Genomic DNA, 72,089 nt, shown 5'->3' with positions numbered 1-72,089 from the left:
TCCTTGCAGTGGAATAAAATGTAGCAGGAAGCTTTTAGACAACTGGATTCTTATGCTGCAAACCTGTTGGACCTAACATGTGCTTTCTGGCAGTTTCTCAGGGTCATCTTGCTGCATTTTTGGAGTACACTGAAACTTAAAATTAGAGACAATGTTAGATAATGCTTTGTGCAACATGCATGGAAGCAACTTCACATTTTTTTGCCGTGGCTGCAATCATAGCAGGATGACCTAGAGCATGAACTGACACATGCTGACGTTTCAGTTTAGGTTCCCTGTTGGGCTTTCTAGAAACTATATTCTTGCTGCATGAAGACGAGGGTTGCACGGAAACCTGTCTGATCGGGGCTGTACGTGGAGAAGGCAGAACACCGAGCAAAATAAAATGAACTCCTAAGTGACGTTTCAGCTCCCACACGGGAGCCTTGTTCACTAACAGGTGCAGACGTGTAAGGCTGGATATTTAAGCTTGAAAATGTGCCCTAGGCAGCGGGCGTATGCACTAGGAAGTGCTCCGTCAGTGCGATTAAGAGTGTGTTTGGTTGTCTGGATCATTAAGGATTCTAGATATAGACAGCTCTGGAGATTCTTTTCTGTTTTCAAAATGCACACGTAGCTCAATCTATATGATGCTGCTTGCTTTCAGAATTTTCGAAGAGTGCATTTGACGAAGCTTTCTTGTTTGCAACATCATACTGGTGTTGTTTCAACCTTTGAACGAAGTTTCCACTTTCACCCACATGCACATGGTTTTACAGTCTCTGCACGGTATACTGTACACTACGCCCGGAAATTTTTTTTTGGTGCGGACAGCTCTATACCTGGCTTGAAAAGCGATGATATTCTAGAGTTTCGTTTTTATTCATTATTCTCAGCAATCACTGTCTGCAACTCTCTACTAACAATCATCACATCATCTAGTACAGAAGCATCATTCCATAAAAGGTTGAAAAAGTGTGCGCTTTTTAATTATCTTCATTTGCCATGCCAATGAACCCTGTATTTATTGTGTATGGCTTTTATTGCTTGAGTGCTTTTGTATAGTACTGTGTTCTCTTTTTGCCATGTTCCTTAATGAGTTTGTAAAATTGAGCATGCTTAATCTATTTTTTGTTGTGATTGTTAATTCCTGCTGTACCTGTTTTCCGATATGTAGTTGCTATCTGCCATATGTTTAATATGTGTCATATATACAATTAATAACAGGAGGTCCCCCTGACAGTTTCTACTCGGGGCCTCCTCCTCTACTAATTTATTTACCTCATGCCTGCACTAGTTTTTGAATTAACAATAATGTATCTCAAACAAAACTTTGCAGTGGTTATTCGTCATCTACATGCCGCATTGCTCACATACTGTTAGATTCACACCGCCTGCTAAGCTAGACCGCATGCTGAAGGTCAGATTTTGAGTTAATGGGATTGGTATATTGTTACGGGGATGTTACGGCGGTAAGTCTATATTGACGGCTGCTCTGAGATGGCCAGCACTCAGCTCAGAACCGAGCGCCCAGCTACCAACTGTCAACGTCGTCGTCGTTCAGCGCACCGCCACTTCTTCGTTCATGATTCGTCCACTTGTAACACTATCCCCCTCGACTGAAGGCAACGTCCCGGTGCGTGTTAGGCGTGCGATGTCGATGGTGGGTGATAGGGCTTGAGGCGAGCTACATGAACGACTTCGGACTTCAGTGGAGCGGACGTCGACTTTGGGTGCAGCGGCGTGATTTCATACGTTACGTCGGTCACTGCCCGTAATACACGATAAGGACCTGTGTAGCGCGGCAGAAGTTTTTCACATAACCCCACACGACGGGATGGGAGCCACAGCAAGACGAGAGATCCGGCAGGGTATCGCACATCACGGTGCAGGCCATCGTAGTGGTGTTTTTGAGCCTCTTGGGAGGCGGAGAGCTTGTGTCGAGCAACCTGGCGGGCGGCGTCTGCTCGGGCGATAGCGTCACGCGCATATGTAGTGACAGGGCCAGCTGTGGGCAGCAGAGTGTCGAAGGGCAGTAAGGGGTCTCGTCCAAAGAGAAGATAGAAGGGCGAGTAACCAGCGGTATCATGGCGCGAAGAGTTGTAGGCGAAGGTGACAAAAGGCAAGCTTATGTCCCAGTCCCGGTGGTCGTCGGATACGTACATGGCGAGCATGTCTGTCAGCGTGCGGTTGAGACGCTCCGTAAGGCCGTTCGTCTGAGGATGATAAGCAGTGGTGAACTTGTGACGAACGGAGCACGAACGAAGGATTTCGTCAACAACTCGGGAAAGGAAGCAGCGGCCACGGTCGGTAAGGAGTTGACGGGGAGCGCCATGGTGTAATATGACGTCGTGCAGAAGGAAGTCAGCGACGTCAGTGGCGCAGCTGGTTGGAATGGCGCGAGTGATCACGTACCGCGTGGCATAATCGGTGGCGACGGCAATCCGCTTGTTCCCCGTGAAGGACTCCGGGAAGGGCCCAAGTAAATCTAGCCCAACACGAGAAAACGGGTCGGTCGGGATGGGGATCGGCTGCAGGTGTCCAGACGGCAGGACAGCGGGCTTCTTTCGGCGCTGACAGACGTCGCAAGCGGCGACGTAGCGTTGGACGGAGCGGTACAGACCAGGCCAGAAGAAACGCCGGCGCACGCGGTCGTACGTACGGGAGACACCAAGATGACCAGCCGTAGGTGCGTCATGCAGTTGTTCGAGGATAGTGGACCGTAGGTGGCGGGGAACAACGAGCAAGTGCTCAGCGCCATCAGGTCGCATGTTGCGGCGGTACAGCGTGTTCCCGTCCAGCAAAAACCGGGCCAGAGAAGTGTCGCGGCGGTCGGTGCTGAGGCGGTCGATGAGAGAGGTGAGGGTGGGATCCAAGCGCTGTTCGTCGGCAATGTGGGAGAGGTCGGAGATGGAGAGGACACAGGCATCCGACTCACAGTCTGTAGAAGGAGGATCGACGGGATAGCGGGACAGGCAGTCTGCATCTTGATGGAGGCGACCGGACTTGTGAACCACGGAAAAGGTGTATTCTTGCAATCGCAATGCCCACCGGCCAAGACGGCCAGTAGGGTCCTTGAGAGATGAGAGCCAACACAGGGCGTGGTGGTCGGTTATAACAGTGAATGGGCGGCCGAACAAGTATGTGCGGAATTTTCCAATGGCCCAAACAAGAGCCAGGCACTCGCGTTCTGTGATGGAGTAATTCTTCTCGGCGGAAGAAAGAATACGGCTGGCGTACGCAATCACGCAGTGCTGGCCGCGTTGTCGCTGAGCAAGGATGGCGCCAATTTCGTGACCACTGGCATCGGTGCGAAGTTCAGTCGGGGCAGACGGGTTGAAATGGGCCAATACAGGAGGGTTGGTGAGGACGGCGATAAGGCTGCAGAATGCAGTAGCCTGCTCTGGGCCCCAGGAAAAAGGAACGCCTTTCTGCAACAGATTGGTGAGAGGGCGAGCGACGGCTGCGAAGTTCGGGACGAACCGGCGAAAGTAGGAACAGAGACCGATGAAGCTGCGGACATCACTGGGCGAGCGGGGACAGGGAAAAGCACTGACGGCACGAACTTTACCACGGTCAGGTTGTATGCCACTCGCATTCACCAAATGGCCGAGGACTTTGAGTTCGCGGCGGCCGAAAGTACATTTTTTTGAGTTGAGTTGAAGACCTGCGCGGCGGAAAAGTGCCAAGATGGACGAAAGGCGAAGCAGGTTGGTTTCAAAAGAGGGCGAGAAAACAATTACATCATCTAAGTAACAAAGGCAGGTCATCCACTTGAAGCCCCGGAGTAACGAGTCCATCATCCGTTCAAATGTGGCAGGGGCGTTACAAAGGCCGAAGGGCATGACCTTAAAATGGTAAAGGCCATCAGGGGTGACGAAAGCTGTTTTCTCGCGGTCTCTTGCGTCAACAGAGATTTGCCAATACCCGCTACGAAGGTCGATGGAAGAAAAGTAGCGGGCGCCATGTAAACAGCCCAGGCCATCATCTATGCGCGGAAGGGGATAGACGTCTTTCTTCGTGACCTTGTTGAGATGACGATAGTCGACGCAAAACCGCCAAGTTTGGTCTTTCTTTTTCACGAGCACGACAGGAGATGCCCAAGGGCTGTTTGAAGGCTCGATGATATCGTTGGCCAACATCTTGTCTACCTCCCGCTGGATGATCTGGCGCTCTGGTAGCGACACACGATAAGGCCTCCGGTGTATAGGTCTGGCATCGCCGGTGTCAATGCGGTGAGTCACTACCGATGTTTGACCCAGAGGAGCAGAAGCGAAGTCAAAAATGTCGGAGTAGGACACCAAAAGGTTGTGAAGATCCTGTGCATGCTCGGGGCTCAGGTCAGAAGCAATCATCGCAGAAATGGATTGCGGAACGTTGGCCGGGATGTCGGCCGCTTGAGAGACAGTAGAAGGCGGTCCAGGTGAGAGAGCAGTGACGGTACAGTCGGTGAGAGAAGACAAAGTAGCAAGCGATATGCCTGCAGGAAGAACTTGTGGTGACAAGCTGAAGTTGAGGACAGGAAGGGAGGTGCTATTCTTGGTGACGGTCACGATGAGGTGCGGAAGAACAACATTGCGAGAGAGAACGACATCGGCGAGTGGACAGGCAAGATAATCCCCATCAGGAACCGCAGGAAATGGGGACATAGGCAGATAAACGGCAGAGTCGGGGGGCAGGCGAGCGTACTCGGTGGAGCGAAGGCGGGGCGTGGAGCTTGAGGGTGTGTCGGCTGAGCTGAGAGGCAGGTCCAATCGTAGAAGGCCGCTGGAGCAGTCGATAAGGGCAGAGTGAGCGGTTAGAAAGTCTAGACCAAGGATCACATTGTGAGGGCAGTGTTCGAGGACGGTGAGCAAAACTGGGTTGTGACGATCGGCAAGAGTGACGCGGGCAGTGCACAGGCCAGTGACGGCAGCAGTGCTGCCATCGGCAACGCGAACGGTGGGCGAAGCGGCAGGGGTCTGAACTTTTTTGAGGCGACGGCAAAAGGATGAGCTAAGAACCGAGACTTGGGCACCCGTGTCAATGAGGGCAGAAACAGGAACACCGTCCACAAAAACGTCGAGCAGATTACAGGGCGAAGGCTGGGTCAGTAGAGGATTTTCAGGTCGGGGCACCAATGCAGCATCACCTCCGGGAGCTGCACTGGCTAGTTTCCCGCGAAGCGGCCTGCAGAGGACGGTGAGTAACTGCGGTGCGGAAGAGGTGAGCGGGAACGGTGGGCTGTCGGGGAGGGAGAGCGGCTGGTTCTACGAGGAGGCGGTGTGGACTCGGCGCTGGGTGGGTCATTCCGAGCGTGAAGCGACGGGGTCCATAGTCATAACGGCGGTCGACGTAGGGCAAAGGTCGGGGAGGTGCGGACCAACGGCTGCGGTAGTGGCGGGAGATGTGGCCTACGCGCGAGCACGTAAAGCAGATCGGCCGGTCGTCAGGGGTACGCCACTCATCCGGATTGCGATACCTTGTGTAACTTGGGACGAAGGTGTTGCGGGCCGTAGCAGTAGCGACCACGGGAGAGATGGGGCTCGCACTCCGAGGTTCGACGGGACGATGGCTGGAGGGCATGCCCAAGTTGGCGACCTCCTGGCGGACGACAGCTTGAATAAGGGATATTGTGGCCAGGGTGTTGTCCGACAAGGGCGCGTTGGGCGTAACAGGAGCCAGCGCCTCCAGTTCACGGCGCACGATGCGAGTCACGTTGTTGGGGTTGGAAGGCTGCCTTAGTGTCGGCAGATCCTCGCACGTGGAACTGGCAGCTGTGTTAGGCAGGCGGTCGAAGCGGTGTGCAATGCGCCGGTGCTTGGCCTGCTCGAAGCGTCGACACACCTGCAGAACGGAGTCAACCGTAGAGCAGTCCCGGCATAGAAGAAGGTGGAAGGCATCGTCGGCAATGCCTTTAAGAATGTGGCCTACCTTATCGTCTTCGGTCATGTTGGGATCGACCTTTCGGCACAATGCCAAGACGTCTTGAATGTATGTAATTTATGATTCAGTGGCCGTTTGGGCGCGAGCTGCAAGTTCTTTTTTGGCAGCAAGCTGACGGCCAACTGGTTTCCCAAACAGGCCGCGGAGCTTTTGCTTGCAGGCATCCCACGTGGCAATCTCTTCTTCGTGAGTTTCGAACCAGACGCGTGCGGTGCCGGCAAGATAAAATATTACATTGGCCAGCATCAGCGTGGCGTCCCACCTGTTGTGCTGGCTAACACGCCCATAAAGCGAGAGCCAGTCCTCGACGTCCACGCCATCTGTACCGCAGAATGTGCCCGGGTCGCGAGGGTGGGCTACGACGACAGTTGGCGTGGCAGGCGCAGACGGAGGGGCCGGGTCGGTAGTCATCTCGCCGGTTCGGCCCGTCGTCTCGTCGGCTCGTCGGGTCGTCGGCATGTCGGCTCGAACCCGCGACCTCCACCAAAAGATGTTACGGGGATGTTACGGCGGTAAATCTATATTGACGGCTGCTCTGAGATGGCCAGCACTCAGCTCAGAACCGAGCGCCCAGCTGTTGTTGTTGTTGTTAGCCTATCAAAAGATGGCACATACCCACACTGGGGGATCGGCCAAGAATCGGGTGGCTATTCACCTGAACGCAGTTAACAAAAAGGAAAAGCACGTGGGAGCGCAACACCGGTGAATTTTTCGTCATGAACAGGAAAGGGATGAGTGTTTTGATTTTAAAATTTTAAGAATAATATTAAAGAGAGGGATTAAATATTAATGATTTAGTCAAAATGTAATAATTGATAGAAAAGAAAAGGATGGAACACTTAGCAAGGCAGTCGGTGAGATTCTATCAGGAAATTTTGAACAGCGGTGCAAACAGATCTGTGGCTGAACCCAAATGTGGTGGCGCCAAATGATAGCAAGAGCGGGCTGCTCAAACTAAGGCCAAGATGCTGCAAGGGCTCCTCCAGCAACCTTTTTCTCAGTGAGTTGAATCGGCGACAATACAGCCAAGAATGTTCAATAGATTCTGGCTCACGGCAAAATGCACAAAGGGGAGAGATCGCCAAACCCAACCTGTGTAAATAGAAATTTAGAGGGGGGATGCGGCAGCGCAGCCTCGTCAGTGATACTTCAAGCTGCCGAGAGCAACAAATTTTCCTGTTCCAATAATATTTAAGGTGCTCATAATCCGCCGATGTTAAAAGTGATGTGTCTTGCGTGCTTAAAAACGCACGTCGCCGAAATCTAGATGCTGTAATGTAGGCTGTAGCCGGGATGATTGGCAACACGGGGCCGCTGAGGGAAGCCTTTGCGAGATTATCAGCAATCTCATTTACTGTCACACTGCTGTGGCCGGGAACCCATACTAAATGAACAAGGCTCAAATGCGGAGGAAGTAGGGAGAAGAAAGTTGATAAAATGGGACCGTCAACCTGTGCAGCGAGGGACGAACACAAAGATAAAGAATCAGTAATTACTGCAACTGCTGTAATAGAGGGGCCTAGCTTGCGTAGAGCAAGTACAACTGCTAGAAACTCTGCTTGAAAAATAGGGGTGAAATCTGGAAGGCGCAGAGAAAAGGACCAGTCTAAATGCGAGCAAAATATTCCCACACCTGCTTTTTCATTGCATTGCGATGCATCAGTGGCTATTGCTATATCTGTAGGTAGGGTCCTCAGATGATCTTCTAGAGGACCATTTAGAATACTCGGTGGCAAAAGTTTTGCATTTTTTGGGAATATGTCGTCGAAAACAATGTGGATAGTGGGCCCATTCTGAAGCGCAGGAAGGATATTATAAATGTTTACATCTAAAGGCTGAAGTAATCTTTGCACAAACACTACCTGAGGGGAATTGAAACGAGACCAGGGGACACCAAAAAAAGAGGTCGGCTGAGAACAGGAAATGCTTTGGGAACGGTGGAAATGGGATTCATAGATCCTGAGGTAAGTTTGCACAGTTAAAAATTGAAGTCGTGATAAGAGAGACGGAATGCGGGCTTCAAGGTACAGCACATTGATAGCCACAAATTTTGGAAGGCCGAGGCACATGCGAAGTGCTTCCCTCTCTAAAAGGACGAGAGGGCGAAGTTTATATGTAGCCGAGCCTGAAAACAACACTGACCCAAATTCTAAAATTGGCCTGACATACATTATGTATATCATTAATAGCGCATCTCTGCGCATGCCGTACCGGTGATGACATAATCTCCGTAACATGCCCACGGCACGAGCCCCTTTCGCCGCGACATGGTCAATGTGACGTCGCCAGGTGAGTTTGTTGTCATAAATGGCCCCTAGGTATTTTAGGGATTGAACCTGCGGTATTATTTTTAACTGGAAAGTGAGAGAGACCACTACAGGAGTGAATAGAGGGAAAACAAGAGTAGCGCACTTGCCAACATTTAACTTCAGGTGTAATGCGCTCAACCAGTGCTCAAGTGTATTCAAATATGACTGCAACAGACCATACAGAGAATGTATATCCGGCGCAGCAGCAAAAAACGCAATGTCGTCCGCATAGACGTAAGTGCGTGCATGGCGGTGGAGAGGAATTGAGCTTAACAGAATATTAAAGAGCACAGGAGAAAGAACAGCTCCTTGCGGTACACCTCGCTTTTGTCTATACCTCTCTGAATGAACACCATTATGGACGCAAAAGAATTCCCTGTTATAAAGAAATGCAGTTATCCATGCAACTATATAATCTGGAAATTGAAGAGACTGTAGCCTATGTATCAGGATGGAGTGTTCTACACTGTCGTAAGCTTTGGCGACATCTAACGTAACCAAAGCCGCAACCAGGCGTTGACGACGAGCAAGGAGAATTCTGCTCTCAAGATCAGCATGTACATTCCATATCGAACACCGTGGCCAGAAACCGAGTTGGCACGGGCTGAGTATACTTTTGCGGTCCACAATGGCTGACACCCAAATTAGTAACAACCTTTCTATCAACTTTACCACGTTTGATGTTAAAGAAATTGGCCTAATATTATCCAATTCATAGCCTCCACCCTGATTTTTAAGTAAAGGGATCACCTTGGACAGCTTCCACTCAGAAGGTATCCAAGCGTGTTTGAGAGAGTAGTTTATTAGGTGCAATAAGGAGTTGGGAGACTCTTCAAATAGAATCTTGAGCATCTTTGTGGTAACACCATCAGGGCCAGGAGCAGCAGCTGGCAATCTCTGGACAACTTGTGAAAGCTCTGATAGATTTACTTGTGAGGCATTATCATTTGGTACGACTGGTGCAAACAACAATGGTCGCATAGGTAGTAAAGACGAGAACCGCTTTTGCAGGCCTGTAGCTATTAATTCAACCGCCTGGATAGCTTCTACAGGTGACATAACTAATGACTGAAAATTATGAGAGGACATGAGCTGTTTCCTAGACCGTAGAAAACCGAATAGTGCACGTCGGTTGCCCGCCTTTGAAAGATAATCGAAGTGTTCTGAGTCATATTTTTTCTTTGCGCGAGAAACTGTGCGTTTAAAGGTGGCTGCAATAAATTTATAATCACTCCAGTTATTCGGACATTGGTTATGAAGAAGCTTTTTCCATGCTGCCTTCCTCCGCCTGTAATCTCTTGTACAGTCCGCATTCCACCAGTTAGAAGAATTCCATTTTGTTGGCCTCACCAGGAACTCCGACTTTTTACGGCTTTCCTCAATAGCCAGACATATGCTTGCTGACTGGTGGACCTCGGCGATGTTAGACACTTCTTCGTTCATGATTCGTCCACTTGTAACAATATTATTCCAAGATGTTAAATAGGCCAAGGTATTTGGTCCTGATGATATTCCTCCAGTGTAATTCACAAATTGTGTATGATTCACCTACTTTGCTAAAAGCTTTGCAAACTGTTCACATCACCTTTACAAGAAAGTGTTGTAATCACTTCGATAGGTACAGAGTTAATCATATTACTTTAAGAACAAGCAAGAAATTTATGTTTAGCAGTGCTTTTTATCTCAGGCCTTGGATTAAGCATGTGAATTACATTTGGAACGAGGCAGCCATCAGCTCCTGGTTTATTACAGTAGAGATTCCGTCATTTGCAAAGTGATTTCAGAATACAGCTGATAGTCAAGTCTTAGCTATACTTGAGTATGGATGTGTTTGTTGGGGCTTGCATACATGGCCACTTATAAGTAAATTGAAAAAATTCACAACAGTGCTGCTTGATTTCCACCGGGAAATTAAAGACAGCAGCACAGAATGACAGAGCAAATACAAACTGAAATAGAAACAGCAGCAGAACGCACACGGGAAAAATCTTTGATTAAAATCTTTCTACAATATTTACTTGCTAAAACTGCTGTAAACTGTGAGAAATATACTCAACCAACAACTTAATTACATATTCAAGCATTTCAAGGTAAAAGCTTTCCTTAAAGGGTGATGTTTTCCATTCTTCTGTTTTTTACCTATACTAGAGTAGAACAGCTTAGTGTCAAGTACTGTTCATATATTATCCAATGGTACTTTCTTCCATGATTTCAATGAGTAGACTGTTTTCTATTTCAATATTTTTAACCCCTTGGATGCTATGGGGTGGTGCAAGTAACTATTAAAAAATATATTGATGTTCAGAGAAGTAGCCACCTTTTTTTTTTATTCTGAGGACACTAGATAAGCTCCAAGCCATCAAAGGGGGGCTCACTACACAACATCAAGAGTCACTATGCATTGGATAAAAGGAGCAAGCACATAAACCACGCATGGAAAGCAGGTCTCTAAGTGAGAGAAGCTTGCACTTTCAGAAGCAATATCACTTATGTTTAGGACCTACCAGATCACAGATTTGTGAAGATATGTGGATGCCACATCGAGCTCAGATTAGACACAGAGCAGTGAATGCAATATTAATAATGACTACTGTTTGCAGAGTTTATTTAGGGGAGGTTGTGCTTAGTGGGATTTTTCCCTTCCTGTGCCCAATGTTAAGATAAGACAACAAGTATATGCCATCATGAAACTGTTTGCAACAGTGTCTAAATTAAGGAAATGATCTTACAGCCCAATACACTGTTCTAGGTTACCTGACGCAATTGACACAAGCTCCTTTATTTCAGTTTCGCCTAATCAGTCATGCGACAACGTCACCCGTAACCACGCGCAGCTTTCATGATAGGTGTGAGGTAGATATGAACGTTTGACGATTCAGCAATTTGAAAAAAGAAGTGCCACAACCCAAGACGAAGAATGGGCAAAATGAGTATGAACTGTCGTGACAATTTTTGCAGTAAACCACGAAAATATACGCTGAAAACCTACATCATACAAAAACCACTCTGGCAGGGACATTACGGCAGCCCCGCTAAGAGAAAAGACTCAACATAGCGACGGTTACGCAGAAAAATCACCGACAATGAAACAAAAGTGCCAGAAGGAATGTTGGCTTTCTTATTGTGAAAGGCCAGGAATTTTACACACTGCCTGTGACACTCACCTATTCGCACAAATGCAGGCCAGGCTAGCGTTACTACAATACAACTTGGGCCTGGCAGACGCTTGCATGCGTCGGGAACGGACGTGGGCAACACTGCACTTGGCTGCAGCGTCTGTTTTGGCAACATTGCACTTGTCGGGAACGGGCGTGGGCAACACTGACCTTGGGTGCAGCGTCTGTTTTGGCAACATTTCACTTGTCGGGAACGGGCATGGGCAACATGGGGCTTGTCTGCAACGGCTAGCAAATGGAAATACGCAACCCGGCCGGACTGAGTGCCGCTCCGGAGCATGTTGTGTAGGAATCTGTCAACGATGGCGTGTCCTGGGCAGCACCTGGTACCTGGAGGATTTCTAGGATTGACTGATGGCTGGGTGCGAAGTCCGAAGCAGGCTGCTGTGCCCACCGAAGAGCAAATTCTTCAGTATCTCCGATCAACCGCCATGCGATGCGAACGCCAGCTGAGCAAGGGCCGCCGCTTCAGAGATGAAGGCTACATTCGGAACATAATGTTCAATGAAATATCCCCCATCAGTGAGGTTGGCGTTTTCCGCTGTGTATGACTGCCATCCATTAAAAGGTGGATACTACATCGTGCACGCCGCAGCACAGAAAACGACTGGGGACAACAGTTTTCATAAGCAATCGTTGTGCTCAAGCGCTGCCGAATAGCTACACGAACTAAAAAAAAAGCGCAAGCGTACTCGCAACAAGGCAGCTCTGCTAGAATTTCACTTTATTTTCCCACAGCACACCGCTGCATAGCCTAAACAAGCATGCGTGTCCATAAAGATGAGCGCGAGGGGCGCACATTGAGTCATTCCGGCGATACCACGCAGCGCTCTTCATCATGGATATGATGCGAACACACGCATAACGCACCTTCTTCTTCTTCTTCTGCCTCTTAATACATGGCACATACCCACATGGGGGTATTGGCCAAGATGTAGTGGCATAAACAAGGAAATTTCAACAGGAGATTATGACAAAATTCTAGCACCATGCGTGAATGCTCTCGTAGCTTCTTTTTCGTTGTCCGCTCCATCGCGCGTTGAAAGCGGCTCACAGCACTTGCCCATTCGGCCTTCTTGCTTGAGAAAGCAAAAAGCGTCGGAACGAAGTCTAAATGCCGCGGTGACATTCGAGGCCTTCCTGCCCATCAATAAAACATTTCGTGATGGACTGCACACGCATTTAACCACAGTACCTCGTCCGCACCTGTCACAAAGTGATTCCCGCACAGTCTTGACGGTGCCCAATGGCGGCCACGATCGCCGAGCCGGCGAACGGCTTTTATCCACGCTTTGGGTCGAAGGCGGTCTCGGAAAGCGTTCGGAAAGCGAAAAAATCCGAGTTTGCTTCCCTTTACATATTGGGCATTGCAGCCGTATGTAACACATGTCATATGCATCGCCAAATGCGTCGCGCTGAACGCCCGACGGCTGCAGCAACGCACCCTGCGTAGGAAGCCGGTTTGTTTACTCTTGCACGGCCGGTCTCGAGTGGAGCGCGCGACCCTTCCAATATGTTTCGCGACACCGCCGCCAGGGGATGGGCGCATGCGCAGTCGCGTCGTGAAAAACGCGGAATGTCATGGCGAAGGGAGTGAAGAGGCGACAACAAACAGACGACGACGAGGTGCAGTGTGACAAGTGGAGCAGGTGGGCTTACCTGGAGGAGACGGGATTTCAAGACGTGAAAACGGCTACGACGAACCCCTTCGTTTGCATCATGACAGAGGCGTTGCACAAAAAGGTACTGGATGCGAACGCAGAGATGGAGGCGCTTATGTGTGTCATCTTGCATATGAAGGAGCAACTCCAACCGCAGGACCAACTCCTAGTACCACCAGGCCGTGCCTCCTCTATACGTTCTGTGCCTGGGCGAACGCTCTCCTCAGGGCCTCAGGCCGTCGGGCGCCGTCTCCGCCGCCGCTCGCGGCTGCCGCATGGCGGCGCTGTGTGAGTAGAATACGTCTGGCGCGTCGGGTGCCTCCGCTCTCTTCGAGAATACGAGAAGCTGGCCTGGCGCTGATCGACCGCGCGCAGTACGATTCTTGCTTTCGCGTTTTCATGCGTGTTTAATTGCATTCATGCTTTTGTGAGGCTTTTTCAAGTTCGTGTTCCGCATGCAATCTGTCCCTATGTATTTAGAAGCGCTAAAAAGAAAAAGATGTGGGCATACCCGTGAATTTCTCACAGACGAGACGTATCAGGCGACTCTGATCACTACCTATTCCACAGTGGCGTGTGTCGAATATCTGCTGATAGAAGAGTTCTTTTTCGTCCCCACCGGAAAATTCAACAGCGATCCAATTGAATATCCCTGTTTGGCAGTTTGCGAATGTCATCCGGGTGTAGCGACATGTTGGATGTTCGGGCTGCACTGTCAGGTCTCGGAAAGCTACTGAAGACCATGATCGCTGTGTCTAATTCAGCATCCAATATTGCCCACAAAGAATGTGCTTCGATGCCAAGACTCATACTCGCTTATCTCCTCTCTTCTGCACAACCAACTCCTACTTCAGATCCAAAGCCCCCTGACGTCGACTGTACAAGCAGCGTCGAGGCTGTTGAGAGAAAGATTGGTGCTTCAGAAGCTTACTACCACAATTTCGCCACAGCACCTGCCATCGCTTCAGAACTCGGCTACCGCTTATGTGGGCTGTTACATTGCACGAGTTGTCGGCGAGCATATAGAATGCGAGAACTGACTTACTTTGTGTACGAAGCCGGTTAGCAACCAGCCACTCTTTCAGTTCACCCGCAGCCAACACCGAGATGGGCTGCTCTACCCGTCAGATAAATTTCTCTTCGTTCTCGACCCAATAAGAGCTTTTGCTGACCGCACCCTGCAGGAAGATGAGACCTTGAAAAAGCCTCTCACTATATTAGTAGAGCACGCTGTCCCAGCTCTTTGTGCTTCAAAGTTGCTAAGTGCAAGAGCGATGACAGCAACGAGCGCTGAATCGGTTCTTTTCCTGAGGCCGCTCCTCTGCAACTACGCATTCAATGTTACTGACAAGGACGTAGTTAAACATTTAGCAGAAAAGTTCCTTTCGCGAAAGTACGCGAAACTGTGAGAGTGGCATACGCTTTACTGCCATGTGGGAGTGGGACTCCACAATATATGTTTTTTTTTCTAGTTGGAGTAAGTTTTGAGTCACAACGCTCCAATATTGAATACATGAACCTCTATATTTTTTTGTTTTATTCGAAACGTGTGTCATGAGGCATAAGTTGAAAAAAGGGGAAGGAATGCGGGAGATAGAACGTTAAAGGAAGGATTGAAGACCCGTTGCGCTTAGGTAGTCTGCGCAGTGCTATCTTCAGGCAGATGGTGTTGCGCCTCACGTTACATAAGTGATGGCACTGACAGCAGGGCGCATTTTTCGCGCGTACCACTCAAGTTGAGCGTCAACACTGCGACTCGAGAAACAGTGCTGCAAGAAAGTGCGCGGCGACCATATGATGAAACCACATGGCACAGCTTCACATTTTCTGGCGCCAATTGTGGCTTCAGTGGCGACAATGGTAACTCTCAAAAACTTTACGAAGGAAACGCGGGATCAGGTATCGCCTTGGAAGCAGTCTAACAGCTTTACGTGCTACTTAGCGCATGCCCTTCCGGCTTGCGTCGTCTGTTACATGAGTAAACAGCACGCAACAGAGCTTTTTCAGCGCCCAAGCTATCAGTATTAGCTGCTGCCAAACACTGCTTTCAAATAACGACCCTCAGACAAGCGAACTTAAAGGTGACAGAACAATTTTTCACGAATTGGATTCAAACAGGCGCGCGCTGTCATATCAGCGCAGCAGACGACGCGCGAGCGCATTGCACAGCAATAGCCGCAAACGACACGACTGAAATGGGCCGGTTACCCTTAGCGACAAGAGCTTCCGAGCTCCCTTTTAAAAAAGTTTTGATTGTACTTGAAACAACATGAACGCAGTCGAAAAGTCAACGACAGAACAGCTGAGAACACGGTCTGCGTTTCTATGAGCGACGGTGATGCGACGGGCGTCCTACTCCGGTGGCGGCGGGTGGCGGCGAAAGGCCGTACTAGCCCCGACGGCCGGCTCCCATTGTTCGCCTTTCCTTTTCCCAGGCACAGAAAGTATAGAGGAGGCGCTGCACCAGGCAAACCTCTACACGGGGACGATGCCTCCGGCTCGGAGTCGACACAAGAAGAACACGTCAGTACTTCCCCCAGCGCCCCTAATGGCCCTGAAAGTCCGCTGCGCATCGAGAACTCCTCAGAATCACCGACGGCTGTTGGGGAGGTTCAAGATGAGCCAGAGCTAGGTGCGAAGGCCGCCGCAAGGCGAGTTCAACACACCTACAGCGATCACAGAAAAGCCTGGTGTTGTGGATGCTGGCGCCTAAACAAGTAGCACAGTGACGGGCGATGAGCTCGACAAGGCCTCTCCCAGCGAGTGCACCTCAAATCGGTCAGAGACAGCCAGCAGACCGGCGCAGAGGGATAAAAGTGCCCAGGAACCCGGCAAGCGGGGCAAAACCGAGAGACACTCCTACGAAGAGACGACGCCGATTCGGTTCGGGCACCCATCGAGAAACAGGCTCTACCCGACTCCACAGAGGAGTGTGGGACGTCGGTGATGGAAATGCACCAAGAATAGCCGGGGCACTACGACGGCAACTGGGCAAATGTATGAGGGTGGAATGCGTCTATGACCGTCATGCGACTGTGACGATGCGCACCGGAGGCTCACTCAACACCACAGTCAGCCCAGACACAACCTGCAGCTGCTAGTCCTGCACGCAGGTGTGGCGGATGTGATTAAAGGTGCCCAGCCGGAAGCGGTAGTCAAATCAATCTTCTATGCCCAGAAGATGGCAATATGTTCCGTCCCCGAAGTTAATACACGGGGAAAAGAGCCACGGGCGAAGGCAATGCTCCTCAACACACAGCTGAGGAAGCTGTGCGCCTCGGGGAATACAGTGTTCGTGGACTTCTCCGAGCTCTTGGAGGGCGACAAACGGATGGCACTGGACGGCGTACACTACCTGGCTACCACAGCTCGCCAAGGAGCGAAAGAAGTGGCGCTCGCGGTTCGCCCTTTTTTAGGGGGGAGGCGGGAGCCTCGGAGCGGACGACCTAACCGACTGCATCCGAAGGCGCCGGCCCTGAAGACCGGTCGGCCGGCTCCAGGAAAAGACACACCCCGTGGATAATCGTAACTGGCCGGGAGGAAACCGAACGCAGCCTACGCGGTCGAGGCAGCGGAACCAGCCCCAGCAGATCAAGAAGTGCGGGCGAGCTACGGAACAAGGACAGGCCTCACACAGGCGCCTTCACCTTGGGCCCAACCGATGCACTGGGATATAATGCAGCCCACATCGGCGACTACCGGGCACTCACGTTCACCAGCGTGGTGCACAGAGTTTTCATGCAAGTCTTGAAAGCCTGGATCAGCAGATGGGCAGAATCAGTGCACGCCCTTACGGAGCTGCAGAATGGGTTTTGTCCGGGCAGACGGCTAGAAGCCAACCTCTTCGTACTCACCAGCTGTATAGACATCGTCAGGAAGCAAGGCATGAGACTCATCTTCTGCTTTCTGGACGTAGAAAAGGCATATGACAACGTTGCGCACGAAACTCTCTTCCACCGCCTTGGTACTCTGGGAATCGCACCGCCACTCCTCGATACGATAAAGAGGTTGTACAGGGAAAACGCAGTAACAGCCTTATTTGGCAATGTGCAATCGGAACGGTTCTATGTACACAAGGGGCTTCGGCAGGGATGCCAATTGTCTCCCCTCCTCTACCTGCTGTACATGTGTCCGGACTGGAAAAGGCACTCCTGTAGGCAAACCTGGGATTCGGCCTTAAGTACAGCACTAGAGGAATTGACAACTCCAGCCGACTGCCGGGTCTTGCCTTTGCTGATGACTTAGTAATTACGGGAGAAACCACACAGGATGTACAAAAAAATGCTAGACGTTTGTGCCGCGGAGCTGAGAAGCGTTGGCCTTAAGTTAAACCAGCGAAAATGCATGGTTTTTCAGCTGGCAGGCGAGGCGACTGATCAGCTGTCGCTTACGCTGAATGAAGAGCCCCTGACAGTCCACATATCATACAAATACCTGGGCATAAATTTGTGTACTAAGACTGATATGCTCAGGCTGTACAAGGCCAAAGTCCATCAATCTGCACTCAGAGCGCAGTGCATCCTCCGACGTCGGTGCCTGTGGGGATGCGACCAGTACATTATGGTCCGCGACCTCTGGAAGCTCGCGCACGCACCAGGAGTCACGTTCGCCATCGCGGTGGTCTGCCTCTTATTAGGCACCAGGAATTAGCTACAGCGCAAACAGAGGTCGGCCGCACTGCAGTCGGATGTCATGGACGGGGGGCCAATGCAGCCATCCAAGGCGACCGTGGATGGTTTAGTTTTGAGGCAAGGGAGGCATGCAACACGCTGGAGTACCGCGGTCGACTCCAGTTCATGAGTCGCGACCGATGGGCTAGGCGGGTCTTTGAATACCTCGATGTGACATGCCTACGCACTACACGGTAACGCGCCTCCACAGGATAGAAGGCAAGTATGGCCTATTACAGACAACCAAAAATTCCGAATCGGCAACGACATGGAAACAGGAGGCAAGGAAACCGGTCCAGGAAAAAGAGAATCAGCAATGGCTGCAGGTGCTCGCCGAAAAAGCGACACTGGCTGTGTACCGCGAGTGCAAGAACAGCATCTGACCGGAAAAGATATTTGACAACGGCCTGGGTAGCACATTGCTGTTTGAGGCCCGTGCCGGAGCGCTGCGAACACTGGTGTACCGCCGTCGCTTCGATACTAACACCAGAAGCACAGGCAGCCCTATGCCGAGCGTATGGCGACGCGGAGGAGACCATCGAGCACCTGGCGATGTCATGCCAGAGACCTCATCCAATGCCGAGAGAGGGCACCACATTACCACAGGCGCTCGGGTTTCACGGTCCTGCAGAGGACGACGGAGACAACTCCAAAGACAAGAGCGAGATGGTGCTGCGAACCAAGCCACCAAACATCGACTAAAACCAACACCCTCTAAAGAACTTAAGGCCTGATGGCTGTTCCTTCCCCCCCCCCCCCCCTGAGCTACGTCACGCGAAAGAGTCCGACATAGAAGTTCCGTGCAGCACGTCTCGAAGCTACGAGCGGCGCACGGGTGTTGAGAATGAGGCCTGAATGGTACACTATGGTTAACCCCACCTGTATACCGAGAAGTCAGGGTGGGGGACGACAGCGACGACAATGCGACCGGTTCTGGAAACATGTGACACTTCCTTCATTGCCTTGTGGAAAGTCGTGGCATGTCGCGACATGCTCCCGAACGCACTTTTTTTCTAGACGTTGACTGTGCATGCAGATGCTACACCTTGTGCTGCGCGTGCGGTTATGCCCGTCGAGACGATGTTCTAGTGCCATCGCTGGAGTGGAATGTGGATTACGCTTCTGCCAGGGTATGCCTAATAAGTGATGTGTTCCCAATAGCCGGACTAATTACGAATCGGGTCCCAAAAACCACGTGTTCAAGTTTCCCCGGGATGGAGAAGAACAGAACGCCTGGATTAGGGCAATACCACGAGCGAACTTCGTTGTATCACCGCACTCCAGGGTAAGATGTTCGAAACTTCTTCAAATAATAGTTACATTTGATAAATACAATAAAGTTATGCGCATCCATTACAAACAAAGCGTATTTAAACTAGGCAGCTGGTTAACACCGCAGGGAGCAAATTTAGACTTTCAAGAAAACTCTCTTGCGAAGTTACAGCTGCTATTTAAACAAAAAATTAACTTCCCTCTAGGTTTGCGAGCTTCACTTCACTGAGGCCGACATCGTGCGAGAGGCCTCCCACATCGACAATGTTACAGGGCACACCACCACGGCACCACTTTCGCATTTGCGCCTTCGCCCAGGCGCAATCCCATCTAAGTTTCCGGGATGCCCGCCTTATATTTCGAAGACAGGCAACTCAAGGGACGACCCAGACTCGAAGCGCATGCGTCTTGAGGCTGCTGCTTTGAGGAAAGCGCTTGGAGAGTCAAGTGAAGTATTCCGAAAAGGGCAGGAAGCGGGTAGGGTTCTAAACCTAAAAGACTTGACCGAATATCTAGCAAGCAAAAGTCTGCATTCTGGCATGCTATTGAAGGAAGTGAACGTCTTATAATAGTGCACATCTTTGAAGACGGAGCTCCGTGCATCAAATATTCAATTGCAGTAAAAGCTGATCTTTGCGTTACAGTTCACTTCATAAAGATGCCAATAACGAAACTAGGCACCAATTTCTCAATCCCAACAGTAGCAAACAGCAAGAAAGCAATGTTGGAGCTTCTTAAGATCATTGAAGAAAGCAGTGGCGACCTCAATCAAACTCCTGAATCCGTCAACGAAGACATCTGCAAGCAGATTCTTCTCCTGCTGGAAAAATTATCCCTTTCGCCCGCAGATGAAGCCACCAATGCCGCACAATTTCTTAGCGAGCAGTTGAAGCTTCTCTCAATGAAGAAAGTTCGGACACGTTACTCAGCCGACTTCATGATATTTTGCTGTCTACTCTTCACTGTATCGCCTCACGCATACAAATATATCCGCGGATCTGCAATCATGACTCTGCCGCACCCAGTGACCATTCGCTCAATATGCTCACCGTACGTCATGAATCCTCAAATCGAACATCAGAGGGATTTGTTCCGCCGGTAAATGGCCGAAGAATCACCGACTTGAATGATCGCCAACGTTTTGTGACAGTGATGGTGGATGAAATTCACATCAAGCCTTATTTCGACTACAAAGGAGGCAATATTACAGGGGCTGCCCTGAACAGCTCAGGTGCAGCAACCAGCGCACTTGCCTTTATGGTGCAGAGCCTCTTGTGCCAATTTAAGGAAGTCGCTCACATCGTCCCTGCCCAAAAAGCAGAATCAGAGTATGTGCACCAGTTGCTGAGAAAAGTTATATGTGGACTAGAAGAAATTGGCTACAGGGTAGTGTGTGTCGTAAGTGACAACAATGACATCAATACCAAAGCTATGTCTTACTTCTCATCACCTCCTTCTAAACAAATTGTTTATTCGCATCCATCGGACCCTGCAAGACCTCTCTTTTTTGTAATAGACCCGGCACACAAACTAAAGTGTATACGCAACAATTGGCTTAATAAAAAACAACGACCAACATTGCTTCTACTTTCCCGAGTTCGGAAAAAAACCTCACTGATGAACAGCGAATGCTTTCTGCGTCATTTGCTACCACCAGGAATGTGCAACATGGAGTGTGAGAGGCTGTTAAGCTATGACTACAGACTGTCAAGATTTGTCCATTGAACATCGAACGGCAAAATGTTAAGTTGGCCTTACAAATCTTCACTGAATACCTTCCTCAGGCCCTGCGAGCCCTTGGCATGAAGCACAACCTCTTATTTTTCGAAGAGACTGCCACTTTCATTGAGTTTGTGGTGAAATGGTGGAAGATTGTGAACGTGAGGACTCCTTGGAAGGGAAAAAGGCTTCGAGACAAGTTCCAAGAACCAGTGTTTCCTTCGGAAAATGACATCAAGATTGATTTCCTGCGAAACTGTTTGGCTTGGTTGGAGGAGTGGAAAGGCAAAAACTTGGACAGTGGCACGTTAAAAGAGAGACCCATGCCGCTATCGACCACACAACATATGCTTTTGTGGAGTTTACAAAGTACTGCTTCGAAGAGCTCAAGCTGTCATATGTCCTGCTAGGAAAAATCCAAACCGACAGTCTGGAGGAGCGCTTCGGAAAGTACAGGATGCTAGCTGGATCCCAGTATCATGTGTCGATGAGGCAAGTGTATGAATGCGAAAAGAAGCTAAGGCTGCAATGCACTTTGCCAGCCATCAGTAAGGATGAGCAATGGGATGAGCTTCACTTGCGACCAGACTGTCCACGCCCTATCCTAAATGTAGTGGTGACAGAAGATGCACTGTCGGAACTAAAAGACATCGTCCCGGTGCTGGTCTATGTGGCAGGCTATGCAGTGTACGCAACACTTAAAAAGCTGAACTGCACAAAATGCAGGGATGCGCTCACCGAAAAAAGGATGACATCAGTATCCGACACGGATGGACGATACGACCTTGTGAAGCAACTTGACAGGGGCGGGTTTGTTTACCCAGCAACATTTGCCGTCAACGCTGTCGCACACAAACAACTACATAGTTGTTAAGCAACTATCAACAAATAAGGATTGAAGAAGGAAACCAGCGCAAAAGACGAAGACACAGGAACAAGGAACACAGGACAACGCTGGACTATCGACTGTATTTATTTGAGAAACGATCACATCAAATAAATACAGTCGATAGTCCAGCGTTGTCCTGTGTTCCTTGTTCCTGTGTCTTCGTCTTTTGCGCTGGTTTCCTTCTTCAATCATGTACCGACTCGCCCAGCTCTCCACTCTACTAAAACAAATAAGGACTTCGTCAATCTGCCGAACCAGCGTCATTTAGTCACGGACCTCACGCTTGAACTGCTCGTCGGTGACGATTCCTCAGAGTTTGACACCTGCGAGGATGGCCACAAGTGCGAACTTGTGCTGAAACATTTGTTATGGTGTAGCACCAACATTTTGCTGAAGAACTACTGTTGAAAGATGAATGACAAAATATTGTATGCCAACGCCAAGGCAAAAAAGAGAAAAGCTGAAACTTCGGAATAGGCCCGGGATACATGCGACGTTTTTTCCGACGATGTTCGCGCGGCAGAAAACGTCGTGGCGGCGCGACGCGCGGCCGGAGATACATGGAGCGAAAAAGCGGCAGCCCGCCGCCGCGTATCTCTGCGCGAAAGCAACCTGATCAACGAGTGGCAAATACCATTGAACGAGGAGCTCTTTGAGAGCAGCGACGCTGACTCCTCTGTCAGAATAACGAAAGTGTTCATTTAGACACCACTGTACTGATTGCATCACGAGTGCATGGATATCTACAAGGTTTTGCGTGCTCGAATGCATGCGGTCGCGTACCTTTAGACGCCCGCTCAGCCGTGGCTACCATCGGCTGCAGTTTTCTTCGGCACCTTCGCTTCAGGGAGGAAAAGCTGGCATTTCGATCCAAGATTCGGTCGTGTTCTCCAAAAGAAAAGTGACATTTCATGTCTCGTGAGGCGTTTATTTTCACGATAAAAACATTTGCGTGCCATAACCACAGCAGTGCTCGTCGGCCATGGCGGCCATGTTGGCGGCGGCGGCGGCGGCGGCCAAACCGGAAGAGCGGGCTTTCTGCGCTGCTATTGGCTTGATTCGGCTGCCGCTTCCGGTCTCGCCGGACGCCGCGCGTCAATATCTGGCGGGGCCAGATGGGCGGTGGCGGGCGTTTTTTTCGAGGCCGTGCGTCAAATGCGCGCCGTCGGGCGAAAATCGCCCAGAAAACGCTCCATGTATCCCGGCAGGCAGCGGTTCCTTTTTAAATAGCAACATGGGTGTTTTATATGTAAATTTCTAAACCCACTTGCTATGTTGTAAATACGTAAACTGTGGCAATGTATGTATCTGTATCGAAAGCGATCGTATTCATTTCAAATATAATCTTGGAACAATTACATGTGTCGCCAATAAAAAAAATATATACGCAGTTGTGAAGCTAATCGGGAGTGTTTAATTTTTCATTATCGCTGCGCTCCATAAAACTAGGTGGAAAAGGGAAAGCTTTAAAGCATTGGTAAATTTATTTCATGTAATGCATAAAAAAAAACTTTTACTGAGAAAGATGAGAAAGCGCAATGCAATAGAGTTGCTGACATCAGTCAAACAATCTTTGCGCAGGTGTTTCGGGCTAGTGCCTCTAAATAAATTCCGCGTAAAGTGGCTGCTCTTCATTCCAGCATTTTAACTAAAGAAAAAATGTGGATTGACAAATGAAAGCTTATTGCTGCTAGTTGAATCCAGTCGCGCTTCCTTAAACTCCGCCATAAAAGGCGCCGACTCTCGGCCTCTTTTCATGACGTCAGGGGAGGAGCACTCAGGCCTTCTCAAATTCTCTATAGGGTGTTGCTAAAACCCCTTGATATTGAAAGTAGCGCCACTCTCCTCCACTACCGCGTTTTCCTCCTTGATTATCCTCGCGTGCCGACTGTGCGCGCGGCGCTCGGCACGCTTCGCAGTCCATCGCGCGCTCACCGGCCCGATGTGTTCGCTGGCACACATGAGCGCGCCGAACTGTGAGCTTTCTTTCGCGCTCTATTATTAAACACAGCCACTAGAAAGTGATGCGACATGCGTGACTCTACCGCGAGCCACATTTATCACCTTCTCGTTCGAGCAATGAAATCAGTAAACGTGAACGCTTGCGGGGTGATCAAAGCGCACTCCGTCCTCCACAATACGGCAGAGTTTTTATTAGAATAATATTTGGGTTACTTTTTCATATACAATATTTTTCAGTAAAATGACGCTCCGCTAAATGCAGATTTGACTAGCTGTACATTTTCCCGAAAATACTGTTTATGACGCTGTTCTGCAATCGAGCAAGGTAAAGATGGCGGTAATTTAAGTAAACATGTCGTGTAACGACTGAGTGAGTGGCTGCAAAAATGCTGGGAAATTTTTTTAATGCGCGTTATGCATTTTTTAGCAGGTTTCAGACCGAAAATTTAAAGCTTGGCTCCTCGGAGTGGTGCACACGCCGCGGCTTTGTTGCCTGGTTATTACAAATTTCACGGCTCCTTGAAAGAGGAATATTTTAGTTTGTTTTTTTCGTTAACTTTATTAACTACAGCAGAAACGAGTGTGGCCAAGGGTTTGGCTTAAAATTTTGGGGCGATTGCTGGTGCCAACAGAAGCCTTTATTAAGTGACTGAAAGATGACTCATCTGCGCTAATCCCTCAAATGCATTCGAAGAATGCTTCAGATGCCCGTGCTAAATCGAAATTCAGCACTGTAAAGCGCGATCATTCCGTGACTGAGTCTCACGGGAACGATTAGTACTATCTTGTAAACTGCGGAGTTAAAGAATCTGATGTCATATGAAAACCCCATTGCATGCAGTATGCCATAACAATTTCTCCTGCAACAATTGGAAGCTCGCTCTAAAACGCACATTTGCTGTGACTCGCTCCTCAGGTGGCATTAGATCTTGGAATAGCGGTATAGTTACGCGCAGTCCCGACAATGGAACGAACGCCTAAAGTGCTCTAAAGATTAACATCCCCATTATCCCTAGACAAACGATGGTATAACGTCGTTAAAGCTGGGGCACATGGGAGAGAGACTGGCGTACATGCTACGAAAATCAACATGTTTTATATTTTACACCAGGTCAGAAGCACGCGTATTCACTACAAAAAAATTAACGTTGACGTTGCAAACGTTATTCGCGGAAACCCATACTGAGATTCAGAAATTAAAGTGGATATAATAAGCGTAATCCGCACGCCAACAGCCGCGAATAGAACAAACAGAGCAATGCCATCAAATGGAAAGATTAGCGTGTGAAACGACGCACAATGATTAGCAAATTAAGCAAGACTATCACCTTCCTGATGATCTCTCAAAAAGTTTCATGTATGCACAGTAGTTTAGGTACCACGAAATGCACAGTACTTCGCCGAGGACGGTGTGCTTTGTCGGAACAAACTCCTTATTAAGGGCGATGTTGTGGGTCCACTTTTTCTTCGGCTGATGTCATTTTTTCCTCGAGCAATCGCGAACAGCACGACGCCATTTTCACTCCGGCTTGTGCACTGAAATGCACCGCAACCGAGCATAACGCGGCACTAAAAGTAGAGTTCGAATTGTCAGCGCGTAACTCAACGGAGCTGGACCAGCAGCAGAGGCAGACGGCCTGCGCATGGGGCCGACGAAAAACGAAAACAAGAAAACAATCCTTTCCCGCGTGTTGCCTTGGCGATGGCCGGAGCGGCCAATCACCGTTCATAAAAGCGCCGAGAGAGTCGAGCGAGGAGGATGTGCGCGAGTCCGCGGCGCGGCGGAGAAGCTCACAGAAATGCCCTACTTCCAATATCAAGGGGCTTTACGCGTCGACTAACTAGATGTTTGGTGGAGCACTGTGTCAAACTGCGCGAACGCGCAGAGTCGGAAGTGAACCAGGTCGATGAGCGAACCGCTACCTCCTGGCTTTAGCCTTTGCGTGTTTTTGGTTTTTTTTTCTTTGTTGTGCACTTTTTTCTTTCCTTGTGCGCTTTCATCTTCTCGTTTTTTTGTTTGTTTTTTTGGTCCGGGTGTCCAACCTAGTGGTGCCGGCCTTTACAAAGGGTAAGGCCTCAAGTGCCTGCCTGCCTGCCTGCCTGCCTGCCTGCCCGCCCGCCCACCCACCCGCCTGCCTGCCTGCCTGCCTGCCTGCCTGCCTGCCTGCCTGCCTGCCTGCCTGCCTGCCTGCCTGCCTGCCTGCCTGTCTGTCTCTCTGTCTGTCTACATGGCTTGAGTGTAGGTCCACGCATATCTCGTCGCTTAGTAATGTATGAGCATTGCTTGCATGCGCCGAAATCATCGCGGTTTTTTAGGGGGCTAATCGTGTCTTTTACTCTAAGCACTTAATTTTGACATTCTCTGAGGTCACCAGAGACTATGAGACCAAATATGGGGCGACACCGTGGCGGTCGATACTCGCAAAATAGCGCTAACAGACGACCGTCATTACGGAATCAGCCGTGGAGAAGGCGAAATGTTCCTGTGTCGCCGGAGTCTGCGAAAAACGGAAGCGTTTTGGCACCGTCTTTTATCCATTACTACAGGCAAGTACCTTGGCGCCTTTGCCATTACTTTAGCGGCTCGGCAACGCCGCGCTCGCCGGAGGTGACTGGTCGTCGCGCTTTTTATATCCCGTACGTGTTTGTTGCCGCTAACTTCTTGGTAGCAGTCAGCAATGGACACGTCGAGTCGACGGTATGTTATGTTCTCAGTTGAGATTATGCAGCTATCTGTGTCGAGAAGGGGAAGCAAAATAAGTCGGGATTTGTGAATGGGCAACGCGATAGCACAAAGATAAACATGCTTTCCAAGATCGAGATTCGATCTTGTGCATAGACCGAGCGTTCACATGTGCATTTTCGCCGAAGTAGTTCCACAAAATTTTTGCGTGATCGATCGTGTCGGTTGCCTCTCTCGGTGGCGTGAGTTTGCCTGTGCTAGCGCTTAAGCCGAAATGGTAGCCCTTCAGAGAAAGTTGAAAAAGCGGGGTGGCGGAGGTCAAAGCCTAGATCGTGTACGTGGGGGCGTACAGTGACAACGCGGACGTGATAGGTGATACTTGCCAAAAGTCCGCGTGCTGCGTAGCCTTTTTTGTTTTGTTTGTGTATCCATCAAAGCTATCGGACACCTCGTTCCCGAGCGAGAGGCTCGGGGGCTGTCGCTTGCGCAGGCATACTGCTCAGAAGCCCACCAGTAAACAGATGTTCACATATGCTACTCGAACGACATACGTCGAAATACATGCCGAGAAAAGCCTAGAGAAGCAGAAGTCGATTGTCTTCATCATGGACCAGTTGGGGCATACTCTTTTTTTTTACTTTCCTAAAACTTCACTTCTCTGCCGAGGCTGTCCTCACCCATAATTTTATTTTTATGCAATTTCTGCAAACCCTAGTGCTCCTTCATTTGCAGCTATCAGTTTTCATTGCTCTGATGGTTTTTTTTTTCAACAGCGCAGGTGAAAACGCTTGTCATTCATGCTCAACTCCTTCGCTGGAGGTGCCCAGGCACCAAGCTAAAGAGATCATGCAGAAGGCTGGAAGATATCCTGAAGCATGTATGTGAAATACACAAACAGTGGTAAGCGACAAATCGACAAGAGTAGACAGTCGGGCTAGTTGGTTCATCTTGAAAAACAGTACAAAGGACGGGAAACAAGACGACAGAGTTGACAGCGGTCGTGCTGTCTTCTTTATTGTGTCCCGTCCTTTGCGCTGTTTCTCAGGAAGACAAATCGAGTCCGTGACAGGCAACATTCTCTAGTGTGGCTAAGATATCGAAAGGAGGAGGAGGAGGACTTTAATGGAAGCAGGAGAGGTATGTGATATCGAAAGGACCTCTTCACTGCAAGTATTGCACATACATCTGTAGCCTGTGCAAATACTCTTCATGCAAAATTCACATCATACATTTATTCATTCCTTACTCAAATCCTGAGACGCAAACCTATCTGCACACTAGCCATGGTTGCTTGAACCCCGAAAGATGAGAGTGAATGTGTTTCATAAAGAAATGGCGAGAAATAGAGCCAAGGACTTGAGACGTGCAAGACAGGTATCACTTCACACCAGTTCTCTTTCATAGGATGCTCTCCTGGTGTCACCGTCCATTTCTCATGTAAGCGCTGTGGGGGGGGGGGGGGGGGGGGGGGGGGGGATGGTTTAGAGACCATGTGCCCAATGAAGCCCCAAAATTTCTTTAAAAATTATGAATCATGAATTGAATGGCAGGCAGGTAACGCTGCTCGCCTTAACATCATATAAAAGAGGCCATTTCGCCTTTTGCAGTTATGATTACTTTTGCTGTATTAGTGCGCATTATGAGGCTACTGCTTTCCACGCATTGAAAATGATCGTTGAAACCTACATGTCATAAGTCATGTCACAGTTCCTACAGGAAGTAAGGTGTTGGGCATTCCTAGTTGACATTGGTTTTTCACACAGGTAGTTCATAAACTATTAAATTGTCACTCGCCATCCTGAAGCTTAGTATAATGTGCATCCACAATAGTGAATACGACATAAATTTGCCCTAATATATAAAAATTGTAAATCAGGGTCACAGTTCACATCAGAGTTAAGTCTGTACAGTATACAGTGAAACACCACCATAATGAATGCCTGTTTATCAGTTAAACATTTTCTGGAACCACATGTCCACCACGCATTGTATGTGGTAGGCTTTGGCTTGGTGTCACAACTTAGGAATGACTTATGCTGTCAAGAAGGCTTCATGCAACTTCATGAGCACCCATATCATTTTATTGCCACCCACATTTCATATCTCATTTACATATTTAGCTTATTGCTTTGAAACCAATTGCTGCCTGTACTCTGTATCTCTGCAAGGATTCACATGAACAGTGTTTTTGCGTATGTGCTCTGTAATTCATTCACTTCAGGTTTCACTGTGCATGGATGTTCACCAGTGTTGTATGGATACTGCTGGTGGAGATTGGTATGCATTTTCTATAATGGCTTTAATAATGGTGATAATGTATTGCAAGTGAATCTGTGTGATTGCTGTGAAGATGTGGTTGGAATGGCTGAGACAGGTGAGTGCCATAAGACGGCCGTCTCATTTTTCAACAATAGAAGCCACTTCGCACTTACCGTGAACACTAGTGTCATTTCTTTGTCTACCCTGATGTTTGGTGCGAATGACATCATTGATACTGAATGGTACGGTTCCCTCCTCGCTGAAAACTAGTAGAGGGTGATGATGTGTTTGGCACAGCTGTTTGAAGTAAAAAATTGCGTGTCATTCTTCTGTGGTTTATAATAAAAATATTCCATGCATAGTGTCTATGTGATTAAACTTACTCATGAAACAACAAAATTCCTCCTCAGTGCAAGCTCATTATAATGCTGCTGTGGCTGAGGCAGGAGAACACTGCTGTCAAAACTGAAAATTCGAAATTAATATTGATGTGTACGCTGACTCGTAGTGAATTAAGGCATAACGCATGATGCACAGCTCCAGCATCAGTGCAAAGACAGTGGGTACATAGCAGCCAATAGCTGCGTTAATAATCTTGTCTGTGTGTGTGATCAAGTTTGCATTTGTTATAAGCCCCACTGAAGGGCAAGCCATAACAGATGCTTGTGAGTTAAGCCGCACGGCTCCTATACTTTTTTTTCCCCTGATCATACCATTTTATTATTCTTCACTACTTGAACATTGCCGCATTTGCTGCTTTTGTCTTCTAAGGCTTAGGAAAGAGTATACTAAAAAAGTGAGACTAGTGCAAGAAGTAATATCAAGAGAAATATGTCGGATGCAGGCACATCATCATGTACAGCATGTCCCTATCATGGGGACACTGAAACATCAATGTTTTGTTACGATAGTGTGCAAATCTACTGAAAGGAATTCCTGACAGACTTCTGGGCTAACTTGCTGCTGAGCCTTTGTGGCTTATCATTCAGTGCTTAGCAGGTTATAACAGCAAGTGCAGCTTGGTATAAATGTTCAAACTCATCTGCATGTGGATGATTCATGTGGACTCGGACCAAATCTAGAAACAGCTGCTCCATACCAACGGCGCCTCCTTGCGAGCGAGCAACGCAAACCTTCTAGCGCGCGTCGCGCCGCACTTGACTCCTAGACGTGCGCCCTTCGCGGACCTTATTTGGAACAAAGGCATTTGTGTAAGGGTTGCCGTGTCGGCTGGTCGTCACTTCCTTGCAGTCGACGCAATACAAACGCGAACGATCGCGCAACTCGCAGTAGGGCGCGCGGTGCAATATTGAGCCCGGTGCCACTCACCAGTTGAGAAAAGATACGGCGAAAAAATCCGACAACCATGAATTGCTTCCCTACACGCATTTAGCGATAATTTTACCTTAGCAGCACGAGATTGAAGTGCACTCTGATCCCCGCTGTTGCAGCTGCATATGTTTATGCGTGCCGACGATGCGATAGCAAAGGCAAGTACGAGCACAACAGATGCGCAGGAGTTTCGCACCTCAGTAGCCTTATAGAGGAGATATTATACACTAGGAGACACGAAATCGTAGCACCACAACTGGCGAAAATAGTAATTAATGTCGGTGTGATTTTTTCCAGATCCGCGGATCGAAAATCTCAATGCGGCTAATCTTGCGGCGCAGTTCGTTTCAGCGCGAAGATTATTTATGAAATGTGTCAATGCGTTGACACAGACTGCGGAACAGCGCAGATATGATTTCCCGTTCGCTTTTTGCGGCTCTATGAGAGTTATGCTAACGTGATTCCATTCGGCTGGCGAGGGGCGTCTGCTATTGAACCTCCACTCTCCGTTTCTTTCCTGCGCCTGTATGCGCTGCATGGATTGGAGAATTCGCGATACAGGTAACTAGATATAGTGTTGTGCATCTTTCTCGTGGATACTTCAAAAATTTTCTCGCCTCAACCGCTGGCTCGTTTGCGGTAAAACTGAGCGCAGAGCTTCCGTATTGTGGTAACTTTTGTCTCGTAGCAAGTTTTACAACGATACTTACTTGATTCAGCCGCGAATGATGCAGCTCTGTACACGTCTGCGTCGAGATCGACAAACTGAAAGCCGCCAGCTCCCGATGGCCGCGAAGGGCGGTAGTGGCGCCATCAAAGGTCCTGCGCAGGTTAATGTCATCATCATCATCATCAGCCTTACTACACCCACTGCAGGGCAAAGGCCTCTCCCATGTCTCTCCAATTAACCCTATCCTTTGCCAGCTGCATCCACCCTTTGCCTGCAAACTTCTTAATCTCATCCGCCCACCTAACCTTCTGCCGCCCCCTGCTACGCTTACTTTCTCTTGGAATCCACTCCATTACCCTTAAGGACCAGCGGTTATCTTGCCTTCGCATTACATGCCCTGCCCAAGCCCATTTCTTTCTCTTGATTTCGGCTAGGATGTCATTAACCCGTGTTTGTTCCCTCACCCACTCTGCCCACTTCCGGTCTCTTAACGTTACACCTATCATTTTTCTTTCCATGGCTCGCTGCGTTGTCCTTAACTTAAGCTGAACTCTTTTCGTTAGCCTCCACGTTTCTGCCCCGTAGGTGAGTACCGGTAAGAGTATGCTGTTGTACACTTTCCTCTTGAGGGAAATTGGTAAACTGCCACTCATGATCTGCGAGAATTTGCCATATGCGCTCCACCCCATTCTTATCCTTCTAGTTATCTCCCTCTCATGATCCGGATCAGCTGTCACTACCTGCCCTAAGTAGACATATTCCGTCACAATTTCTAGGCTCTCGCTGCCAATTGTGAACTGTTGTTTCCTTGCTAGGCTGTTGAACATTACCTTGGTTTTTTGCATGTTAATTTTTAGACCCATCGATCTGCTCTGCCTGTCTAACTCATTGATCATGATTTGCAGTTCACCTCCTGAGTGACTCAGCAAGGCAATGTCATCAGCAAATCGCAGATTATTTAGGTATTCTCCATTTATTCTTATTCCCAACTGTTCCCAATTCAGGCCTCGAAATACCCCCTGTAAACATGCGGTGAACAGCATTGGTGAGATCGTGTCTCCTTGCCTGACGCCCTTCCTTATAGGAATTTTATTGCTGACTTTATGGAGGACTATAGTAGCTGTGCAGTTGCTATATATATCTTCCAGTGTTTTGGCATAAGGCTCTTCTACCCCCTGATTACGCAATGCCTGTATGACTGCTGAGGTTTCCACTGAGTCCAATTCTTTCTCGTAATCAATGAAAGCTATATATAGAGGTTGGTTATATTCTGCGAATTTCTCTATCACCTGATTGATAGTGTGAATATGATCTATTGTGGAATATCCTTTGTGAAAGCCTGCCTGATCATTTGGTTGATGAAATTCTAACGTTGCCCTGACTCTATTAGCGATTACCTTAGTAAATACTTTGTAGGCAACGGATAGTAAGCTGATCGGCCTGTAATTTTTCTAGTCCTTGGCGTCTCCCTTCTTATGAATTAAGATAATGTTTGCATTCTTCCAAGCTTCTGGTACAGTCGAGGTCAGGTTAATGTAATGCTGGCCAACGGCCTGCCTCGAGGGGAGCGCGCGCTTTTCTTCTTACGGCCTTCTCAATGGAGTGTTTCCGCCTCCCGCCGCACCTCGGTGGGGCCGCCACTGCCCCACCGCTCCGCCGCCATTCACGCGGAAGGAGAACGCGCGCTCGCTCCCAGTTCGGCCGGCGCCAGTGGTAACCGTCAAGCCTTCACATTTTGCCCCTTAGGCTTTACGCAAAGACCGCGTAGACAGTCCCTTTGCCATGAGAGAAATCTGAAACAACGGATTTAACGTTTGCGCGCTCTCTCCTTGAGCCCGACTGTGTATGGTCGAATGTATGCTTCGAGCACAGACGTCAACACGTTTTACCCTTATATTTGGCTAAAAGGCAAGGCTATCAGCTTCGGTAGTTCGTGCTCCGGCATGTCTGGATGAATGTGTAGAATGATATGCGACGTCTAACACTTGGATGGCAAGTTTCAGAGAGTAAAGGATTCTGCAGCGTAAATATAGCTCCTGAAATTTCAAGCTCAGCTGCTTTAAGTTTGCACAACAGCGACATTAAGAATACATGGTGCTCCCCAGGAAAACGCATCATGTCATTCGCGAAAAGAAGGTGTATAAACAGCACCCAACCGTGGCTGCAGGAGCAGAGCATGTTGTACGCACGCGACGTCGAAGATCTCCTCTTGGAAAGGCATTTTGATGTTTTGCGGCGTCTCGCGACCGCCCATCCCACCCGATGACAACGCAAAATTTACGTCAGTTGTTGACAGTAACTGCAAGCACGAACTGCCAGCGAAGGAAAATTAGCTCGGAACTGCGCTCCGTCTCAATAAAATCGGCCTTCACGAGCGAACAGACTTACCTGAGAGGCGATGACTACCAGCTTTGCGTTATCCTCCTGCATTTCTGCAGCCTCGCCATCGCTTTCGATAAACCACGCGAGAGCATGAACTTGCCTCACCTCATTCAAGAAACAAAGCAGCACCCCAAAAAGAAGGTTTCCGCAACCTAACGGAGCTACACTAATAAATCTCACAGCAATGCGTTATACCAGCTGGCTTAGCTTACAATGTAAGGAACTAAAAATTAAGATTTGCGATACTTATAGATAGATAAAGAGGGGAGGGAAAGACAGGGATGTTAACCAGAAAGGGTTTCCGGTTGGCTACCCTGCACTGGGAAAGAGGAATTACGGGACTAAAAGGAGGAAGAGAGAAGGGGAAAAAGGCATAACACACACACACACACACACAACGCTGTCACAATTTGTCACTCAATCCAGTCGCTCTCAAGTAGGCAAAGAGTGCCTTGTATGCCTTGAGGGCAGTCGACTGCTATGGCCACGGACCGATGATCTTTTGCTCTGTTAATGGGCGAGGATCGAGGCGGTCCAGGGCACAACACAGTGTATGTCTTGCACTCGCAAATGCAGGGCACTCATTGAGAAGATGAGCGATGGTCTCCTCACAACCGCAGCTTTCACAGGCAGGACTGTCGGCCATCCCTATCCGGAAAGCATAGTGGTTGGTAAAAGCAACACCGATCCATAAACGGCATAACAATGTTGCGTCGCGACGTGCTAAGTTATGTGGAAGACGAAGGCGCAGTCCAGGGTGTAGTGCCTTGAGGCGGAGGTTGCAAAACTCTCCCGTGTTCCACGCTAAATGTGTGAGCTCCAGCGCCAAAGGGCGAAGCCCACACGCTGCGTCAGGTCTTGATATTCGGATCCTCACTGGAAGTCCGTCGTTGTGAGCAGAACGCGCAGCCGCATCGGCCTGGTGATTACCGTTAATACCACAGTGTCCTGGCAGCCATTGAAAAATGATGTCATGACCTTTGGAAACTTATAGTTGTAGTTGTAGTTTTATACTTATAGTTGTCAATAAAAGTCCCTGAATATAAGAGAATAGAGGGCATTGGACATTCAACTGCATAGATCTTTTACAAAGATACTAAAAAGAAGTATTTCTAGGCAGCCTCAGGACATGCCTCAGGTTGAATATACGTGGACAACAAAAATAACGGTCTTTAAGGTAGCTGAAGTCACTCATTGGACATACATAATTTCTGAAATTGCAATACTCAGTACGCGTCAATATCTTTGCCAGCATACGCAGCTTGTCTTGGCTGCTTCTGTAATTACGTTATGGTAACGTTAGTCAGGGCAGAATGACAGCAAGAAAGCTTGCGTCCAACTCGAAAGCTGTTTATTGGGCCGACTCGAGGTGTCTGACACAGAAAGCAGTTGGGCGGCGCAGCGATAAAACAAATGCTCAGTCAACTGAGGTCAAACACTGTCGCTCTCGGCCTTGCAAAATTTATAGGTGGGAAGGAACTTGATGCATTAGACGCCAAATGTGCTTAAGACATTGCTGTGTGTACCTCTACTGGCTCACGCGCGCGCGCGTGTACGTGCGTGCGTGCGTGCGTGTGTTGTCAGTGCACACAGAGGCAGTAATGCTTTCGCATTCCCACACGTAAGAAGTCTGTTTCCGCCGAATTTTTTTTTCTTGACTGAGTGAAATGATTCCCCTGTGCTCTACTGTTCATACGACTAAGGTACGCCGCAAGAGTGAAGAGGTACGCCGCAAGAGCATTATGACGCAGCCATGGGCAAAATGCTCAGAACAATTTTAATATGCAGCAAATGCAAAAGCTGTGATGTTTCATGAGGAAACGAAAGGCGCAGTTACTCCCTCTTCCGGTGGACGCCTGAACTGTATCGTGAAGAAAGTGAAAGAGGGAATGAGAGAGGCGCGGTAGTGAAGGGCTGCGGATTAGAGCACTGCACCGGTCGCATTCTGAGGCCCGAGTACGGCCCAGGCCCGGGCGCGTTCTTACAACAGCTCAAGAGGTACGCCTAAATTGCTGCGTGAAAGCAGTCTTCTGCTACTCAAATGGCCAGCAATAACGTAGTGCAAGCAGTCTCCTGCTACTCAAGTGGCCAGCAATAACGTACTCTCGAGATAAGTTTTGAAATCACAATAACTTGAGAAAAAAAAAGGGGGGGGGGGGGGTAAAAACAAAGAGAAGACAAGATAAGGCAGATTGCGCACTCGACTTTTCGAAGTTGTCTGAATAGCCCTAAGTTCCGATTGCGAAATGAAAAGGCTTGCATTCCCACGCACAATAAGCTTTTACTTTCGGATTTTTAATCGTTCATTTTTTACGGCCCGCGATGTCGAAATATAAAAACGTCCTCGAAGCCACATCGATGGCATTTTTTTTAATGAGCGCGATTTCGTGGGTTTAACTGATGGCCTCGGTGGCCGCGTTTGTACGGAATAAAATGAACGACGCCTTTGTTGCAAGGGAGGGATTTCTCTGCGACGAAAAGCAAACGCGCCTGTTTCTTGCGTATATTGCGTTCGAAGACCCGACGAGTCCTAAACTAGTATGGTCTTCTACAATGGCGTTTCTCGCAGCGTAGAGATGCGATTTCTAGCGGAAAAGGCAGACAATCAAATACCATCTTGGAACATATCGCCACCTGTCGAGCAATCAAATAAGGGCCCTCCCTTATGAGAATTCAGATGTATAGTCATGAGTAAACCCGAGCAGATGCGGATCGCCTAGATCCCACGACGTGTGTTCGCTTACAGCGCAAGCCAGCCGTGCTGTGCATTTTATTAGGCGAATGCACTCATGGAAAAGAGCCATGCATCGGGCGTAACAACTTACAACGCTTCACCAAGAGCTCCGCTGTAGTGCATCCCGCTACTGCATTTCGTGCCGTTTCTAAGCTTGCTTCTATCGTTCAGCGCGACCAGGCTTGCTAGTCCACATTTACTTGGACATAGCACTGAGTGACGCTGTGAGTGACTCTCTGTTTACAAATGAGCTGTCTTTCATTCCGCGCCATCAGAAAAGTACTAATATGATTTATTAAGAAACCGCTAGACAGATTTTAGCGCCGGTATTCTTTCATTTCCGAGACGTGCCGGGCAACAGTAAAAAAAAAAGATTTTAAATTTTTCTCGCGCGAAGAAAATGCAGCTTTAGCAGACGCCAAAAATAAGCTTTGAGTAGTTTTTCTCAGCCAACATTGCAATGACCCTGTTTCATCCGTGTCGAAGCTATAGCACCCCTCTGTGTACGGGGCCTTTACGTACACAGCCCCTCTATGTAAGGGACCGAGCCTGGCCCGGGCCCGCAACTTCAAGCCCGGATCCGGCCAGGCCCAAAGGAAGAGCGCATTTTCTGGTTTGGGCTTTCGGGCCGGCCCGAGCCCGTGCAGTGCTCTACAGGGGATTAGTTTCGACCACCAGGGGCTATTCACTGTGCACTGACTCTGGCTCTACCGAAATGGCGGCCGCCGCTCCCAGGATTTGAACACGAAACCTTAGGGTCGGCAGCCGCACACCATGACCAGTCAGCAGCCGCGGTCTGGTAATTTGTAGAGCTTTTGACAACTGCGACGTTTTCTTTATTATTGTAGCAGTAATAAACTGTACATCTCTGAAAACTGCAGCCTTCCTGGCTGCGCACGTAAACAACACAACAACCACAAAAAAAGCTCGACCTAGAACTAGAACAGATACACGAAGCTCATTGGCGAGGGTCCACTGTGAGCTCCGATGAAGCGACAAAAAGGGCCGCGCCGCAAAATGGGAACTAAATAAAATATGGCGCACATTACAGGGCCAAGACAGTACGCGTGCAGTGATGAGTTGTGACGCTGGCAGGGAGGGAACAGCAACAAACGAAGGGACAATACTTATATCGCTCCGTAGCCAGACGTGCCTGCCCCTTCCACCCTGTACCAGACTAGGAGGAAGGCAGTGCCGAGCACCAAGAGCGCGTAGTGGACACTGATGCAGGCGACGAACACGGGCTCCGCATAGTAGGCGCGAAACGCGTCCATGCTCATAGAAAAGCCGTACTGCTGCAAAAACGGCAGGAAGACGCAGCCGAAGCTCTGCACTAAGAGCATGATGGCGAACACTATGTAAGGCTTGGCGGCCAGCGGTTCCTGCCAATTGCGCAGCTTGAAGAACATGCCGACGGTGGCGCGGGCCACGTTGGCGGCCACGCTGAGCAGGAAACCGCGGGGCTGGCCTGCCAGAAGAGAAGCTCGGTCGCGCCGGAACTCGAAGTGCAGGCTGAGGGCGAAGAAGATGCCGAACACATGCGTGGGCTCGAGGGCCTTGGCGATGAGCACGGCGAAGGCGAGCACGCGGGCGGCCAGCAGCGGCAGCCAGGCGGCTTGCTCGGCGGCCGTACGCAGCGCCGACTGGATCGTGGGCCAGGTGAAGACGGTCTTCGCGTGCCGGTTGTTGAACTTGACACAAGCGAACCCCGTGAGCAGCAGGGCGCAAGACAGGTTGGCGGCCTGCAGCCAGGAAGCTGCAAAGCGTGGGAAAGTTTGCGTCAGATTGGCGCCGTCGGCAAGGTGCGGATTCAGGCGCGGAGGTAACGGCGCGGCATACTCTTGGAGGTTGCTTTATTGACACGACTTTTGAAGCACCGATAGTCTAAAAAAGGATTATGCAGCCGTATTTAAGCTCGTCGGGACCCTATTTTCGGCTAGTTTTTCACGATAAAGAAAAGGAGGCGAGAAATTTCAAAATTAGCAGTGTGGCTAACGACGCTTCCTCCCCCCTTGATTGCTCGTAGAAAAATTATATATACGTATACGTATACGTTCGACCCGGTATACGTTCGACCAGTCCAATAGGCTTATTGCAAGCTCCCCTATTCCAGGGATTGTCCGTCTTCCAGTTTTAGTTAAGCGAGTGCGCTTACAACCAGCGGGCCATCGTTTTCTGAGGGCGGTATGCAGAGACTAGTAGTGCAGGTCCGTCGGTGGGAGCAATGAGCTTCTTGAAAATAGGAGGCTGTAGCTTTTGAGTGTGGAATTTTTCAGTTCTATCGCCGAACAAAGTTACAGTCGAGGAGCATAAATTTAATTAACCGTCATGCATTACAGATTTCCCTGATCGCCTTCATAATCTCACTCGTTTTCATAACCCGTTTTTGCAATCCGTTTAGTATTTATGATCCCCGACAAAATTTTATATGCCCCAGAAAACGACAGTGATGAAACAAAAATGTTTGGCCTATACTTTGAACGCACGAACATTGAGCAGAACTGGCTCGAGGGGAGAATTGTAGTCTAAAGGCACCGAAGCTGAGCAAACTGTCTAGACATGCGCACTTTGGAGCATCACAAAGCTACTGTACGCTTTGGGACAATTGCCTGCTGTGCTTTCAGTCACGCTTTCGGCTTCTACGCGACAGTTTCGCCGGCTCCGCTGCGCTGAGGAATATAGCTATGACGGTATCGTAAGGACTCACAGCCCAAGGTGTAGGCCTGCCCCTGCAGGGCTGCTTCGAAGAGCTGCTCTGCCTGGAAGACCGCCTGTGGGAAGCAGCTGAGCGTGGCCACCCACATGAGGTTCGTGAAGGTAATGGTGTCCTGTCGCTTAAGCAGCGCAGCCTGGTCCTGCTTGCCGCGCGTCCTGTACAGCACTATGGAGTCGAGTAGCCGAAGCACGAGCCTGGTCTCCGCGGCGGGGACGGGCAGGACATGGAAATGAAGGTTAATTAGTTAAGTAATTCACGTACGTTTTTCGTGCTGAAGCAACGCTCCGGACGGACGAGGAGGCAATCCCGCATAATGAAGAGCTCTGGATAGATTTGGACCACCTGGAGGTTTTCTACGCGCCCCAAATTCGCGGCACACTGGCGTTTTTGAATGCCGCCTCACCAAAATGCAGCCACTGCGGCCGGCATCAAACCGGCAAACCGGCGATCAGCAGGTAAGCGTCATATCCACTGAGCCGCTGCAGTGAGTTTGAGAGAAAAAAATGGCAAAAGTGAAGGCGAGACCATATGAAAAGCGGAGACGCTGTCAACTTACCGTACGCCCACGTCTTCTGTCAAAACCGACATATTGCATAATCTGTGCAGACGCATGCACTCACAGACGGCGAGGCAGAGCAGGTAAACTCCATTTGAGCAGTTTCAAGGCCATGTAAACGCACCACTATACCAGCAGCCAATGGCAAGCAGTCACAAAACAAAAGCAATTCGTAGTCATCGTATAGCATCAGGAGACTTCAAATTGAACACTCACTCGAGGCTTTCTCCGCAAACGCGCTGTTCTATGAAATGCGCTAGTCTCTGCCGACACATTCCAGAGACAAAATTCACTCATTGTAGCACATCCATAACAAATAAGCCCGATCGACGTATACCAATTCTTCGAGGCATACTGCGCTGTCTATGCAAAACACAACACACTCACCACAGGAATATTTACAGTGATAAACCGTCTCGACCATGCGAGACCAGCGAGCTCTCGTGCGATTCTCGAGCAATCAAGAATTGAGGGATCACTGCGCACTGATGCGGCGCCAGACATCAAGTTTCGCGAGTGATTACTCTGCGCCTGAGGCAAACTCTGCTGAGGTCTAGTTTCTGAAGTACGCGCATGCTCTGGGGTCTACTCTCGATTTCACTGGCTCATGCAATGTTAAGTAGAAAATTAAAGCGGCACTCTACGCTGCGGTCGCGTTTTAAGCCACGCATCACCAGGGGAAATGCAGCCAGGTATACAGAACTTCCCGCATATGAATACAAAACCAGCTGTGCCGGCTGCAGCTGATGTGGGCGTTTACATATTTATACATTCAAGATGGCGCTATATAGCGCCTGAATGGCGTGAGTTGCCTAACAGTCGGCCTCGTTTGGGGTGAACTGGCGTGTATAAACTAACGGACTTTTGCCTACCAAGCAACAGGAACTTAGATATGCCGAAGTAGAGAGCTCCGGATTCGTTTCGTAAGGTCGTGTTTACGTCTAGTCTTGACTGAAATGCGGCCGCGATGACCGGTAGTAGAATCCGGGAACTCGAGCTTAGCACCAGCAGAACGCCGCAGCTGTTGATCAACTATGCTGTGGACCGCGCGGTGGCACACAGCTTTCGTCCTGTACTAGCCACTTGAAAACATCCACATTTTTTTGGTGCATTACATCGCGAGTGCTGCTTTCAGCGGCAGAAGCTGTATGAGCGTTTAACGCGGTGATGCATAATTACAAGCGCTAAAAAGACCAGTAAAAAGGCATACGTGAATTGGCTGCTAGATGTGAACACCGCGAACGCTGGATTGAGAATACCCCCTCCCCCCACAAAAAAAAATAACAAACAAGCCAGGCGTCGATATAACCACGACAAAAACAAGCAAAAAGATCCTGAGCCAAAAAGGCAAAGAAACAAAGAAAATGGTGTTCTGAGAGAGTATGTCATAAGTCAGGACCTTGGTCTCGCAGTTTACCGTTTCGCTGTCGTTGCACTACCCGTTTTATGTGGTTGACAATATTCTGCTAAACAGATCTGCTGAAATTTCAGCCACAACTGGCCACACAGGCTCGAATCCAGACCGACATTTCCAGTTCTTAATTTCGGCAGTGAGCTTTATATTCTGGGCATTATACAAAACACTGCATCGACCTTTTACACGCGCCCTACATGCATGTCGGCGCTGATACTGCCGCGGGATGTATGACGATCGTCCCGGAGAATGTCGCATAGGCAAAAAGGTGGCTTGTGTGACTCGAAAACTGCTTCTGGGCGAACTCGTGCCCTCAAAGAGAAAAACAACAGCGGCAAGTACGCTTGGCTGTCGTCGAAGAGCACCACCACTGCCCGCCCGGCCGCGCTCAATCTTTCCGGGGCGGAAAGCGCCTGCGACAATCCCGAAATTTGTAGAAACAGTTTCACGTGGCTACTATCTAGCCAAATAAATCTGGTCGCTTTGACACCGTAAACACGAAGTAGCCAATATTGGAGTGAAAAGGTAGTAGGCTGACCTCTAGCGCACTGCCTTTTAGGCGCAGGCTATGCTGCCGAATTCCTCAGGTAGATTTACATTGCTTAAAAATACTATTTACTTATGGTTTCCAACAGAAACAAATTTCCTCTTCGAAACATGCGAACTTCTAGCAGTTAGGAAAGTTTGGTTTGTTTTAAAAAGGTTTAACGTCCCAATGTGACTAAGGCTATGAGAGACGCCGTAGGGAAGGGCTCCGGAAATTTCGACCACCCGGGGGTTCTTTAACGTGCACTGACGTCGCACAGTACACGGGCCTCTAGAATTTCGCCTCCATTGAAATTCAACTGCCGCGGCCGGGATCGAAACAACGCCTTTCGGGTCAGTAGCCGAGTGCCATAACCACTGAGCCACTGCGGCGGCACGAAGATTTCATCCGAGGTTTCAATCTGCTCTACTTGCTAACCTCAAAGCCTCCGGTGCCGTGCTTAAAGGCCTCCTCCTATTGCTAACTATGTCAAGGTGCTGTGCTTTGTGGCGGGAATACACCTCCGTTGCCAAGAGTAAGCCTTTCGTATTTTCAGGGATCAAAATCTACCCTTGCCTTGGGCAGCATACTCTGCTCCTAAAAGGAAGTGCGCTAGAGAACAGGTTACTCCCTTTTTGCTCCCATTTAATCTTATTCGTACTTAGAGTGCACAACGACGCAGCAAAGCGATAACGCCGCGTGTAGAATCCTTCGAGCAGGAATAAACAAACGTTACAAAGCTTCGCGGCATTACGAATTCGACGTGCCTTGATGAGGGCAGCGCACGTGCAATTGATGGCTGTACTTGTTTTTACAACCTTTTAGTGAGCCGGCTGGCAACTAACTATTGCTCTCTTCGACTGAGGCCGGTACACACCGCACACATGTACAGTCGGGGACAAAAGTCTCTGGACCACGGGTTCCTGAAACGAAGCCGATAGCTCTGCAATTAGCCGGCGGCTGTAGGACACTTCTGGACGTAAAAGTCAAAATTTCGTTCTTTCATCTCCACAAATGTGGTCTCCAGCCGCCTGATAATAGTAGAGATATCGCCTTCGTTTCAGTAACACGTGGTCCAGAGACTGTCTCCGACTGTACTTCTTCAAATTTCGTTCGTGTGACAACGTACTGGCGACAGCCATTTTTCGGGAGTAATGCGCGAACTTAGAAAGGGGACGGGAACTGAAGACTGATCCATCCAAGTATTGTTCTCATTAAAAATTGATTCTCGGTCTGCATTTGCGTAACGTTTGTTCGGCAGCAAAGGAGAGATTTGTTAGAGAAAAAAAATTAAAATGTCCCCGGCACTCGATTCAAACCCGTGACGTCCTCATCGAAAAAGACAGGTTGAAGTGAATGGCGGCGTGTCATAGCCTCCGAGACCCAGCCGAATAAATCTGTTGCCGGTGCTCAGTTTGCTCGCGAAATCGGCCGGTGATGGAGACACCTCTATTGAGTTTTCTGGTCTTTCCTAGCTCATCGTTTTCCGTCCGTCCGTCCGCACGCGAAATCTGTCACACGATAGCTCTCAATCAAATGACGTCAACTCGATAAGAAAATTATCCCTGTGCACGGCTGGACTCGAACCACCATCCTTCTGTTCCGCAGACGAGCGTGCTAACGACTACGCTACTTCCTGCCAACGCGTATGTAAGGGGCTCATAATTTTTCATTCTTTTTAGGTTGCCCCAACCTAACAGATGTCTAGCGTGCGCGGACATGGAAAGTTAGAACAACGAAGAGAAGCATAGAGGGTTTTTAAGAGGAATAGACGAGAAGAAGGAGAAACATAGGACAGTCAGGAAAAGCAGAGGAAGGCTTTAGTGTCAATCCTTTTTTCGTGTCACTTTATTCGTTTTTACTTATTTCACATTAACGCTAATAATATTAATTATTTAGTTATTCCCTTTCATTTTAGTTTTCTTTACGTTGCTGAATCTATAAATATATTGCCCCTTCTTAATATTTCATAGTTACTATTCTAAAATGAGGATACTCTAATGGTTCTATAAAAAAAAACATTACAGTCCATCTCTCCGCTTATAGCCTCTACTAATGGATTTGAAAAAAAAAGTAGAACAGAAGGACATCAGAGAATACGGCGAAAAAAATTAGACAAGGCAAGTATATTTAAAAACTAATTAGAGCACCAGGAAATAGCATTGCGTCATACAGAAATTAACACGTGTTTTTCTTGAGTTGTCAGTTGTTACAGGTGTCGGGCACAGGCAAAAGCAGATGCCAGTCGGCCACTCGTTCATCCCCAAGACAGCCTCCGAGCGGAGCTGGGACAGTCACTGCGGCAGAACACGGCTGGTTATGACTGGATGTCCAGGATCCAAACTAGGAGGCAGCCACCAAAGCTGCTGGCAAAGATTCCAGGCCCAGATACCAAGAAACATGAGGGCGAACAGGGAGAAGAATGAAGAGAAGGCATTGACAGGCGAAAGCGTGTCATCAGAATAGAACTTTACATAGCAGAATTGTCAGTCAAGAAAACCAAGAAAAACATGTAATTAGCATATTAGTTTCAGTGTAAAATAAAAGCCGCTGAGCCGGGCCGCCCCTAGGCTGTGGTCGCTGATGAGATACCTTCACCCCCCCCGTTTTTTACTTTGTTATTTTTCTGCTGTGCAAAATTCGTTTTTTCTAACATTTTATTTTCCATTTGTTTAAGCCCGTTGTGCCATTGGCGGTGCGGGCTGGGGAACATTTTTTTTTTTTTACTGGCCGCACTAGTATGTCTAGCTTGCGTGCAGGCCTGGGCAACATTATTTTTCTTTTTTTTTCTCTGCCCACATTAATATGTGTCTAGCGTGCTTGCACGGGCAGGGACAATTTCTTTTTCGTTCTTTTTATAGTCCCACAATATCTTTTTTCTAGCGTGCTGGCATAGGCTTATCATTTTAGGTTGCCCCAACCTAATATATATATGTCTAGCGTAAGAACGCTGGAGAGTTTGGGGAAAGGCGTCGAATGAGACGGATGCCTCCCGAACGCTCTCCAGTGTCTCCAGCATTTAAAATTCACGAACAATTGTGTACTTAATCGACATCTTAACCACATATCAGTGACACAAGCAGCAACACCGCGCTAAAGGCTTTCCACCGCACATTAGATAAACAAAGTGCCCCCCCCCCCCCCCCCCTTAATTTTATGGCGTTAGAATCTCGCAGTCTAACTTAAATTTTTCCTCAGTGTCCTTTTTAACTAAAATCAATCAATGACCGCACGCCAAATGTGCAGCAGGTTGAACTCAGATTGGTGCCGGTAATTAGGCTGACGATTGTAGTCGTTTCTGGTTGGTTGTTTGGTTAGTGGGGAGTTTACTGGCGCAAGGGATGGTCTGGTTAAAGAGCACCAAAACAACGTTTATTTTATATCGGGTTGCTCTTGGAAGATTAGGTGAAATGGAATGTAGTGATGTGAAATCTTTTTTTTATATATGGGGGTTTAACATCCCAAAGGGACTCAGGCTATGAAGAATGCCCTTGTGAAGAGCTCCGGAAATTTCGGCCACCTGGGGTTCTTTAACGTGCACTGACATCAAACAGTACACGAGCCTCTAGAATTTCGCCCCATCAGATTTCGACAGCCGCGACCGGGATCGAACCCGCGTCTTTCGGGCTAGTAGCCGAGCACCATAACCACTGAGCCACCGCGGCGGCTTTAGTGATGTGAAATGCTGCGTTTTAAAAATCCTAAACATCAAGTATAAAAAGCTGGAAAAAAGATACGGCATGTAACATGAACAACTGTTACTGCAGTGCAATGAGCTGGAGTAATTTGCAGGCGGGGTTTCCAGGGTAACTAGCTTTCAGGAAGTTACCCTGAAAAACAAAAATGAACTGTATTCTCTTTAAAATCTGTTTGCTATTTCAGTAATTCACAACCTGGTGAAATGATGTAGGGTCATTACCTAATAGTAGAGGAGGACAGACTGGTGTACGATATCTAAAATTTCGCAAAAAGAGTTCGACGTTTCGCATGTGTTGTGTTGTGTTGTGTTGTGTTTTATGGCACATAGGCAACTGAGGCCATCATGCGCCAAGAACAAGGTATAGGAAAATTCTTTTGTTGAATATTATAGAAATGTAAGAATAATCCTTGCTCTAGCGGCCCTCAACATTAATATTACCCAGTGAACATATACACAAATTTTATAAATGGCTACAAGTAAAAGCTTTAAAGAGGGCCGGGTAACCTCAGTAGCCTTCCTTGGCTGCGGAAGGACATCGAGGCTCCCAACCAATCAAAATAAAAGTCTCAGCTTTCTTCTCAGGCCTGAGAAATTGGCTGAGGTGTACTAAAATTCAAACAAACCAGTGGGTAAAAATTTAGAGTTTCTTGAGAAATCCCGTTTCGTTAAGAAAGCTAAAAACACATGATATATTAACAATTGCATCATCTCATAAAAGCAGTGCGGGATGAAAAGGAATGCATTTATTATAAAATTCAGTAAAATACGTTTTTCTCATTTCTTCCAGTTCCACACAAGAGAATAGAATATGGTTAACCGTGAGTTCATCTCCACATTGTTGGCAAACAGGTTTGTCTTGTTTTGTTAGTAGGAAGTTGTGCGTATAGTGCGTGTGGCCTATTCGGAGACGGCATAAGATCACTTCCTTGAAACGTTCTTGGTGCACACACGACTTAAATTCACCTAAAACTGGTTTTACCAAGTGTAGTTTATTTTTGACCTCATTTTTCCAAGCCGACTGCAATTTTTTTCTTAGTTTCCTTGCTACTAATTTTATGCAATCATTAAACGGCACACATCTGCTCTCTCATTGCCTTTTATTCCCACATTACTCGGGACCCAGCACAGTTTTATATTTTGTCCTTGAGCTGTGGCAGTTACTATGTTGTGTATGATGTCACCGAGCAGAGGGGAGCTTGCATTTTTAGAATGAAGAGCTCTAAGTACACTTAAGGAGTCTGTGTAGATAACAGCATTTTTGAGGTTCTCACTTAGTATTTTTTCTATGGTCATCCATACTGCGTAGCACTCCACGGTGAAGATGTAAGAACACTGTGGTAGTCTTACTATTTGCTTCGAATTTCCTCGCACCACTGCGCTTCCTACGCAACTATATGTTTTTGATCCATCAGTATAAAATTCTGTAAAACTACTGTATTTTTCTTCAAGGGCACGGAATTCTTGTAATATATGTTGCTGTGGAGTTCGCTTTTTACGGAAATGTGCAAGAGTGAGGTCACAGATTACAGGAAAATTGAACCATGGAAGCAGTGGACCACGTCTTCGAGCAACGCCAGGTAATGCATCCATTATGCCGAGGTTTTTGCACACATCTTCAAAACGCAGGAGAAGTGGCCTTATTGCTAATGGTTTGTTGTTAAATAGTGTTCTAGATGGGCACTTTGTGACTCTATATGGTGACAGATATGTTTAGGTAGTGAACGGATTTTTAAAACGTACGAGCAAGTGAGAATGGTTCTCTCTGTAAGCGACGGCTCGTGGGCTTCCACATAAAGACTGTTTATCGGTGACGTCCTGTATGCACCGGTGGAAAGACGCAAGCCTAAATTGTGTACTGGGTCTAGCCGTTTAAGGCACGATTGCCTCGTTGATCCATAAACTATGCATCCGTAATCTAATGTAGAACGTACTACAGAGCGATGAATCCGTAAAAGACAAGTCCTATCGGAACCCCAATGTTTTCGTGAAAGTACTTTTAGTATATACAGAGATTTAGAAGCTTTCTTTTTGAGTATGTTTATGTGTGGTAGGAAAGTGAGCTTTTTATCATAAGTCATTCCTAGAAATTTGTGTTTATCTTTAATTGGTAGTGGGACTTCATTTAAATACAAGGAGGGATCAGTGTGCAGTCCTATTCTAAGCGAAAAAAGAACAGCTACTGACTTTTGCGTGGAAAACTTAAAACCGTTTCTGTCTGCCCATGTTGTTAGTTTATTTACTGTCATCTGTATTTGCCTCTCACACGATGAAATGCTAGAGGATGTGCAAGCAATCTGGAGATCGTCGACGTAGACAGAATACATGATAGACTTTGGGCTTATTTTTGCTAGGGAATTCATTTTTACTATAAAAAGCGTGGTGCTTAAAATGCACCCCTGAGGCACGCCGTTCTCTTGAATGAAAGTTTTAGAAAGAGTGCACCCAGGCGTACATGAAATGAACGGTTGGTCAAAAAGTCACTCAAGCATTTTAGCATCCTACCATGGATTCCGAGGTCTCCAAGGTCCCGCAGTATGCCAAACCTCCATGTGGTGTCATAGGCTTTCTCTAAATTGAAAAAGACCGCAAGGCAGTGTTGCTTGTGTATAAATGCTTCTCGGACTGTGTTCTCTAGGCGGACTAGATGGTCGGTTGTAGAGCACGCCTTTTTAAAGCCACATTGATGGATGTCAAGAAGATCACGAGATTGTGATATAAACATTAATCTAATGTTAAGGACGCTTTCGAAAGATTTGGCAAGTACGCTTGTTAGGGCTATAGGTCTGTAATTGCCAGGGGAGGTAGGTACTTTTCCCGGCTTCAAAAACGGTACTATTATGGTTTTTTTCCCTGCCTCTGGAATCTCTCCTGATAACCATATTTTGTTAAAAAATTTCAGAAGAGAGTCTACAGCATGTTCGGACAAGTGGGCAAACATTTCGTAATGGACTTCATCTGGTCCTGGTGCAGTTTGTTTACCCAAAGAAAGTACATTGTTAATTTCTTGTAGCATTGTTAATTTCTTGTAGTGTAAATGGGCTATTATATGCTTCGTGAGCACTGCCCTTTATCAGCAGTCTTTCTTTTTCGGCTGTCTTTATATTTTAAAAATGATTCTGTATAGTTAGAGGAACTAGATACAGTGGAAAAATGTTCGCCTAATGTGTCTGCTTGTTCTTTTATATTTGTCTGTACACCCGGGGCGGTCAGAAGAGGAACTGTGAATGGAGAGTAGCGAGCATCCATTTTGTGTACTGCCTCCCACATTTTTTTCGAAGAGACTTGGCTGTTTATCGAGGAAATGAAACGCTGCCAGGATGATTTTTCGGCATTTCGACGTATGTACCGCACTTTTGCTCTTGCTTTTTTAAAGTTTATAAGGTTCTCCTGTGTGGGGTATCGGCTAAATATACCACAAGCTTTATTTTGTTGTTTTTTTCCTTCTTTGCAATCTCGTGTCCACCACATTTTATGGTTGCGTTGTACTATTCCTGAAGATTGGGGGATAGCCAAGCGTGTGGCAGAAAGAATGCAATTTGTGAACTTTTCATTTATTTCATTTACATTAAGATTTTCTAACGTAATATTTTCTAACGTGGCTGCTGTTCTAAACAGCTGCCAGTCTGCTAAATTGAGCTTCCAACACCGTGATTTTGTCTGGGTGACTGATGGTGGGGATGACAGGCAGATTTTAACAGGGAGATGATCGCTTCCGTACGGGTTGTCTAAGACATCCCATTTAAAATCGTTAAAAACTGAAGGAGAGCTGAAAGACAAATCTAAAACACTCATTTTTCCTGAACTAGGGGAGCAATAAGTAGGTTTACCGGTGTTCAATAAACAAATATTGTTGGATAGTATAAAATCCTCAATAACTTGACCTCTGCTACCGGTTTTCTAACTGCCCCAGAAAAAGTGTGCATTAAAATCGCCAACTATCAAGTATGGCTCCGGTAACTCTTGTAAAAGGCTCTCTAATTCATGCTGTCTTACTTCGAGATGTGGTTAAAGATATACGCTACAAATTGTAATGGTTTTGTAACCAACCACGGTGGCTGCTACGGCTTCGAACCTAGTTTTGAGTTTGATCTCGCTAGCTGCTACGTCAGGGGTCACAATGATTCCTACGCCTTCCGAGAGTCTGCTCGCCCCCTCTCGGTCACGGCGGAAGACAATATACTTCTTTAGCACCTTTGTGTGCTGAGGGCCTAGATTGGTTTCCTGCACACATAAAGCAATAGGAGAAATTGTGTTTAAAATGTCTTTTATGTCGTTATAGTTATTTACGAGACCTCTGCAGTTCCAGTGTATTATGAAAGCCATCTTAATGTTGTGTGCGTGTGTGCAGATAAAATTAGATTAACTTTGATTTGGCCCCTTGACTCGGAACCTCAAATTTTTTTGATCGATCCAAAGACCTCTGCCGTCCGTCCGATGTGGACGGCACGGGGCTGCCCTGGGTAGTGTCCATCGCCTCAGCAGAGGCGCTGGACGACCGTGCAGGATGCACGCTGACTTTTGAGTTAGACCTCGACCTGTGGGAAGAGGTCTTGAGGCCCGCTGACCCGGGGGTCTGCGCAGCCTGCTTTGGGGTTGGCGGAGTAGTATCAGCTACTCCACCAGGGGGCGCGGATGGCCCTGCCATAGGCCCACTGCGTGCGGCCTGGACAAGTGCCGAAGCCTGGTGTGATGCGCCGCGCCCACGCACCACATCGGCGAAGGTTGTTTTCGCAGTGAAGGAGAATCGGTTTGTTTCGGCGTATCGCCTTCTCGCTTCCTTGAAAGAAATGTTTTTAGTGGTTTTCAGAGTAATTATTTCTTTTTCTTTTTTCCAGGACGGACAAGCCCTGGAGTATGCAGCATGGTCTCCCTCACAATTTGTGCACGCAGGGGCAGCAACACATTCATCCGACTGGTGGTCCTTCGAGGAGCATTTGGCGCAAGTTTTGCGGCCGCGACAACTCTGTGAGCCATGGCCGAACCTCTGGCAATTGAAACATCTGCGTGGGTTGGGTATATATGGCCTTACATTTATTTTCAGGTACCCGACTTCAATGCTTTCAGGCAGTGTGCTGGTGTTGAAAGTGAGGATCATGTGTTTCGTATCTATTTTCTTGTTATCCTTCCGGATCTTTATCCGCTGAACATTTATGACATCTTGGTCGGCAAGGCCTTCAAGCATTTCTTTTTCAGAGAGGTGAACAAAATCAATTTCTGATATGACGCCTCGGACTGTGTTCAAAGATCGGTGTGACGTGATGGAGACAGGAATCTCCCCTATCGATACAACGTTTGCAAGTTTGGAGTGCTGGACAGTGTCACGTATTTCGAGCAGTAAGTCGCCACTAGCCATTTTTTATACCTTATACCCAAACCCCAAGGTATCTATCTGTCAGGCACTTTACTACCAAGAACGGGGAAATCAGTCTTGCTTGTTGTTCTTCAGCTTTGCTGTGAATGACATAAAATTTTGGGAATGACACTTTTCTTTTTTGAAAAAACTTCATCGTTCCGCCCTCTTTTTAGCGAGCGATCAGGTTTGGAATGTAGGGGAGCCATAAAAAAAATTAGTTTTTCAGCCACGGTGCCAGCCACCCACCACGGAGCCCAACAAGGGGACGGGACAGCAACTTGCACGCAAGTCCTGCCCACGCCAGCTGTACAGCTCAACTATAACCAAATATGACGAAACCCAGGGTAGTTCGCCACACAAGGTTAACCCTAGCCGCCCATGAAGAAATGAAAAAAACCAAGAAACGACGAGGAGACAGGACAGTAGTCAGAAAGAAGATAGAAAAGTAAAAGATGTAGAGGAGGACAGGAAAAGGCGACTGCCGATTTCCCCCTGTCGGGTCAGGCCGGAGGTGCCGTCTACAGGAAGCTGGGGCCAAAGTGGTGTGTTGCCTCCGCCGAGGAGCCTTAAAGGTCCAAACGCTCGGCATCGGCTCAACCACCAGGATCCCCTTTTCCCCGGACACGGCGATGCCACGCACGGCGAGGCGCGGGTGCTCGGGTCCGTGGTGATGCACAGTTCACCATCATCCCCTTGCGGGGATGGCCCTGCGGATGCTCGGGAACCCGCGGTGTTGCCACTCACCGTCGCGACGCCTGCAAGCTGGGTTTTCGCATGTGAAAGCGATCCGTTACAGTGCTCGCATTCTGGCGGTTGTGCTCCCAAAAGCTAGTACACACTTTTTAAAAAAGGTAGTAACGGCTGCGGTCACTACCTTCTTTTAATAGTTACTACCTCTGTACTACCATCTTACCACCTCGTTATTGCCTCCACGAAAGAGGAGGTAGTAGAAATGTAGTAATCACTGCTGTTACTACTTTTTGACCGTTACTACCTTTGTACTACCTCGTTGCCACCTCGACGGAAGCAAGTGTAAATGCGGCTCCTACTGGTATGACAACATCTGGAACGACAGTCGGGGAAAGGCACATGATTGGAGCTACACATGTCGGCGGCTCGAATTCCTGTCTGGAGCTATCCTCCAACCTAAGAGGCGTATGTCATATGCCATGAGAAATCGTATGACGCCATCTGCAGCGGTGTACGGCGAACGGTTGCTTCAAATTCGTTATACGAAAGTCGGGAAAAACTGCCGCCACACGGACGTCCACCAGTGTTGCGGTCCCACACCGCGCGCTCCTGTGGTCGGTCATCATCGATCGATTTAATATCTGCTACGGGTCCCCAAGATATTAAAATTATTTTGGGAATATGGCGGAGTGCTCGAAGCACTCCGGCACGGGTTGTCCCGGTATTGCACTGCCTCCGGGATCGGCCCGGGTTATATTTGCGCGGCGAGTCTTTCACTCCTAGCACTCCTATCCTTTGACTCTCCTACTTCCAGTACGTGGCAGAGCTGTGGCTCAGCTAGAGCCAGTGGGAAGGCCCGTGCACTTTCCTTTTTATTCTTCCTGTCAACCACAGCGAGCGAGCTCCTGCTCACATATGTGGTGTCCGCCAACGTGTTACTAATGGGCTTGAAAGGCTTTCGCCTTAGTAAATGGTTACGTCTCCCTCCGAATGCAATTCTATTTTGCATTGATTTTTGTTTATTGGATAGATGCTCTGCTTAACATTGCTCCTAACCCTTAGCTGAACTGGAGCCATATTTTTGTTACGCAAAGTGGTGGAGCGATGGGGCAGTGCCTGCACGTTATTCAGCATACAGATTAGTGGTTAGTTCAGCAACAAGAAAGCAGCGCCATTTGCTAAGGGCAGTTGCTGTTACTGCTATCTAGACGTAAACGTTCCAAATGGTACGTTCTGTAACCGCCTTCGCATGTAGCAACTGATATTAAAGGTAGTTGCCGTTACTAGCTTCAGAGGTAGTAAATGCTACTAAGCCTAGTTGCTGTTACTACATTAAGGGTGGATGTGATACTACACTAAGGGCAGTAATTCTTATTGAAGGTAATTGCTGTTTCTACCTCTCAGAGGTAGTAACCGGTACTACCTTGCAGTTACTACCTACATTTACTACCAACGTAGTAACATATGTGACGCATGGTTACCACCCTGAAAGCAACTACTACTACCTACCTTTTTTTTAGAATGTAGTTCAGTTTTAGGTGTGTGCCCGAGTGAGACTAATGTATGACGACGTAGGATCGATTTTTATCACGGCAATACTTCCATTATTACACATTTGGTTTGATAAGATGTAATTATTTCGTTCGCTGTTCCATTCTAACGACCATTTGACCACAGTACTCGCTTAATCGTTCCTTAGTAGTTAGCTGTGGCACAACATTCCAGTTTTGCAGGCATATCGCTCAATTTTGCATCATCGGGCTGCGGAATCAGGAAGATCATTTCCTGGAATTCCAATATGAACCCAGCAGAAGTGTAGGCTGTAGCCCCGTCTTGCGAGTTGAAAGGTTGGAAGAGATGCAAGGGACTGCAAATCCATCGCGGTGGCTTTGCAGTCGGCTAGCGCGAGTTCTTAATCGCGCATTGTAAACTCACAGTTGCACTCATCGCTTGCACCTAAGCGCGGAAGTCCCTAGCGTTCAGCATTTTTCTCATGCTTAAAGAACTGCAATACTGTGAACTTTATAAGACGTCAGCCATATATCAGCCTCTCGGTGTCATTTCTATTAAGCACAGGAACAGTAAATGCACTGTGTTCGACATGAGACTTGCGTATTTTTTTCCCTAGTATCATTGCGGGAGTGCGGCTATTTACTCCGACAACTTTTTTTTTCCAATACCCACATTTTGCCTTCCGCCGTACATACCGCCCTTACGCTGAAGCTCTTTTATATGTTACGAGATTCGTAACAGCTGGATCGCGTTTGGATGCCATCCATGCCTTGTTCTGTGCATTCCTCATTTGACGGCAGTCTTCACTCCACCGTGCCTTTGGACATTCTCAAAGTTACGAGGCCGGGCGCCCCGCCCCGGCCGCTCGTGCAGTGTGCCGCGCGCGCGAACAGTTCGGGACAGGACGTTACGTGCGCGCGGCTACGTATATACAGTTTATTTCATGTTCTGTACATTATTGTGCACAGTGGCTCGAGCGCAGTTATTTTCGGACAGAGCCAGGGCATTTACGGGCGAGGGACGCGAACTTGATTACTTTTTGTATTTTGTAAATAGTGTACTAAGCTCTCCCCTTTCCTTTCTTGTTATCGCTACCCTCTATACTTCTCCTCGCTATCCTCTCGCTTTCACCTCCGCCGGCTGCAGCTGGGGTGTTTAAGATATTTGATAGCAATTGCCATGGCCGGCAGTATTCTTTTCCTTCAGTTTTTTCTTTTTTCTTTAAAATAAACCACTAGCACCACCACCTTTTGGAAGACGTCCACTTGAACGGGGGGATTGACTGATGCTGCATGCAGAACTGTTTTGCTAACCATTGAATTTTTTTTCTATAGATAAATGTGGGAAAGTTTCGTGCACTTGTACTTAATGCAGACATGGCGGCAATTGAATTACTGTACTGAAATTGCAGTCATTAAATTACTTTTCTCGGTAATTTGTGATATAACTCATTACATTTCGGGCTGGTAATTCAGTAATGTAATGAACTACTTTGGGGGAGTAATTTCATGGCAAAAGTAATTAATTACTAACGAAATTACTTTTGCTGAATATTTAGTCCGTGCTCCTCCTGGTATCGGCCATGCTCTGGCCTTCCGTTTGCGGGTTAGAGCAGATACAAAGCAATAAAAACATGCGGCCAGCAATTGCCAGCACTCCAGCGAAGCAGCACACGCGGACCGGAGGTGATGTGCGCGCGGGCATCAGCACCGCCTTGACGAAGAGTCTATAGTACTGCTACGCATCTTCCAGCACTGCGTACGATCGCTCACACGACGCACCACAGGGTCACCAGGACAGCTCCATGACCATGGAATGTTGTATTGCACCTTCGCACAGATGCACTGCGAGTGCTCGAACGAGTACATCTCTCTAGACTGCTTCATATATATTGTCACATCGCCGCACTGAGAACAAGTCTCAAGTGACATCAAGCAAAATTGGTTGTGAGTTTTCGGGAAAACTAGTTTTGCTGGTCGGATATGAAGCCACGTCTTTAACTCAAGAGCAACACAAGCGACAGCGTCACCGTGCCTCCAGAACGAGTCAATTAAGATCAGAATTGGTATCTTGTCTGCGCCTTGGTCCACTTCCGGGACAATGAGCATGAACAAGCACTATGCACTGCCACTGTTTCTGCATGCGACAAATTCTTAAAAATCAAGAGGGTGAGACCATATTACGCATTGAACGATGAACTTCTGATTGAAGAGTGAAACGCGCAATTATACAAATTTTGCGATTAAGTTCACCGCATCTGCGTCAGGAAAGCGGCTGTTCAATGGACTAGGACTACCATACTTCAAAGAGGGGCAAAATTTCCAACGCCTACTTTCAAGCTCGGTTGCAACGCAAACAAAGAAATTTGAAAATTTTCTAGGAACTATGAGAAATACGCAGTTTTTTTATGCGTCAAAACTAGAAAGCAATTTAGAAGTAATTTTTATTACTTCTGTGAATTGTAATGTAATGTCATTACTTCGAGAGCAGTAATTTGTAATGTAATTTAATTACTTTTGGGAGATTTCTAGAATAGCAATTAGTAAAGTAATTTAATTGTTTTTCAAAAGTAATTTTGCCATGTATGTTTTGCTGATGCTTTCCTGCTCTAACAGTACATACGTTCTGCGCATGGAACGTAGTGTAGCCGGCAAGTATTCAAGGCAGGTAAAAATAACAAACGTTTAAAGTCTTCTTTGATTTCCAAACATGAAAAGATTAGCTTTAATAATGTTTTCCGTGCAAGCATGCTCGATAAACAACAAAGCATCTGAAACAGGAAACGGCGCAACAAAACAGGACGGAGGAGAGGTGTGAAGACCGGACTACAAGTGAGCGTCTGCGAAATGATTTTTTTTTATTTTGCAAACAACTATGAGCATGCGCGCTTTATGTGGAGAAGCATATATATAAAAAAAAAGCACGCTGAAACAAACATTATCGTACTCCGAGAAACATCAAGCCTTTTTCGAAAAGATGAACAGAGGGCACAGCACCCTAGCACACGCATCACTGCCAAGTTCGTATATTAGCTGGAGAATTGGTAGCTCGGATAAGAGGTTTTTGTAATAAAAGGCGTTTGGCCTTCTAGCCGCATAGTCTGAGCAAGCGTGTGGTTTTGGCGTCCGCTGACCTTTCTGTCTACGGAGCGTGATGGTTGGGCTGTTTTGTATTTTGCGGGAGCAACATTTGCGCTGAAAAATTTCCTCCAAGAGAACGTCTGTTCGTGCACGCAGGTATAGTGCACGCAAACTAAAATATAAACTGGCACATGGGCCACCCGGTTCTCGCATTTTACCTTCATGTGGTCAGTCGTACTCGGAGCGTGACGAAAGATGCCAATACCAGTGCGGAGGACAGAAAAGGTTTAAACTCAGTATGGTATTTTTGTTACTATAGGCTCATGTACAGATTGAGCTCGCAGGAGCTGTATGGCCTCGCTTTATAGTTAGGAATCGGATTAAACTGGTGAACATTCTCTTCGCATTTAGGCTTGATCAAGTCTAAGGCATAATAGCAGCAACCGTAATGACACTCAAGTTTGCCGATTAACACAATAGCGTTTACTTGTTGGGTTTTAGCAACCAGGGCCACATACGAAGTCTGTCAGAGGACATTGTAGATGAGCTGTTATTCGTTCGTGACGGGTATTCGGAAACAAGCTTACGCCATACCCTCGAGGCTAATTGTAAACCAGAGCAATCACATGTAGCAGTGATATTGTATTAAACAGAGAAATAACTAACAATTGACATTATTCCGCTTGCTCTAGCGGACGGGGAATGGCAATGCCTGAATGTACTCAGATCGAGAAATGACTGTCACAAGATGACTGGCCGAAGAAACTTCGTGATAAAAAAAAAATTGGCCCTAGCTGTGATATAGCGAGATGACGCGTTCACACCCGACTTCGTCATTGCGCTATACAAAATAATCACCGTAGCTTTCGGGCAAGTTGCGCCGGTTGAAGGTTCTAATGACGTCAGGCTGCAAAAAGGCCAGAGGCCACTCGGCCTGCCTCCCGCGGAAGTCAACGGCTGCAAGAACCACCCGTGACTTCTAGCTGTGAATGTGATGAAAGATTTGACATCAGCAGCGGCTTTCGCGCCAGGTCAGAAAGGTCTGTCACGTTGGCTGCTCGTGAGGAGGCAAAATGGGCGATTCAGCGCTGTGACGCCAAGTACATGACTTTTAAGCCGGACCATCCGCGAAGTAGTGACGAAAACTCACTAGGTTTCGGCGCGAAGTCTTGCAAGGCCACATCGAGAACATCAGGAAGCGGCGAGAAGCTTTGTCAGATGACTTGCCTAACTATAGATTTCTTCGACGGGATCACCCCTGCTGTGAAGAACGTTTCGGAAGGTATATTACCGCCGTTTGAGTCGGCACTGTCGCGATGAGACGGTAAAGCTGGCTAGCAGGAACTGCTTAGCGCGTCCACCGAGAAGCGAGACAGTTACCGCGCCTTTAATTTCCTGATAACCAATCATCAATCATTACTCCTGTTGGTTTTTAAAAAATACGCTACCTGAACATCAACTAGAAGAGCGCCTGGATGGTTCCGGTTCACGACAAGCGGCGCTTCCGCAAACGGACGAATTCTTACATTATTCCAGCTCGTTTGCTCTTTTCTGGAGCCACGCATTCTAGTGTGTAGTAGTGATAAAAAGCAAAGTCGCCCAGGAGGTCCCTAACTTCACCTCTGCAAGCCTTTCAGTAAGCTTATTACGGAAGAAGCAAAAACTCCATGAGCTCCAATATAAACGCAGCACGAATCGATCCTCCAGTCAGGACATCCAGGGAACGGGGCCATGATAATCAAGGCGATAATCGGCAACACTTTTTTTTATTATCTCAAAAGTCGGGCGAAAAGCTCTCCAAAGTGGATTCCAACGTCGCCGTCGGGAATTCAATCTAGGCGTGAACGCTTTAATGGGCATGATCGAATCCAATTTCATCCCCAGTGCGGAAACCAAAGCATCGAGCAAAAAGCACGGGGAACCTGTTTTGAAAAATGAATTTGAGGAATTAAAGTTTCCTATGTTGCTAAAAAAAAGCCTGCGAGTAACCGAAATTCGACTTCGCAGATGGGTCTAATATTATTCACTCGATAAACGGTCGATCAGCGGCCAGGAATGAAACGCAAGGCTTGGAGTACGATGCTGCAATGACGGTTAGGTCATTTTCTGAAACATTTGCAGTCACCAGTCGATTCGCGCGTCTCTGTATTGCCGTATGTTCTGTAGGCGTTTCGGAAACTCAAATTACGTGCGACGCTAGCGCAGGGGCGACGAAGCTTGCATTCGAAACCTTGGAACCGAAGGCCTTTACCGAAAAGGTATTTGACCTAAAGGTGTTTGCCCTGAAAGCATTTCCCTTGAAGGCCTTTACCCACGGGAAAGCCTGCCATATGTACACGCCTGGCAGGTTGCCCGCAGCCTGATGGGTAGGTGAGCCGCCTGTCACAGAACAGGCTTCAGGGACATATATAGGCATGCTCGAAATCGAAAAATGCGCCTAGTAGTGCTACTGCACTAAAATAAATTAGCAAGACAAAATCGAACTGGCGTATGCTGTCGGGCCCCAGCCGCGCACGCACAGGCTAAGCATTTGTGCGTTCAAGGATTCAAATCTATATAGGCTGTTTGTAAAGCATACTAAGAGCTTTTGCGCTAGCATTTAAATTATTTAATCGACGATTAAATTTTAGGCTTCCCACAACACCAGAGTAGTGCGGAGGAGCTTGGTGTGACTTCGTAAAGGCAAGCTTTCAAATTTCCGCTGGCGTCAGCCCCTGCCGCGCCTCGTTGGATGCTGCCAAACAACGCTCGGCGGCCTTTGCCTTCGATAGCGTTGGTTTTTTACCTTGACAGCAAGGGTTTATGAGTTAGAAATGTACCGGTACCTTCGATGACGTCCCAAGTAGTAGTAGTAGTACGCGCACCCACGCCTTTCCTCCTCGCAGTCGCACCACGCGCCACTCCTTTGGCGGGCGGTGCTGTGAAATGTGGTGCACGCGATAGCTTGTCCGCGTCGGCCACGCCACTCGCAGCGTTGCCTCCCTCGTATAAAGAGTCTGCTTGCATAATACAATACAAAATAGCCTCGGCAATTCTTTCGGTAGAATGAGCGACGCAACCGGCGGAAATGCTTCGTCTGTCGATGCTGCTAAACGAACTGCCCGAGCAGAGGCTGAGCGCAGCCGAAGCAGCAGCAAGCGCCGCCTCCTACAGGACCCTACCGTCCGGACCGCAAGAGCAGATTACTTGAAGAAAGCGTGTGTGTGGAAAATAAAAAAAGTGCTTTGTAATTTTATACGCAGAATGCTTTGTAACTGTACGTACACGCATCTCTCAAATTCTATCTCAGTATATCGCAAAATCAAAACATTCTCAAAGCTGCGCCCAAATTTCGTATTCTAGAGTATTGTAATCGTCCCTTTTCAAACAGAGCAGGAGGAATACGCATGCGCAGAGAGTAATGTACAGCTACGAAGACGACCAATCCGGAAGGCTTCGGAGAAGACGCACACTGGACGAGCAGACAGAGAGAACGCAGCCGCGCAACAGAGAGGACGCACCACGGAGAAGATATTCGCGTGCAGATGGACTTACACTTGGTCAGTTGAACGCAATCTGGGGCATTATGGTAAAAGAGGGCATATGACGAAAGAGGAACAGTTAAAAGGACGGGCAAAGCGTGTTTGAAGAGAATGAAACGGAGACATGCCACCTAGAACCACAAAACGGAAGCACGTGACAAAAGAATTCTAGCAAAGTCGCCAGGAGGGTTTAAGGAGACAGACGGCTGAAGACATTTTAGAACACAGGGGTTGCAAGGACAGGGTAAACAGCGCCTGTGTTGCTGCATCTAATCCGCGACCGGGATTTCGAGACTGCGGTGGTTAATGTACACCTTGTTTGTGACAGTCAAGGCGTCCACAGGGGAAGATTTTATTTCAGTTGAAGAAATTGCTGTCTCCCGAGGCGATCATATTCGCTGCTGTGGATGCGCCTTCGATTCAATTGGTTCCATCATCTCATAGCATTGCTCTTGTAAACACAGCACACGAGAAGCGGTGATGCCGGCTTCGCTCAAAGCGGATGAGCACAAGAGTGCACGAAAGGAAAGCAGTTTAAGCAGCGCCGAGGCTGTGTTCTGCAGTGAAGTGACAGTACGGGGCAACTATGAACCGTGCCGTGGCGGTCAGTTTCAAATTTTTTTCCCCGACTGAAACAACATAGACCTGAATAAAAATTGCTGAGCGAAATTAGAATGACACGGGCTATCAGCTGAATTCAGTTTGTATTTTTGCAACGACCACCTCAGTATGAAATTTTCGTCACAATAAGCAGCACAACGCACTTTTTTTTTTGCAATTTTGGCATTTCCTTCCTGAACGTTATTCAATTCAACTTTAGTGTAAACATTTTTTCCAAAGAGTACGTGTTATGGCGAGCCGATTTAAGTCTTATATTACTCATGAATTTCGCGTGGTTTTTTTAAAGCTAGAAAATGATGCGTATTGAGCTAAAAAAAACAGAAGTAAGCGAACACGAAAACTCTGTACTGGCGATTTCTTGATGCAGGATTAAAAAAGTACAGCTGATCTACATTTTTTAATAATTTGTAACGAGAAAAAAGAAAAAAGAAACATTTACGGAGACCTAGTTTTGCACTAGTCCGGAAAATTGAGAGCTGTCAAGTGACAGTAAAAAAAAAAAAAAACTTTTTCCGTGAGATAGTAAGGGAATTGCATTTTGAAGTTCAAGTTCAATAAAAGCCACAAATTTCAATAATTTTTAAAAAGAAATCGGGGAGGACCGAGCGCAAAAACGTACGTTTGGCATGGAATGACCCACAAAAAATTATAATTAGTTGGTGATGCTGCATGCTGCTCATGGTTGGGTCGGAATTTGCCATGATTTGTTTTCATCCCGCATTCCTGATGTTATTGGACAATATTAGCTACAGTTTAACCGTAGCTAGTCGTTTGCAGACGAGTGGCCCAGAGACACGCCTAGAGAGCCGGTGTCGCTGTGAGGTGTGGGAAGATTTTCTTTTTCTCGGTCACTGGGCACCTTAAAGAGTAAATGACATGTGCAGTTCTTATTTGTTACATTTTTACCATTGCGCCTGGCGCAACGATGAGACTAGCAATCGGTTTGCTTGTTTTTTTTTTGTAAGTGGATGTGCACCGCTCTAGCATGCTTTGAATCACTCAAGACAAGGCGTAACTTTTAAGGACTATTTAGAGAGCAACAGAGATGGCAACTGGACCCACGCTTCAATGTCACTGGCTTGTGGCCTGCCAGATTAATTCAGCTGCAGGTAAGTTATTTATTTCATGATGATGCACGTCGTTTTGGACCCAGTCAGGAGTGTAATACAACAATAAAAAAGTAAATTTAGGGCCACAGAAATGCATTATAAAAACAAAACTATAGGATGTAATGATTCCAGGTAAGCTTCAAGTTCGTCATCAAATTTACAAGCGCTTACAATACGAACGTTTAGATAACCAATTCCAGTCAAAATCATCGGGAAAAAATTCAGTGCAGTAGCTTTTGCAAATATTAGTGGCAGAGAATGTTTATTATGGCAAGTCAGTGATTGTTATCAGGTTTACCAGTTATGAGCTGTGAATAAAGGGACCATTGCACATACATACAGTAACGTAGACAGGGGAAAGGAAGTGAGCGGCTCGCTATTACCTACAAATGAAGGAAGCCAACAGTCACTGGACTGTTGACTTCCTTCATACAGCAACGTAGTATAGTACACATGCATATACTGGGTGTTTCACTTAAGACTTTACAGTTTTAAAAAATAGGCTTTTTGAGTTAGAATAGCAATTTTTTCGGCATATCATTGTCAGCGGTATAGTACATCGGTACACGGCCAAGACGTGCTAACAGCAGGCTGGGTAACTAAGATTGAATAGTTAACTTTTTAACGATTACTGTTGGGCTCCTCAATTACTGACAGGCGTGTAGCCCACCGTAAGTAACATCCATACCAGTTTTTAAAATTTCGAAACCGCGGTTATCCTCGGCGTTGCGGCCCAACAAATTTTGGCTACATGGCGCTAAAATACATGCGCTTTCGAGAATCTTGCCGGCAAAGCAACTTCTACAGTGCACGTAACTCGTCGAAATAGCAGTGCACGTTGAAGAGCCCCAGGTGGTCGAAATTTCCGGAGCCCTTCACTACGATGTCCCTCGTAGCCCAAGTCACTATGGGACGTTAAACCCCAATAAACCAAACGAAACCAAAATTTGTTGGGTCACAGAGCCAAGAGTAACCGCGTTTTCGAAATTCTATAAACTTATATGAATATTACTTACGGTCGGCTGTGCGGCCCTCATTAATTAAGGAGCCTTACATTAACAGTTAAAGTTAACTATTCAATATTAGTTAACCAGCCTAGCTGCTAGTTAGCACGTCTTCGCCGTGCTCTTCTAACTGAAAAAGCCTATTTTTAAAATTTGTGTAAAGTCTTAAGTGAAACACCCTGTATTACCAAGTATACATAGAATAGTACAGTGGAACGTCGCAGTAGCATACGTAACAGACAACAACCAACTCTAAGTACTATGACTAAAGAGTGCGAACTTCATGGCTGACTGCCCACGAGACGTGGAACTCTATCTGACCAAGAACAGGCAAGTTCATGAAAGCCGATTTCGTCACGTCTGGGTGTGGGAGCAGCGCTGCCAAAACAATCATTTGAGTGGGAAGGCAGCGATGATATGAACTGCATGACCGAGCATGAGGGGCTCGTTATGACAAAAATTAATTGGCTTCCTTCATTTGTATGTCCGATACAGTTAACTTATCCACGTTTAGAGCATGTTTTAGACGAGAAGTAAAGGTTATTTTTAATCGGCACCGGATGTCAGCGCAATAAAATAAAGGAATCGCGAGCTTTTTGTTGAAATGCTTGATGGTATAAGGTAATATTTCAATGAGGGTGCACTTCTCAGACTCCTCAGCACGGGTTTTTTTCACCAATTATGCAAGGAGTGGAGAGATGCGCAGAACAGAAAAATAAGGGAACCGGCAAGCGATCTTTGATATTGACAGATTCACCCATCGAAGCATCAGAAAATTCTGAAAACGAGCTCCACTGTGGGAATAACATTTTAGTTTCAAGATATTTTGGTACAGGCTCAGCAAGAGACAGGTTGCACGTCGAGACCAAAGACAGAGCAGGCCTCCTCCCGCACAACTAAGCGCAGCAAGGGGAAATTTGTATATGCACGTTCTGTGAAAAAAGGAGCTAATATAACACTGTCATTCAGCCAGCATCGATCACACATCGCTTTACACGGTCGCGGATGCAAGGGCGCCATTGGAATGGATTGGTTGTACCGAAACGGTTGTCGAGCAGTATCCCATCGCCAAGCATGAATTAAAAGGCTCGAGGGGTCCGGCCAGTGTGGTCCAGACGCATGTATGTGATTGCACCGCCCAAGCTGAGCCCCGCGTCCCAAACATTGGCTGTCGAAACTGCGATAATTGCCATCGTTGCCAGAGCCATAGAATATGCTGATCTCTTGGTACAGGTGCTGCACCATATGGTCACGCTCCTGCACTTCGGCAGTCAAGAACATCTTCAAGACGCCTACTTCCTCTCCACCTCCTCTCCCTTCTGTTACCACCCGCCCGCAGAGTTTACCTCAACACGAAAGGCACTCCTCCAGACAGGTTACTAATGCAAGCCGCCAATGTCGGCAATTAAAAGTTCCGTGGAGAGAGCTGAACACGCTAACGCGCACTGCTCTCTCACGAGAAACTTGCAAGCTCCGTCAGCAGAACTCGTTGAGGTTAAGTTTACACCCAACTGCACTTGTCTTTGGAGCCAGGAAAATGTGGTTAGAAATTGCCTTTTAAAAAGCCTTACTCTGTCGATTTGCAATCGCGGACAAAAGTCTCCAGGACGCGGGGATTGTGTTCTCCGCGAATAATACTCGCCGATCACGTAAATTGACTTCCTCACATATAGCACGCGAGTCCGACTGTCACCTCCACACGGTGCGGGCAGGGCGCTTTGTTTTCATTTATTTTTGGTGCCCAAACTAGTCTCTCAGCTCCACAGCGGGCAGGGCGCTTTATTTTCATTTATTTTTTGTGCCCAAACTAGTCTCAGCTCCACAAATGTCGTGTCCGTCCACCGGCTAATAACAAAGTTACGGGCTTCCGTTGCGTCTCACGCGTCCTGGAGATTTGTCGTCGATAGTACATACACAGGTCGCCTCGACTTGCGCGGCGTGATACCGCTGTGGCAGTGCAAGGCGTCTACTTTCGCCATTTCACTGTTATCTCGCTGATAAAAAGCCGCGGCCACAGGGAAACTAGGCTGGGGCTGCTGTCAAACAAGACAGTTGTAAACGGACTGTTCCTACCGCGAGTTCTTTACAGCACCTTCTGTCGTCCTCGAAGGAATACACAGTCTTTCCCATTGACTTAAAACTGAATTCTCAGTTCGAAGCACCTGTAGTTCTACCCGCCGTCGTGCTGCAGCGCGCATCAAAACGATTCCAGTTGAATGCCCAAATGACGCGCAGAAAAACGTTAGCGCAAACCGTGAGCGCAAATGTTAGCGCTTCGTGACCGCCGTTTAGAAACGCCGAAGCCGGAAGTTTGCCCGCTCTCCGGGCTTACCGTGACATGTAGTACAAACGAAAGTTTTGCCTTCACTGAACACTGAATTCCGCTTAGACACCATAAGCACGACGGGAATGAAAAACAGTGCCAGAGAAGAGTACTCACTGAAGCAGAGGGACCATGTTGAACAGGCCGGCGCCCAGCACGTGAAGCACGAGCAAGAGTATGCATCCCGAGGAGGGCTGCTGCTCTCGGCCAATGAGCCGGCACACGCCCACCAGAAACAGCGGCAGGCTGGATAGCTGCGCTAGGAACAGCGTGATGCCAGCCTGCATGCGTAGCCCGGCCGCCAAGTACTTCTGCACCAGCCACCACGAACTGGCCGCGAAGCAGACGTGCAGCACCACCGCGTACGCCGAGGACAGCACCAGCGTGAACGGCGCGCTCCGGGACTCGGGACAGGTGACCGTCAACTCCGGCTGTTCGGCATCGTCATCCTGGGGCTGGCGATAGTCGGGCAGCGGCCTGAACATGCCGCTCAGCAGCAGATCGGGGCGGCCTTGGTTTGAAGTCTTCTGGGGGGACTGCTGCGGCGGGTCTTCGCAGACCGAAGCCAGGCTGTCCTGCCGCGGTATCATGGCGCACGACGCAGCTGGAGACACGGCTCCGGCGCACTTCTTGGGGCCGGCGGCGTAGCAATGCCGCATGCTCCGTCGCTGGCGTTTTTCCCGGTGGAACCGGTCGAGCCACTCGACCGACGCCACGCCGTTGTCAGTTGGACGCTTGCTGACGGCGTCGTTTCTTTCCATGTCGAAACAAGAGGGGCCCTTCTCCGACGTGCGCCTTTGCGATGAACGCTCGACGTGGCAGCTTGGCTTAGGACGGCTGTTGTGGCTGAAACGGGGGCCAGGCCGACTGCTGCCTCTCGAAGATTAGCTCGAACAAGGAAGCACTCTGTCTACACGAACGAAGATGCTCCCGACGTCTTGGAACCCTTACCGGGACTTTTCGTTTCGATTCTTTCGCTCTGCAGTTCGGCTCCGTGGGGCGCCACTGCACCTTCACTGCCTAAATCCGACACCAGCCATGCGCCGTCGTGGCCGCTTCCTACGCCCCGCCTACTACGCTCCTTTGCCTTGGAAGTGGAAGCGGAATCGCGGGCCAACAGCCGGAGGTTTATCTCTTCCGGCTTTTGGAAATTCATTTTCCGCCTCTTTCTACGTCTTGCCGTGACGTTCGCGCCGACTGCGCAGATGCTTCGCTGGTCGCAACCCTTGCTTCCGCTTTTTCTTGAAGAAGGCAAAAAAGCAGGCCTTGTTTCTTATCGCCACAACCGACGGACCGCTCTCGAACTCCTTAGCACTGGAGACCACCGTCACACAGCTGTGTCAGCGGCGGAATCAGCCGAGTAGATTTTGACCGATAGCGGACAGGGTATTTGACAAACAGAGCGCCCACAGCTCAGCCTTGAACGCCGCGCAGGAAAAAGCTATCACTTCGCTCATTTCTTCAGAAGCGCAATTTTTAAGGCCTAGATGCTGCGATGATCGAGGTGAGCCATTGTAAAAATATGCATCATGCTTTCCGTGCCCAAACAACAGCACCCATGCCTGTTATCTAGACCACAGTGCTTTTTTTATGGTGTCATCGCCACCGGGAACGTCAGCGCCCTTCGATGGGGGCGAATTACTTGTACAGAGGCGAGCTCACTTATTTAAGCGCTCGATCGGTGCTCTGCGGAGGAAATGAAGTCAAATTTAAAAGCAGGCAGTGAGTTTCAAGTTCAACACTTGCTCTCCAGGGCAGCCGGCAAACCAGCACATTACCCCTAGCAAAGGAGTTGCGTTAAGATTTCACTTCATCTGCTCCGCAGCCAGCATACAGATCGAGCACCCTAGACAACCGTGCTCACCTCAGGGCGTGCTTGAAAAGCACGAAAGCGGTGCAAATCATTGTCGCTATGCACAAAAATTCAAACAAACTCGTGGACAACGCGAATATTTTGCACAGCCGCAGTTTCCGCTTTCCGTTCCGTCATATCTAGGCGCTTGATCCCTGAACACTGAACATCTGAGCAAACTTAACACTTTGAAAAGAAAAACCGAAATTGTGGGCACTGAACTTATTGCGTACCGTGTTCCTTTCTCGTGGTACGAGGGCAACACAGCGCTGTACCGTATGAATGAAAGGAGCGGACTTTTCCTCGGGTAAACGGAATATCACATAACTTCGAAAGTTCTGTCTGCATGCTTGCACATATATATATATATATATATATATATATATATATATATATATATATATATATATATATATATATATATATATATATATATATATATATATATATATATATATATATATATATATATATATATATATATATATATATATATATACATATATATATATATATATATATATGCAAAAGGTTGGCCGTATCCGATAAAACGATTTTTCGTGCACCTGATCTGAATCTTTGTCTCTGACACGCACCGCTCAGAATTTCATACGGAGTTACTAACCATCTTGAAAATGTTGATTGTGAAACAAATATCGCAACCAGCACCTCAAGCCGGAACGTAAACAAAGAGGGCCGTACTACGTACAGTGCGCTATCAAGTGCTAACTGCCACCGCGCTGACGTTTACATCCTGTCTGTGAGCTCTGGTTCTTCACAACGCCCGAACAACTAGCCAACCAAGCGACTTTCGCGAAGCACAGTTCGTTTGGCTCCCACTCGAATTCCTCTTTAAAGTGAAAATATCAGAGTGAACAAGCTGTCAGTCCGGTCGCTTTCACTTCTGGTCCCTTCGTCTTGCCTGCGCAGCATCTTCTGTAATTTAATATCATTACGTTAGCAGCTGCTGTGAGGCGCGACATACCGCGCTTGTCAAGCGCTGCACTGCTGTCACGAACGGCTCCGAAGGCGCTGCCGACCGTACGCCGGAAATACCCGCTATAATCCTATCATGTCTCAGCCGTTTATAGCTTGTCGCTCGAACATCCTTCCCAGTTTCCTGGTCGTTTTCCTTTAAGAACACTGTGATACCGACTCTTGTAAACATATGCCAGGGCCTTAGTTATCATTCCGACTGATTCCGGCTTTGCCGTTGCTCTGCGGCTAGTCTTATTCCGTCGATTCTTAGTCCCGGCAAAAATGTCGCGGAAAATAAACTGCGCCTGCAAAAATGTGCTCTCTTAGTTTGTCCGAAAATTCCACAGGGATTGAAACGCACAACTTAGTGGAGTAAAAATCATATTTGTCCTGCCCAAAAACCTCGTGCAGGTAGTGGAGAACTAAAGATGGGGAAGGGGATGCCGCAAATGCGCTAGAACTTTTGCTGCCGACCAAGATGTTACGGGATAGATTCCCGGCCGCTGCGGCAGCGATTTGGTGGGGCCGGGATGCGAAAAACGTCGTCCATGTGCTCTGATGCTATGGTGAGCGTTAAAGAAAACCGGGTAGGTCGAAATTAGCGCTTTAGCGTAGCGCGTACCACCACCGCGTAGCGCCACTGCAAATTACCAATGCGCATGCGCAGTTGGCTGCGAAAGTTAGGATGCAAGCTAGTTACGGTCGCACTTGTCCCCTTCAGGCCATCGGCGCGTGCGCACCGGCGGCTGGCGGTCCCGATAAGCCGCAACGCTGCAAGCAACGTTAAAAATTGCTCTGAGACGTTAAATTCCCCATATAGAATACAGTCAAACCTCGATATAACGAACCGGTTTGTATCGAAATAATGAATATTACGAAAAAAGGCTATTTTTCTTGGAAGCTTCCACGAACGCCCAATGTAGTTAATACCTCGTTTTTACGAGGTAAAATTTACCTAAAAAGGGATATAACGAACCGAAAATGGACTTCGCTGTGCAACTTTCACGGCTTATAGGGGGCACCACCAGAAATGCAATGTCGCTGACTGAAAGATGATTCGGCGGTCGTAATAGCCTTATGATGCGCAGCTTGAGGCTGCATTGAAATGTCCGTGTGAGTGCTGCCTTCGGCGAAGAAGCTCTCAATGCAGGCTCTGTTGAATGGTGTTGCGCGAAGATATGCACGGTATCGTCTGTCACCGTACGTACAAGCCCTGTGGGCGCAGGCATCACAGGTGCAATTGAAACCATGGCGCAAGTAAGCACGTGTGGCTGGTCTGGCATAATTTAAAACGTTCGGCTGCTGATGGCATGGTGCGACACGTACCGAGGCGGCCTTAATTCCGCCAAGATAGCAAGGCGTCATTTGTTGTTCGTGCGTTTCTTCGTCGTCCTCATTTTCCTGCGCTGTTTTTAATTTTCAGGATGAGTAACCCACTTTCTGACATGGAGATTTTAATTAACTTCATTTTCCACTCCTTTAGCTTAGAATCTAGAGGCAACGTCTGCGGGTTTATCTCTTCTTTGAATGCATGCAGAGTTTGAGCGCTGCAGAAGACATGCAGAAAATGCAGTTCTTTTTATGTTGTCTACCCATATTGCGCTGCGTGCTTTACACGCGCGAACGGATATTATATCAGCCTCTTGCCGTGGCTGTGTGCAAAATAAACTCAAAACGTAATAATATGCTAGAAGCGCTGCGCCACAGAACTAACAGCACAGAACTTGGTTGGGAGACGCCGGACCTAGTCGGGTGCCGTCCGCCGGTATCCGCTCTCGGACGGTTCCGGAAGCGGTCGCGTGGCGGCGACACTGTACGGGAAAGCAACGAATATCCATCTGTTACGGCGTGCAACAGTTTTGTAGCCATTCTATGCGAATGTCCATGCACAACCGGCTCCCTCAAGCACCGCATAAAACGAGCGAAAAGCTTTGCCTCCTGAAGCGGGGCCCATACGGAGCGTTTCTCCGGTCTATTCGTCGGCTTGGAGATGAGAAAATTTTAAGAGAGGTGGGCTTATCTTCGCCGAAACTCGAGTACGCAGCCTGCCACACGATATCGCGGAGCAAGGTGAGTTCGGCTCGCTACATCTCGCAGAGCTGCCGAGGCCTTTGGAGTTTCCCCGTTCTCCGACCTCCCTGCTGCGCATGGCCCGCTGCAGGGCTCTCTTAAAAAAAGACAAATAATAATAATAATAAGTCTGCCGAATTTTTAGCCCCATCTTATGGGCGCTCAAGCCTAATAAGGCGCGATAAAAGCGGGCTAGCAGCAGCGATTCCGTCGCGAGCACCCGAACGGGTTTTGACGGAGCAACCTTTTTCAACGCGCAAGGGTAGTGCACTGAATACAACAGCGCCAGCGCACATTGTTGGCAGAATATACGCCTGGCAAGATGTCCTTGGCCTGCGCGGGGTACATAAGCCAGTCGGCATATGCGACACCTGCACCCTACGGCTGTGACGAACCAATGGCTGTAACGAGGAAATAGCTGGGCCCTACAACTTCATTATAACGAGCTTACATTGTATATATGGGTAATCGAGGTCCTGTGACCATTTTTCTTTTCAATAAAATTTTGTATGCGATAGGCAAATGTGTGGACAGAAGGGAATGAACTTGCGCATGCGACATTTTTTTATGGGTCACTGACTCAAGTTTGATTGCTTAGGGTGAGCAACCAGATATACTTATTTGTGTTGACGGGAATCCTGCTGTCTCTGCTGGGAAAAAAGAACCCGATAACACTGTTTCATCTCGTCACCTGTTTGGCTTCACTGCACGGTTACGTGACGAGGAAGGAAAGCGAGGGGGGATGGGGGGGGGGGGGGCAGTTTTTTTTTTTTCGGGCCACACGACTGTCTCTGTAGAGATGACCGGGCCGAATATTGGCCACATAATGTTGACCCACGGCAAACTACGGGCATTGCACTGCGAACATCTCTACTAATTCTTAGGCGACACAAAAAATCAGCCAAGCGGCACCAGGTAGAAAACAATGCTCCCCAGTAGACCGCAGTGGACTTTCTGGGCTGGTTTCTCGAGGTATTCATCGTCAGAACTAAAACCAGACTATATGACGTCATTCTGAGGATCGTTGCTACTAATAGCATAAAGAAAAATCGTGTCGACCAAAAAATAAGTAAGTGACAATACCGAGGTCGTTTGCAAGACGGTCCGAATATCATGGAATCTGTCATGCTTGCTAAGAAAACGTTGTACACCGCGCTTCTCAGTACCCGTCCAAATTCATTGCTTCGTAACACCGTTTTACAAAATGGCTTAAAAATTGAAAGTTGAATCCTTGCACTATATAGCTGATACCGTAACAAGTCAGAAAGTGAATTTGTAGCTTAGAAAGTGCAGGCTAAATATGGGCCACCGGTGACCCACTCTTGCTTGCGCGTTTGAGGACGGCGATGTTTCCTAAGGGAGTCTGAATTATCGAACTGCATGGGTTCGGACCAACCCGAAAGATCGGGGGAGGGCTTGAAGCAGCGGGCCCGGGCCAGGCTCACGCCCGTACACAGATGGCCGTACACTTTGGGCATTCTAGCAGTGACACGGATGAAATAGGGCCGTAATGTGGGCTGAGGGGAAAAACTACTCATTGCTTATTTACTTAAATTTTAGCGTGAAAACACTCATACGCTCACCAACACTGACCAAGAATGTTGTCTCCGTACGTACAGGGTCGGCCAAATGTTCCCAAGCCACAGGGTCTACTTTAAAGCGCTATAGTCAGGCACTTACGACAGTCCCCAAGTCCAAAATCTCTGGAGAGGATAGGAGAAGCATCATTCTCACTTCTGGGAACGTTAATAGCTCTATTCCTACCATAAGTGGCAGGATATTCCAGTGTATTGCAGACCCTGTGTCCTGGGAGCTTTTGACCAACCTTGTACATTCACCAGATGTACGTACGATCTTGTGCCGTCACCTTGAAACCCGAGTTTCTCGGGTAAGCTCGGCTAAGTTCGGAGTAGCTTCGCGCCATCTGCGCGAGAGGTTGTCCGAGAAGAGCAACATGGGTCGAACAATTTCTGCTGGTGGCTGTGACAGAAACATTCACCTGTCAGTGCAGTGGCGCCTCGCTTAACAGCTGTTCCACTGAGCTGCCATAGTGGTACGATGACTCGCCACGATCTATGAATGGCAAGTAGAGAGCGACTTATTCTGCATATATGGGCATTAATCCACTAAAGATGCTGCGTCTTACCCTTAAGGCAGACATCTATAATGCCTCTGGCCCTGAGGGTAAAAGAAATAACAGAAAAAAGTACCCACTCCAATTGAAGAAAGCCGTAATTTTCAGACCGAAATCGAAGCAAATAAACAGCAGTCTAATCACCCTTCTTTACGAGAACGAAAAAATCGAAATAGATAGTAGTGTTAAAATACTTGGAGTTATCTTCACACAAAATATGCTTTGGGATGCGCACATTGAATCTGTGTCAGGGAAGCTATCTCGTGTTGTTGGTATGACGGCGCGACACAGAGCTATATTATCTTTCAATATAAAGCTTCTTATTTACAATACTCTCTTTTTTTCTTCTTTGTATTATTGTGTATTGGTATGGGGTACCACGACACGTACAAATCTTGAAAGAATACATATACTTAAAAAAAAATTGTTCGAGCACTTTTTAATGCACCGTATCATTCCCATACTTCACAGCTATTTTCGAAAGCAAACATAATACGCGCGTTTAATCTTTATAACTATAAGTTAAGTCTGGCTTTCAAACGGGAGGTGAAAGAAAATCTCAAGTTTTTTCATGAATTATCAGATCTCGATAAAAACACACATTCCTACACCACCCGTTACACAGAACCGTGGAAAGTGGTCACTGCGCGGGTAAATTATTCCAGGCAAAAAGTGTCATACACACTGCCAACCCTTTTAAATTCATTTCACAAATCAGGTATAGATTTGCATACGATTTCTGTACGAACCCTACGCCAACATTTCATTAACAATCCTTGCTTACAATAACAACTAAAAGTGTTATCTTGCCTTTTGTTATGTTTACCTGTTGTGACTATCAAGTGTGCGTGCATTAATTTTGAATATTGTGCTTTCTGCGAGTTTTTTTTTTGTTGTTGTTGTTGTCCTATCGCTGCCTGCTTTGTAGGGAGGCTGCAGGCTTCAGTCAAGTCGCTTGTTGTCAAGCGGCTTTTATCCGCAGTCTCGCCCATCACTGATGGAAATAAACAAGTTATTATTATATACTTTCGCACGTCTACTTGGTTTAAATACCAATTTTGAAGCCTCCTATGATTGTAGTTTTTTCATAAGATAAAAGCAACAAAAATTGCTGTTTTTTTTCCGGCCTGATGACCCAGGACGTATCGGAAATGAAAGAATCTCGGCGCTAAAATACCTCCAGGGAGATCTTAGCTGACGCGGAATGGGAGAAAGCTTAACTGCGTTATTTGTAAACGGAGTTTAATTAGCGGCATTAACTATTCAATGACTAAGTTACTTCGGACGCGCACCGCCAGCCGCGTTGAA

The 72,089-nt window shown here is 47.8% G+C and overlaps 1 protein-coding gene and 1 pseudogene across 1 annotated transcript; one reads left to right on the top strand and one right to left on the bottom strand.

The window, feature by feature from the left end:
* The first annotated feature begins 18,852 nt into the window (after positions 1–18,852).
* On the top strand, positions 18,853–22,077 carry LOC144120775 (uncharacterized; annotated as a pseudogene).
* A 13,907-nt stretch (positions 22,078–35,984) lies between these two features.
* LOC144115485 (uncharacterized) lies at positions 35,985–64,987 on the bottom strand. The gene is made up of 3 exons (XM_077649888.1): positions 63,865–64,987; positions 38,330–38,532; positions 35,985–37,378 (listed from the first exon to the last, which is right to left on the bottom strand). The coding sequence occupies exons 1-3, from the start codon at positions 64,506–64,508 to the stop codon at positions 36,750–36,752; spliced, it is 1,476 nt and encodes a 491-aa protein (XP_077506014.1). The 5' UTR covers positions 64,509–64,987; the 3' UTR covers positions 35,985–36,749.
* Positions 64,988–72,089: the final 7,102 nt, after the last annotated feature.

This window comes from Amblyomma americanum, chromosome 1 (assembly GCF_052857255.1).
Source record: "Amblyomma americanum isolate KBUSLIRL-KWMA chromosome 1, ASM5285725v1, whole genome shotgun sequence".
NCBI classification, from domain to species: Eukaryota; Metazoa; Arthropoda; class Arachnida; order Ixodida; family Ixodidae; genus Amblyomma; species Amblyomma americanum.
Note: the sequence above shows the minus strand (reverse complement) of the source record. Positions and strands in the feature narration are given on the sequence as shown.

What these genes read in the sequence shown, in the direction of transcription:
- LOC144115485 (XM_077649888.1), bottom strand. Translation starts at nt 64,508, where the DNA reads ATGGAAAGAAACGACGCCGTCAGCAAGCGTCCAACTGACAACGGCGTG. An exon ending in AACATGGTCCCTCTGCTTCA is followed by an intron (nt 38,533 to 63,864) that starts GTGAGTACTCTT and finishes CGCGGAGACCAG; the next exon opens with GCTCGTGCTTCGGCTACTCG. An exon ending in GCAGGCCTACACCTTGGGCT is followed by an intron (nt 37,379 to 38,329) that starts GTGAGTCCTTAC and finishes CACGCTTTGCAG; the next exon opens with CTTCCTGGCTGCAGGCCGCC.